The sequence below is a fragment of the Rutidosis leptorrhynchoides genome, chromosome 9 (genome assembly GCF_046630445.1).
Source record: "Rutidosis leptorrhynchoides isolate AG116_Rl617_1_P2 chromosome 9, CSIRO_AGI_Rlap_v1, whole genome shotgun sequence".
Classification (NCBI taxonomy): domain Eukaryota; kingdom Viridiplantae; phylum Streptophyta; class Magnoliopsida; order Asterales; family Asteraceae; genus Rutidosis; species Rutidosis leptorrhynchoides.
The window spans coordinates 266,068,200-266,140,288 of record NC_092341.1 but is presented as its reverse complement, the minus strand read 5'-3'; the positions used below and the strand labels follow the sequence as shown (position 1 = coordinate 266,140,288).

Genomic DNA, 72,089 nt, shown 5'->3' with positions numbered 1-72,089 from the left:
TGCATACAAGGTGAGATCATAGTCCCACTTTTACTCTTTTAAACTTACTTTTGGGATGAGAAAACATAAACGATTCTTTTGAACTAAGTGAACACAAGAACGGGAAAACAAACATTCTACATACGAGTTTAGAACGAAAATCCTCAATCCGATTATCATTAGTTACATCAGATGGTGTAAGCGAGAACTTATGTTATATGGCCATATGGGTTGACAACCCTCATCTTTGACGGTTCGCTACCGTCTACGGATGAAATATATTTTCGGGAAACAGTGTTGTTCTAGCACTAATTTATGGGGTATTCAACGGACGGAATGTTAAGCTTTGATAATTGGGTGCTCGTGAATATTAACTTTTAGAATGTACTATGACTTTATCAATATTGCAACTCTTGTGGTTCAGCTTGCTTTTACTCATTTACTTATTTAAACCTATGATTTCACCAACATTTTCGTTGACAGATTCTCTATGTTTTTCTCAGGTCCTTGAACTTAGGTGATACATGCTTCCGCACATACTTTTTGATACTTGCATTGGATGTCGAGTATACTTGCATACGTGGAGCGTCTTTTTGGCTATTTTAAACTATGTCGCACGTGTTTCATATGAACAATAACTTTTGTTATGTACTTGTCTTGGGAATTACTTTTGTAAACATTGAAACATCCTTTATGAAATGTATGCGACATATTTTCGGTCAAACTTTGTTATAAATACTTATAACCATGTAATGGGACCATACGTAGACGACGCCGTCACTTGACGATTTGTCGGGGTCGCTACAAGTGGTATCAGAGCCTTGGTTGTAGGGATTTAGAGTTCATTAGTGTCAACCCCGAGTCATAGGGTACATTAGTGAGTCTAGACTACAACCGGCATATAGACTTGACATAGGAATTACCTGACTACTTGTGCATTTATACTCGAACTCTCTTACTCATATCTACTCTTATTCTATCTTACTCTTGCGTTGTATGATTTAATTGACACGCCACCTTGACTATATGTAGTAATGTCGAATGCACATATGAATTAGGGTAATATAATTTCCGGGATTATATTACGGTGACTCATATGAACATTCCGACATTATGACATAAAGAATTTAAGGCGAGTCAAGGATAATTTTTCTCTCTATCTTTATTTCATATCACGGTTAGTATTATTTAGAATACTAACCAACAGTATTCTGGTGTTTTGAAGGAACAATGGCTCGTCGACGCGCCCCTCCCGAAACTCCCGAACAAGCTTTGCAACGCATGATAGCCACCGCCGTGGATGCGGCCATGGCCGGTCACTCGTCCAACAACAACAATAATAACAACAACAACAACCAAGGAGCCGGTAACTCTAGCGAAGGGTGCTCCTACAAAGCTTTCATGGGGTGCAAACCTCACTCTTATGATGGAACTGGGGGACCGGTTGTGCTTACTCGTTGGTTTGAACAAACCGAGGCCGTATTTAGCATAAGCGGTTGTCGGGACCAAGACAAGGTCAAATACTCCACCCACACTTTCTCCGGTGTTGCTCTCACTTGGTGGAACACCTACGTTCAATCGGTGGGAACCGATGAAGCTCATGCCCTTTCTTGGGCCGATTTGAAGGAAAAGATGATTGTTGAATATTTTCCGCGCGAAGAAACCCGCAAGCTTGAACAAGAGCTAAGAGCTTTGAAGGCGGTCGGAAACGACCTCAAGGCTTACAATCTATGCTTCGCCGAACTATCTTTGATGTGTCCTAGTCTCGTTAGCCCCGAATCTCAAAGGATTGAGCTCTACATGCACGGTCTCCCAAAAAGCATCAAATAAAGGGGTGATGTCATCCAAACCCACTACTCATCAAGCCGCTATGAACATGGCCCGCCAATTAATTGAGACGGTTGACGAAATTGTAGTGCCGGCTCCTAAGGCCGAAGACAAGTCGGGTGGCAACAAGAGGAAATGGGAAGCCACTCCATCAACCAACTACAACAACAACACCTTCACCAAAAAGCCCTTCAACAACGACGGCAAGAAGGGTTATGTCGGAAACTTACCTTTGTGCAACAAGTGCCACAAACATCATTACAGCGAATGTAACAAGCTAATTTGTCACCGTTGCCAAGGAGTTGGTCATAGGGCCAACAATTGCACAAGCAACGCCCCCGTCGCTCGAAAGGGGCCCAATCCTCCAAGGACGGTCACTTGTTATGAATGTGGCCAAACGGGCCATTATAAGAACGAATGCCCGAAGAAGAAAGCCAACCCCAACAACCGAGGCCGAGCCTTTAACATCAACACCGAGGAAGCCCGAGATGACAACGAACTAGTCACGGGTACGTTTCTTCTCAACAACACTTATGTTACTTGCTTATTCGATTCGGGTGCCGATAAATGTTTTGTGTCTAAGACTTTGACTCCTACTCTTTGCACTCCACCACACCCTTTAGATACTACTTATTCCATCGAAGTGGCCGATGGAAAACTCTTAAGTGCCGACACATATTACCGGGGGTGTACTTTAAACATTTTGGGTAATGAATTTGAAATTGACTTGATACCCATGGAACTAGGAAGTTTTGATGTAATAATCGGTATGAATTGGATGGTCAAAAATAAATCTCACATTCTTTGCGACCTTCACGCAATCCGAATTCCTATCGAGAACGGTGAACCATTGATTGTCTATGGCGACAAAAATTTCACCGGACTCAATCTCGTTTCATGCCTTAAAGTTCGAAAGCTACTTCGCAAGGGTTGTTTCGCAATTCTTGCTCACATTAAGAAAGTCGAGGCCGATGAGAAGCACATCGATGATGTGCCAATTGTTAGTGACTTTTCCGATGTATTTCCCGACGAATTACCGGGTCTTCCACCTCATCGACCGGTTGAATTTCAAATCGATCTTATTCCGGGAGCCGCACCCGTAGCACGTGCGCCATATAGACTCGCTCCATCCGAATTACAAGAATTGCAAAGTCAAATCCAAGAGTTACTCGACCGTGGTTTCATTCAACCTAGCCATTCACCATGGGGCGCTCCGATTTTGTTCGTCAAGAAGAAAGACGGATCCCTACGAATGTGCATTGATTATCGTGAACTAAACAAATTGACGGTTAAGAACCGATATCCTCTTCCTCGCATCGATGATCTTTTTGATCAACTACAAGGTTCTCGTGTATATTCAAAAATCGATCTCCGTTCGGGTTATCATCAACTAAGGGTTAAGGGGGAAGATGTCTCCAAAACCGCTTTCCGGACTCGTTACGGTAGTTACGAGTTTCTTGTCATGCCTTTCGGTCTCACTAACACACCGGCGGTGTTCATGGATCTCATGAACCGCGTGTGCAAACCTTACCTCGACAAATTCGTTATCGTGTTCATTGACGATATTTTGGTCTATTCTAAAAGCGAAGAGGAACACAAAGAACATCTCTGACTCGTGCTTGAACTCTTGAGAAAAGAACAACTCTATGCCAAGTTCTCCAAGTGTGAATTTTGGTTGAAGGAAGTTCAATTCCTCGGTCACGTTGTAAGTGATCAAGGCATTAAAGTCGATCCCGCAAAAATCGAAGCCATTAGTAAATGGGAGACTCCTACTACTCCTACTCAAATTCGTCAATTCTTAGGTCTCGCCGGATACTATCGTAAATTCATCAAGGATTTCTCCTTAATCGCTCGCCCTCTAACCGCGTTAACTCACAAGGAACGAAAATTCGTTTGGACATCCGAACAAGAAACCGCTTTCCAAATCTTGAAAACTAAGCTAACCACCGCTCCTATCTTGTCACTTCCCAAAGGCAATGATGATTTTGTTGTATATTGTGATGCCTCGAAAAACGGTTATGGGTGTGTACTAATGCAACGAAAGAAAGTCATTGCTTATGCCTCTCGACAACTCAAAGTCCACGAACGAAACTACACGACACATGATCTTGAACTCGGTGCCGTCATCTTTGCACTTAAGTTATGGAGACATCATCTTCTTGGTACCAAAAGTACTATCTTTACCGATCACAAAAGTCTCCAACACATCTTCGATCAAAAGCAACTAAACATGAGACAACGAAGGTGGATTGAAACCTTAAACGATTATAATTGCGAGCTTCGTTACCACCCCGGGAAGGCAAATGTAGTGGCCGATGCCTTAAGTCGAAAGGAAAGAACGGTACCTCTTCGCGTCCGAGCATTAAACATCACCATCCACTCCAACCTTAATAGCCAAATTCGGGTAGCTCAAGAGGAGGCTCTTAAAGACAACCACATCGGGCGTGAACTTTTAAACATTCTCGTCTCTCGATTCGAAGTTAAGAAGAACGGACTTCGATGTTACGCCGGAAGAATTTGGGTGCCTAGATACGGCGATTTACGAAACCTCATCCTAGACGAAGCCCACAAATCACGATACTCGATTCATCCCGGCGCCAATAAGATGTACCATGACCTTAAAGAACAATATTGGTGGCCGAACATCAAAAAGGAAGTTGCTAGATACGTTGCCAAATGTTTGACTTGCGCTAAAGTCAAAGCCGAACACCAAAGACCGTCTGGGTTACTTCAACAACCCGAGATCCCGCAATGGAAGTGGGAAAGGATCACGATGGATTTTATCACCAAATTACCGAAAACGTCGGGCGGTTATGATACTATTTGGGTCATTGTCGATCGCCTCACCAAATCCGCGCACTTTCTCGCCATGAAAGAAACCGACAAAATGGAGAAACTTGCACAACTTTACATCAAGGAGATCGTAGCCCGTCACGGTGTACCTTTATCGATTATCTCCGACCGAGATGGTCGTTTCATTTCTAGATTTTGGCGCACTTTACAAGAAGCGTTGGGAACGCGTTTAGACATGAGCACCGCATATCATCCTCAAACCGATGGACAAAGTGAACGTACGATACAAACCTTGGAGGACATGCTACGAGCTTGTGTTGTTGATTTTGGAAAAGCTTGGGACAAGCACTTACCTCTCGCCGAATTCTCTTACAACAATAGTTATCATGCGAGTATCCAGGCCGCACCTTTTGAAGCGTTATATGGTCGAAAATGTCGCTCTCCTCTTTGTTGGGCCGAAGTGGGTGACGTGCAAATTTCCGGGCCCGAACTCATTCACGAAACAACCGAGAAGATTCTTCAAATCCGAGATAAGCTTCGGACGGCCCGGAGTCGTCAAAAATGCTATACCGACAAAAGACGCAAGGACCTCGAATTTCAAGTCGGTGACCGCGTCATGTTAAAAGTCGCACCTTGGAAAGGCGTCATCCGTTTTGGGAAACGTGGGAAACTAAATCCACGGTATGTTGGTCCTTTCGAAATCTTAGAGCGTGTTGGGACCGTTGCGTATCGTTTGGATCTTCCGCCTCAACTAAGCTCCGTCCATCCTACCTTTCATGTATCTAACTTGAAGAAATGTCTTGCCGAGCCCGATATCGTCGTCCCTCTCGAGGAACTCACTATTAATGACAAACTCCACTTTGTGGAGGAACCGGTTGAAATTGTGGACTACGTCGAGAAGGAATTAAAACAAAGCCGGATCCCGATTGTTAAGGTTCGTTGGAATGCCAAAAGGGGACCCGAGTTTACTTGGGAAAGAGAAGATCAAATGCGAAAGAAACACCCTCATCTATTCCCGGTTCCGGAATCGTCGGATTCCGAGGAGGAAACAACGATTACTACGCCTGCTTAAATTTCGGGACGAAATTTCTTTTAAGGTGTAGGTAATGTAACATCCCGCCTTTTTCCGTTTATTTTCCCTTTATGCTATTTCAAACTCCGTTATATGTTTATAACATCTCCCGTTAATACGCGTTTCAAAATATCTTGTGTAGGTAATTTAACGCACCCGATTCAAAGTTGAGGGACTAGTTTTGCCAAGAGGCCAAAGATTTGACTAGGTCAACTAGTCAAACCTTCAACCTCATCCACTCATCATTTTCTCATTTTCTTTTCTCTTTTCTTCTCCTACTTTCACATTTTCTTTCAATTCACCACATCAAGGAATCATCATCCATTTAATTTCTAGCAAGCTTCAATTCAAACAAAATACATATTTGGAATCCTTGCAACATCATCTTCGATTCCATACCGATTTCATCAATTTTGGGTAACTTTCTAAAATCACTAATTTTATGTGTTCTTGAGATTTTTGAGTTAAATGGTTGTTGATTAGTGTCTATGGCTCAAGTCTAGTATGATTATGTGATTTGTATGCTTGTTCTTGTTATTTTGATGTAACTAGTTCATATTGAAAGATAACATGCTTAACCTTGAGATTTGAGTGTTTATATGTTGTTAGATGCTAAGACTTCATGTTTTAATTATGCTCCTAGTGTTACTAGCTTTATTTTGATGTAAAGTTTGATTAAGGAAACCTCCTAAACTTGATTATGAAATTTGGTGAATTTAGTTTAGGGTTTGATGAACTTGAAATGAATCTTAGATGCATTGAATGATTGCCATGTTGTTTTGTTTGCGTTTAGTTGTATTGTATGCTTGATTATCTTCAAAACGGCGTATTACACATGTGCATTAATTTCCCGAATCATAATATGGCATTTATGAACTTGGAGTAATAAATGATGAGCATTAATGGTGATTTTGATATGAGTTTGTTTGGTTTTGATTGAGTAAATGCGTTTAGTTATTCTCCTTGTCAAATTACCTTTCTAATGATATATGATATGCGTTTTAAGTGTTTTCGGTGCATGAGATGTGTTAAATTGTATTTTGGTTCGTGACTTGGACCATTTTTCTGCAAACTGCATGTTTCTCAGGTATTGCGCGCCGCGCATATACCCGCGCGCTGCGCAGAATTAGAAATCCCAGATGTTTGCCTTCGTGGTTAAGTTCTGACCAGGATTTACACTTGGGTGCGCGCCGCGCAACCCATAGCGCGCCGCGCATACTGCCCAGCTCATTTTGTCTTTGTTTTTCATGTCACAAAAATGTTTCCCGCTTTACTATAACCCCGTTTACCATGAAACTTGACTATTATGCTCGTATATGACTTCTCATCATGAGAAAATTGTCGGACACCCGACCCGACCCCGTTGACTTTGACTTTGACCAAGTTTGACTTTTAGTCAAACTTAACCAAACGATTATACAATCGTTCTAACATGCTTAACTACTTGTGTCGTGCATGAAACTTGACAAATTGATCCACGTGCTATATTAATCGAGTCGTAACGAGCCATAGGACTAATTGAACATCTTTGACCCTTCGTGACTATCGTTATTGATACAACCTATTTGTTTAGGTCAAGACTAGCATTGTTTCTTGCACGTTTACTTGTCGAAGTACTTTTTGGTTCGTGCATACAAGGTGAGATCATAGTCCCACTTTTACTCTTTTAAACTTACTTTTGGGATGAGAAAACATAAACGATTCTTTTGAACTAAGTGAACACAAGAACGGGAAAACAAACATTCTACATACGAGTTTAGAACGAAAATCCTCAATCCGATTATCATTAGTTACATCAGATGGTGTAAGCGAGAACTTATGTTATATGGCCATATGGGTTGACAACCCTCATCTTTGACGGTTCGCTACCGTCTACGGATGAAATATATTTTCGGGAAACAGTGTTGTTCTAGCACTAATTTATGGGGTATTCAACGGACGGAATGTTAAGCTTTGATAATTGGGTGCTCGTGAATATTAACTTTTAGAATGTACTATGACTTTATCAATATTGCAACTCTTGTGGTTCAGCTTGCTTTTACTCATTTACTTATTTAAACCTATGATTTCACCAACGTTTTCGTTGACAGATTCTCTATGTTTTTCTCAGGTCCTTGAACTTAGGTGATACATGCTTCCGCACATACTTTTTGATACTTGCATTGGATGTCGAGTATACTTGCATACGTGGAGCGTCTTTTTGGCTATTTTAAACTATGTCGCACGTGTTTCATATGAACAATAACTTTTGTTATGTACTTGTCTTGGGAATTAATTTTGTAAACATTGAAACATCCTTTATGAAATGTATGCGACATATTTTCGGTCAAACTTTGTTATAAATACTTATAACCATGTAATGGGACCATACGTAGACGACGCCGTCACTTGACGATTTGTCAGGGTCGCTACAGGATCGGCACGAGACGTCCATCAGGAAGGCGTCGGCACCAATGGTTATGCTCATTAAGGATCGGACCTTCCCCAAGTTCCACGGGAATCACAGCACCACCGGGATGGTGATGTGGCTCCGAGGGTCCTGGGACAAGTGGAGCTGGAATCTCCTATAGGTCCTCGGCTCCGTCTGAGGTGACCACTGGGTTGGGTGCATGGCTACTGGCTCCAGAGGACGAAGCGCCTGAGTCACTAGAGGGTGTTGACGACGGGATCTGAGAATCGGCAACAATGGCAGGCGAGGTGGCGGATGAGTCCGAGTCACTCTCCAAAATGATAACAGGTGGAATATACGACATCTGAACAAAGAAAAATAACTTTTTCATGTCAGTAAGTCATAAAGCAAGCACATATTAGGCAAAGTAACTAACATAGTCTAGATCATGTAATGCGGTAAATAGCATGGCAATAATAACGAATCGTACAGAAGTAGCATGCAATCGAAGTAGATAGTATCATGCAGTAGTGAAAACAAGTAGCAGTGTATAACATATAGCAGTGAAAGAAAGCAGCAGCATGCATTAAGTTCCGCAGAAACAAGTAAACTAGCAGGTTGTAGATTAGTCCTATTAGTGAATCCTACTCGGTCCAGTCTAGACTCACTAATGCAACCTAATTCCCTACAACAAATGCTATGATACCAAATGTGATGCCCCGTACAAAACCATCGTGTACGAATCATCAACAACAGGATCATTACAAGGTCAAATACTATATGCTGTTTCAAAATAAGTTTGCATTCATGAATAAAGGTGACGTTTTAACCAAACATCAAATGTTTAACAACCAAAATATGCTTCTACGAATAGCAAGAAATAATAGTACTTGACCCATAGGTCTTTACAAATACATCGTTTCAAAAGTAATATAGTTTGAATGCAAAATAAACGTTTCATGCGGTGACATCTCTAATAAGCGCAGCGGGTGTCTACAAAGCATGACTAGTACAGCGGAAGCAAGCAAATCTTAAGCACCTGAGAAAACATGCTTAAAAACATCAACACAAAGTTTGGTGAGCTATAGTTTAAGTATAACAGTAATGTAAGGTAGGCCACGAGATTTCAGTGCTTCAACAGCGTTTCAAAACAGTATGAAAAGTATATGTATAACCGTGGGCACTTGGTAACTAACTTAACGTAAATAACACCCCCTAAAAGTACACTTGGCGAGTGCGTAAGTTTACGAAGTATTAAACACCCTTTAAATGCTAGCGCTACTAGCCCGAGTGGGGATGTCAAACCCTATGAATCCATATCTAAGATTCGCGTTCACCGGTTCAAAGACCAATGACTAAACGTTACCGAGCTAAGGGGAAAGTTTATGCCATTGTATAACCCACACATATATAAAGTTTAAGTACTCGTGCCTAGTATGTAAAACTTAAAATGCGCATGTATTCTCAGTTCCCAAAATAGTTAAAGTAAAAAAGGGATGCTATAACTCACAGTGGAAAGTAGTAAAAGTCGATACGCGGGAATAGTAAGCAAGTGGTTGGTCCGAAAGGTCCTCAACCTAAGTCAAAAGTTACTAAGTCAGTAAATCGTTCCCAAAGGTTTAAAAGTCCGTAAATTAGGTCTTAAGTACCATCATCATTCATCATTAAACAAAAAGTGTAAAGTAAGTTTTAAGTCAAGACTAGGGTTTGAAATAAAGGCTGACTTCGTTCAGTCGCCACAACATATATACAAACTGAAATGAGGTGAGACCAGTGGCCATGGCTCCGTATATGAGTCCCCTAGGTACTGACCAATTTCCAGAACCAAAATCGTCTTCCTTTGACCGTGGTGACGGTTTAAGTGCGAGTAGGTCAGAAATTTCAGCACAACGTTAATAGGGTGTAGTGACTTTCGGGAGGCCATAGATCCTAAACCGTAACTCGGATTAAGACGAGGTCTAAATGGAAAATCATCTAATCGAACCTAAATAACTAAAAATCAACTTTACAGTAGCCCAGGTAGTCTGATCAGTTCCAAAAATAGTAAGTAATGGTGTTCCGGTGGGTTCTTGGTGCTTGATGCTCATCATGGTTCTCATCCTTGATGCGTATAGCTTCAAGTGTACAACTCGTTGATGTGTTTGCATTATCTTAACCAATGTTTGACCATAATAACACTAGTGTAAGTTTAAGATATGTAGCACAAATCACTTAAGAGTTGTATGTAGTTTGATGAACCAAAGTTACATCAAGATCTTAGATCCGACACATACATGAATTCTACTAGTAATATTAAGCTACAAACTTGAAAGTAAACTAAATAATCAAGATCATAAGTTGTAGAACTTAGATCTTAGCTTGATCTTAAAGATCCTAGACTAGAAAGTCTAGATCTAGTGTTCTTAAGTTAGATCCTAAGTTACAAAACTTGGATCTACACTTTAATGAAACCATAAGTTATGAAACTTAGATTTTCAACTTGAAAAATGTATGTAAGCTTACAAGCTTTTGTTTACAACAAAATAAGTAGACCATAAGCTATAGAAACTTAGATCCAACATAAGTGTATGAAGTTATAACTAGAAAGTTATACTTCCATGTTCTTGAACTTACAAAGTTAACTTTTAGTTTCAAGAAATATGAGATCAAGATTAACTAGTAATACTTGACCAATTTAACAACATCACAACTTTAAAGTACATAAAATGAAGAGATAAACTAATTCTACAAGTAATAAGTTCATGGTTGTTCATACTTAGAAAGATTCAAGCCAAGGCTTTGATCTTTAAGAAAGTAAACCTCAAGTTTACTAACATGAACACAAGTATGATTTTAAAACTTATGAACTTTAAATCTTGAAAACATTTAAATGTAGAACCATAAACTAGTAAGTTTAGATTCTTGTTCTTGGTTCTTCATCAAACAAAAGATGGAAGTAACCAAGATTACATGAAGATACAAGTTAGAAAACTTGATCTTTAACAACAATAAACAACAACAAGTAATTAAACAACAAACAAAGACAAGTAATTTAATGATGATGGTGGCGGTTTTGTGAAGGAAAAAGAAAAGAAATATGAAGCTTGTTACTTACAAAGTAGAGAGAAAATATGAGAGAAATGAAAATGCAAGTAAGTGTGTGTAAATGGAATGAAGTATACTAGCTTATAAGTTAACAAAAAAATTTGAAAATGAATCCCTCTCTCCCATGAAAGCTCACGGCCAAAAGGGTGCCAAAAGAAGCAAGGTCAAAGGCCAACTTTCAAGTATTGGAGAATGGTGTAAGCTCAAAATGGTATTAAAGTTAAATGGTGTGGGAATAAGGTGTAAGTATACATGTAACTAGATTCCATTCACTAATTAATCTAAGTTAAGCCTTGATAGTGCTCCAAATGAACATATATTTTGTAGCAATATCCTCCCAATATGTAAATTATTTAGTTGTAATTGTTCTATTTTAAGTTGTAATCGTTTATATTAAATAAGTGCGAAGACAAAAGGCGAAAACGACGATTTGAAGATAAAAACATCCAAAAAGCTCAAATGTACAAGATACAATCCAAGTGGTTCAACTTATTGATAAGAAACGTCTAAAAATGACGAAAGTACAAGTTGCGGAACGCAAAGTACAAGTTGCGGAACGCAAAGTACAAGATATTAAATTATACGAAAAGGCGTTCGAAAATCCGAACCGGTACCCGAGCCAACTATCAACGCCCGACGCAATGGACCAAAAATTACAAGTCTACTATGCACAAGAATATAATATAATATATAAATTATTATATTAATTATTTATATTTTATATTTATATATAAATTATGTCGACAAGCAAGGTTCCAAAATTGTGTGAGCTGGATTTTCAAACTCCGCGACTCGCGGAGTTTGCAGGCTTAAAATGCCGCAACTCGCGGATCTGCAAAAATCAGAAATGCCTATAAAAGGCCATGCATTCTGCCGCGTTTAAAAAATATAAAAATAATAATAATAGTACTCCGTAATATAAAATATATATATATATATATATATATAGTATAGGGTAGTTTTATATTAGATTAGTTCGGGTTATGTAAAGGTTATTTTTACGGGTTTTGAAGTCGAAATTCTGTCCGTGTAACACTACGCGATAAATACTCAATGTAAGTTATGTTCTCCTTTTTAAATTAATGTCTCATAACTAAATTATTATTATGCTTATTTAAAACGAAGTAATCATGATGTTGGGCTAATTACTAAAATTGGGTAATTGGGCTTTGTACCATAATTGGGGTTTGGACAAAAGAACGACACTTGTGGAAATTACACTATGGGCTATTAATGGACTTTATATTTGGTTAACTAAATGATAGTTTGTTAATTTTAATATAAAGATTTACAATTGGACGTCCCTATAAATAACCATATACACTCGATCGGATACGATGGGCGGGATATTTATATGTACGAATAATCGTTCATTTAACCGGACACGGGAATGGATTAATAGTCTATGGAATTATTAAAACCGGGGTGAAATTATGTACAAGGACACTTGGCATAATTGATAACAAAGTATTAAAACCTTGGGTTACACGCAGTCGACATCCTGGTGTAATTATTAAAAAAAGTATTAAAACCTTGTTACAGTTTAAGTCCCCAATTAGTTAGAATATTTGACTTCGGGTATAAGGATAATTTGACGAGGACACTCGCACTTTAAATTTATGACCAATGGACTGTTATGGACAAAAACCAGACGGACATATTAAATAATCCAGGACAAAGGACAATTAACCCATGGGCATAAAACTAAAATCAACACGTCAAACATCATGATTACGGAAGTTTAAATAAGCATAATTCCTTTATTTTCATATTTAATTGCACTTCTAATTATTGCACTTTTATTTATTGTTATTGTATTTAATTGCACTTTTAATTATCGTACTTTTTAATTATCGCACTTTTATTTATCGCAATTTCATTATCGTTATTTACTTTACGTTTTAAATTAAGTTGTATTTATTTTTAATATTTTACATTAGGTTTTAACTGCGACTAAAGTTTTAAAATCGACAAACCGGTCATTAAATGGTAAACCCCCTTTTTATATATTATTATATACAAATATAGTTATTTAAAATATAGTGTTTAATAAGCCAGCTCCCTGTGGAACGAACCGGACTTACTAAAAACTATACTACTCTACGATTAGGTACACTGCCTATAGTGTTGTAGTAAGGTTTAGGTATATCCCATTTGTAAATAAATAATTAAAACTTGTGTAATTTGTAACGTATTTCGTAGTAAAATATAGTACTATCACGTACCCCACACTACCACATCAAGTTTTTGGCGCCGCTGCCGGGGAAATCGGCGAAACGCTATATTTTTAATTTATTTTTGTATAAATATATTTATATATCATTTTAGAAAAACAATATAAAATTTAAAAAAAAACACGTTTTTCAATCTCCGCGACTTGCGGAGGTTTTCTGGTACGGATCACCGCGACTCGCGGAGCCGCCCTGGCAGACCGGACCACGGAACCCTAATCGCATTTAATACGGAGTTTATTAATTATTATTAATAAACCCTAAATTAGTTTAATTATTATTATTATTTAGTTAAGTTTTTTAAATTAATTAGTAATAATTAATTTTAATTAGTTTTATTTATATATAAAAATTAATACTATTATAAAATAAATATAAAAATAATATTTTTATAAAATAAGTAATTTTATCACTTTTTATAATTTGTATCCTTTTATTTAGTGTAATCATAATATTTTGTATATTTTTTGTTCGCAATTAGTTTTAAAATTAGTTTTTCCGTAGTTATTTTATATGTATAGATTCTTAGGCTTTGCCATAAAATCCCTTAAATGTTTTTTCTTTAGATTAAGATTTAGGCGCTTTGGAATTTTGCGACGCCGTTTTTCGCTTTAGTTTTAAATAGATTTTAGTGCCTTTAAGTAATTGCCGTTTTCTGAATAAAATTGCATTTACCTTTAGAATTTTAGGCGCAACTTTTTAGATATAATTTTTAGACTTTTAAGTTTAGACGTTTTTCTTTCTTATTTTTATTTTTCGACGTTTTTCGACGCGTATTCTTTTTCTTTCTTATTTCTCGACACGCTAGTTTTTAGGACTTAGAAATCTTCTCTACTTCTTCTCTAAAATTCCAAACGAAAAATTATTTTAAGCGGTTAAATTGATAGACATCCAAATTTTCTGGTTCGTAGTAATAGTTAGATTTGTTAGTGGCGAGTTGTGGGCTTCCGATTTAAAGGGTCCTGGCTACCTGCTGCATCTATTGGCTATTCGAAACGTGGGCAAAATCAGAAAAGTCTATTAATTTGATAACTTATATAATTTTTTATTTTATAACTAATAGGATAATTAGTAAATGCGCCACATTGTAGCTAAAATTTGGTAATAAGCGCATTATGAAAAGTCTCGAAGATATTTTGGAAACTCTTAATGAAATACGAAATCAATACTCTCAACCGAGTGTTGATGACAATTCGCTCAGTCAATCTTGGATCACGAACGACGAAACAATAACTGGTTGTGAAATCTGTGGAGATTATCACTCAACATGGGAATGTTATTATTACGTTCCTATGGAAAATTACGCACCCACGGAACCTGAATGGAATGATTATGAAGAATACAATTCAAATTGGGATTATTCCCAAGAATATTTCCAAACTCAACAACCAGTAGACGAGGAAAATTACGTATCTGAAAATTTATTAGACAATATGAAAATCAAACTCGAAGAACTCAATGCTCAAAATGAACAAATGAGAGAGTTTGTAAACCGGCAAGCTGAAACTCTATCAGACTACACACCTGTTGATCTGAGGAGTATTGTGCAAGAAAATCTCATATCATCGAATTTTGATGAATTCGAGAGCTCCGAAATCACCAACTATCCCGATGATACTTTTTATTCAGTTTTATCAATTTCACAACATATCGACACATTAGCCTCTATGGATGAAGAAGAAGTAAGGGTGACAAATTGGTACTCTTGGGAAAATGATAACGTTGAAAATTTTACCCCCGAGACCAAAGTGGTGGGACCGATAAGTACCGTTAGTGAACAAGAATCTACTCCAATCCCGAAATTCACCATTCCACAACCTTCCAACCCAATATTCTCAATAGACGAGTCATCTACCGAAGATGAACTACGAGCTGTAATAGATAATGACACCTCGGATTTCACCCAATTGAGTAATAGAGGTGAAAACTTTGATCACGAGAATAAAAGGAAGGAAACGTTAGAAATTGTCCACCCTATAATATGTATGTTGGTGTATATCGATCCATTTGACCAAGAACCAGAAAAGAGACATATCCATTTACTAAAAGCTACACTTAAAAAAGGATTAAGTAGTGATATTCAGGTGAGTCTAAACTTTAAACCCATTGATATATCATACACCACCTGAGATATAAATAACTGGCTCACTATTTTAATTCGTGGAACTTATTCTACCGACTTCACATGCCGTCAGCTAAGTGTGGGGAAGTCTAACCCCACTTAACGTTAAATTAGGGGTTCGGGTTAGTGCATAACTAGTTAATAAAAATGCACTATTAGGGTAAAAGACGCATTTTCAAAAATTATCAAACAGTTCAGAAAAGCAACCGTTTTTGAAGAAAAACATGTGTGATAAAACAAGAAGGAATGAACGATGAGGTGCACCATCTATCATCCTGCAATTTTATGGTATCTTTAACTACTTTCTACACTAATCACTCTCATGAATTTATAATTAGAGTCTGATTTCATGCAAATGAGGGCATTGCATAATCTTAAATGTGGGGAAGGATTATAAATTCTCTCGGGTTTACACTTGGTTTTATTTGCCAAATTTTGTGAAAATTTGAAAAATTTTCAACTAAATGAATTCAAAATCATGTTTATACATATTTATGAACGATGAAAACTAGGTGTTAATACCGAAATTATCGTTACCTCGGAAAGGACATAAATTGAGAAACAACCCAAAACGCTTGAATTCTTTTAAAATGAAATATAAGAGAATAAAAAGGCAAAGAACATAATAAATAAAAGCCAAGTGTGGGGAGAATATACCAAGTTATTCAATAAAAAACTATCTAGCACATGTTTCTGTAAAGTTTATTGCAGGTGCTTTTGTTTTGGACTAAATTAACTATTTTACCCAATGAAAGAAAAGAAAAGATGAATCTACACGATGAATCAATTCCATCATTAAAAGGAAGTAAAGTCTTCCGAAAAAGACACGCGCTTCTTGATTTAGGTCAAGAAGTTGTCGTCCAGACCAGCTGTAGGTTGACGAAAAATCTAGAAAAGTCATCACTAAAATCAGCAGGAAATCCACGGACCTCAGCATCAAACAGGGTCGCCAAGTGGTCAGATTTATCCTAACCATGAGAAGGATTTATCTCATACAATGGGGGCACCGTGCAAATTAGCTTGATAAGACTAATGAATCAGATCCCCAGAAAGAATAATCTCCTTAAAGATTAAAAATCAGCTTTTAAGCCTGATATTACTCAATCCTTGAGATTGACCTTAAAGATTGAGAATTACAAACTCATGGAATTCAATGATATCTAAACTCGAGCTTGAACGAGAAAATATTTTGATCAAAATTACAAACCGATTTGTTTTCTAAAAACTCATTTTCAATGCGTTCATTACCATTGAACGTAAAATCCTGAGAATTCATTGGAATTCATTAGGTCACCTAAACCAAATCAGGTGTCAACCGTAAGAACGGTGGTTGCATAGCATGGTCGAAGACAGGACCTTGTGCCAGACCCAAAAATTATAAGGGTGAGCTTTACTATTGCTCCTACAAAGGATAGTAATTGCGTCCGACACGTTATAGACAATAATTAAAAGCATGTCAGGGGACATTGCCTTAACAGTTGCTTGTTCAACGCTTTCCTTTACAACCGGGCGGTAGTTTACCGAAAGGTAATATACGGAGCAAGTATACTGGACGTGTTGCTTTCCTAATACAAGGTTAGCAAGTGGGTGACACAAAACCATAAGTTTTGAGCCAAAATTTTCAAATCTGAAACCCACAAAACCCACAAAAACATTTTCCAAACACCGGTGAAGGGTTATTCCGGAAAACTTATCTAGGGTAAAAGCTAGAATAAATTTTCAAAAGATCAAATGTTTTCATAAAAATCTAATTTCCTTAAGGATCTAAATTTTCATAGTCATGTGGGACTGTAAACCACATCGTTACTACCATTGTTCATACCGCCATATCAAAATCACTGATGTACAAAGTGTGAAGAATAAAGAAGTGATTCGTGTGATGTATTATATTATTTCAAGTTAGGTATTGCTTGAGGACAAGCAACGTTCAAGTGTGGGGATATTTGATAGCGCTCCAAATGAACATATATTTTGTAGCAATATCCTCCCAATATGTAAATTATTTAGTTGTAATTGTTCTATTTTAAGTTGTAATCATTTATATTAAATAAGTGCGAAGACAAAAGGCGAAAACGATGATTTGAAGACAAAAACGTCCAAAAAGCTCAAATGTACAAGATACAATCCAAGTGGTTCAACTTATTGATAAGAAACGTCTAAAAATGACGAAAGTACAAGTTGCGGAATGCAAAGTACAAGATATTAAATTATACGAAAAGGCGTTCGAAAATCCGGAACCGGTACCCGAGCCAACTATCAACGCCCGACGCAATGGACCAAAAATTACAAGTCTACTATGCACAAGAATATAATATAATATATAAATTATTATATTAATTATTTATATTTTATATTTATATATAAATTATGTCGACAAGCAAGGTTCCAAAATTGTGTGAGCTGGATTTTCAAACTCCGCGACTCGCGGAGTTTGCAGGCTTAAAATGCCGCAACTCGCGGAGCTGCAAAAATCAGAAATGCCTATAAAAGGCCATGCATTCTGCCGAGTTTAAAAAATATAAAAATAATAATAATAATACTCCGTAATATAATATATATATATATATATATATAGTATAGGGTAGTTTTATATTAGATTAGTTCGGGTTATGTAAAGGTTATTTTTACGGGTTTTGAAGTCGAAATTCTGTCCGTGTAACACTACGCGATAAATACTCAATGTAAGTTATCTTCTCCTTTTTAAATTAATGTCTCATAACTAAATTATTATTATGCTTATTTAAAATGAAGTAATCATGATGTTGGGCTAATTACTAAAATTGGGTAATTGGGCTTTGTACCATAATTGGGGTTTGGACAAAAGAACGACACTTGTACCATAATTGGGGTTTGGTCATTAAACGGTAAACCCCCTTTTTATATATTATTATATACAAATATAGTTATTTAAAATATAGTGTTTAATAAGCCAGCTCCCTGTGGAACGAACCGGACTTACTAAAAACTATACTACTCTACGATTAGGTACACTGCCTATAGTGTTGTAGCAAGGTTTAGGAATATCCCATTTGTAAATAAATAATTAAAACTTGTGTAATTTGTAACGTATTTCGTAGTAAAATATAGTACTATCACGTACCCCCACACTACCACATCAAACCTTAATAAGTTACTAGTTACAAATGGGCTTCTAATTAATCCATTAAGAGAAGTAGGGTGGGCTTCCAAGTCCATGTTCATTAATAAAGGCTCAAGTCCAAGTAATTAACAAATTAAAAAAACAAAGCCCAAGTAATTAACTAGTTACATTAGTTAATTAAAAATGATCAATATTAATTAATCATGAATGTAAATAATATTCGAAAATATTATTCGTGAAAAGTACGTGTGTCACAAAGACAAATCGGGCATGTAGAGTTAAATACGGTAACAAGTAACACGTATAAGAACACGTTTATTAAAACGCAAGCATTAATAATAAATTATTAATAATTAAACGTTAGAAAATCTAGAGTCGTTACAAATTAAAATAGGTAAATCAAGGTTAGAACATACCACCACAACCAAAATGTAGCAAAAGACTAGATGAACAACTTTAATACTTGAGCTTTAACCCGGATCAAGCTTCTTCCTCCTTCATTCAAGCTTTCTCTCTCAAGAACACTCTTCTCTCTCTAGAATTTGATTTGGGGTTGAAGATGAGGTTGGTGTAGTGTTGAATATGTTTTCAACCACCACACAACTGGCCTTTACAGCCCCAACTCGTCCTCATGTGAAAAGACCACAATACCCTTCATTTATCTTTTAATTAAAAAGCAAAAAACTGTGCACGGAGCTAGTGCGCGGCGTGCTCCCTTAGGTGTGCGCGGCGCGCACGAAGGTCTGGACAGTTTCCGACCTCAGTTTCAATACACAATAATACCCACACTCTATGTACCATATTTACACTGCTGTACAATAATAATTTGGGTCTTACAACTCTCCCCCACTTGAATCAGAGCGCGTCCACGCGATCCAAGCCGCATGACAAGAGGGAAGATAAACCAACACAAATTCTTCGGGCTCCCACATAAACTCGGAACCTTTACTACGACGCCATTGAACTTTAAAAGTTCTCACTTCCTTATTCCTCAACCGCTTGACCTTCTCATCGAGTATAGCAATCGGCTCCTCAACATATTCTAACTTATTGTTTAGCTCAATCTCGTCTAATGGCACCGATGAAGAATCATCCGCAAGACACTTACGGAGATGGGAAACATGAAATGTATTATGGATCCCCGCAAGCTCTTCGGGTAATTCCAAACGGTATGCAACTTTGCTAACACGAGCTAAAACTTTAAAAGGACCAATAAACCGAGGAGCTAACTTTCCCCGTTTTCGAAACTGAATAACACCTTTCCATGGCGAAACTTTAAGCATCACCATGTCGCCTTCTTGGAACTCAATTTGTCGTCTACGCTTATCGGCATAAGATTTTTGTCTATCTTGGGCCTTTTCCAAATGAGTTCGAATCATATCAATCTTGCTATTCGTCTCTAAAACCAAATCGGTACTCCCGATTTCTCTTTGACCAACTTTACCCCAACAAATCGGAGTTCGGCACCTCCTCCCATAAAGCATCTCGTAAGGTGGCATCCCGATACTAGTATGATAACTATTATTGTACGAGAATTCCACCAAAGGTAAGTGCTCATCCCAACTACCACCGAAATCAATAATACACGCCCGTAACATATCCTCCAAAGTTTGATTTGTACGTTCGGTTTGACCGTCCGTTTGAGGATGATATGCTGTGCTCAATTTCAATTGTATACCCATATCTTCCTGAAACTTCTCCCAAAACCGAGATGTGAAACGGGTATCTCGATCTGAAATAATAGATATAGGAACCCCATGCCTTGATATCACTTCCTTGATAAACAACTTAGCCAAAGTCTTCGACGATATAGCTTCCCGAATGGGAAGAAACAAGGCACTTTTCATCAATCGATCAACTATTACCCAAATCGAGTCAAATTGGGTTCTCGCCGTTTTTGGTAACTATGTGATGAAATCCATGGTAATGTGCTCCCATTTCCATTTCAGAATTTCTAACGGTTGTAACTTACCATACGGCTTTTGGTGTTCGGATTTCACTTGCAAACACATGACGCATTGTTCAACATACTTAACAACATCACGTTTCATGCCCAGCCACCAATACTCTCTCTTCAAATCAAGATACATTTTCGTCGTGCCCAGGTGAATGGAATACCTTGACTTATGTGCTTCATCAAGTAGCACTCGCCGATAATCACCCATTTTAGGCACCCACACTCGTCCTTGAAAGGATAACAAACCATGTGGACCTAAGGTAATGGACTCCGTTTGTCCCACGATTCGTTCCTCATGCTTATTGTTAACAAAAGCTTCAATTTGAGTCTCACCAAGCTTTACAAGAAAATCGTTAGTAATAATCACGCGTAACGATCCTACTCGTATCACTGGATGTTGACTCTTCCGACTTAACGCATCCACGACCACATTCGCCTTTCCCGGATGATAAAGTATTTCACAATCATAGTCTTTCACCACATCCATCCATCTACGTTGATGATAATTCAAATCTCGTTGATCGAAAAGGTGTTTCAAACTCTTGTGATCCGAATAAATCGTACACTTGACACCATACAAGTAATGACACCAAATTTTCAACGCATGAACAACCGCCGCCAACTCAAGATCATGAGTCAAATATCTCGTTTCGTGTTCCTTTAATTGTCGAGAGGCATACGCGATGACTTTACCTCGTTGCATTAGAACATAACCGAGCCCATTTAAAGAAGCATCACAATAAACCATCATGTCTTCTACACCTTCCGGCAATACTAAAACTGGAGCTTGATACAACTTCTCTTTTAACAATTGAAAAGCAATTTCTTGCTCGTTCTCCCAATTAAACCTCGCGTTCTTTCTCGTCAATTTCGTCAATGGAGAAGAAATTTTAGAAAAGTCTTGGATAAACCGACGATAATAACCGGCCAATCCGAGAAAACTTCAGATTTTCGTAGGCGTAGTCAGTCGTCCCTAACTCTTTACCGTCTCGATCTTCCCCGGATCTACTTGAATACCATCTTTGTTCACAATATGGCCAAGGAATTGAACTTCCCTTAGCCAAAATTCACATTTGGAGAATTTTGCATACAATTTCTCCTTTCGCAACGTCTTCAATACTTCACGCAAATGACATTCATGTTCGTTCATACTCTTCGAGTAGACAAGTATGTCGTCAATGAACACAATTACCGACTTGTACAACATAGGTTGGCACACTCGGTTCATAAGGTCCATGAATGCCGCCGGTGCATTCGTAAGACCAAAAGGCATAACTAAAAACTCAAAAATGCTCATAACGCGTTCGAAAGGCCGTTTTCTCAATATCTTCCTCGCGGACCCGCATTTGGTGATAGCCGGACCGTAGGTCGATTTTAGAAAAGTAAGTCGTGCCTTGGAGTTGATCAAACAAATCGTCAATCCGAGGCAATGGATAGCGATTCTTGATCGTCACTTTATTCAACTCCCGATAATCGATGTACATCCGCATACTACCATCTTTCTTCTTTACGAATAAAACCGGAGTGCCCCATGGTGAAGCACTCGGTCGAATAAAAACCTTTTTAAGTAATTCTTGGGTTTAATTTAACAACTCTTGCATTTCTGTTGGTGCCAAATGATAAGGAGTTTTAGCAATGGAATAGCACCCGGAACCAACTCAATGCGAAATTCAACTTGTCTTTCCGCCGGAACACCCGGTAATTAATCCGGAAAAACGTCTTCGAATTCACTAACCACCGGAATTTCACGAATGGATGGTGGCTCTTCATGAGTATCAACCACATGAGCAAGAAAAGCCATGCCACCACTAACAAGAAAATGTCGTGCCCGTGCATAAGTGCATAATGGCACAAGTCTTTTCCGTCTCTCGCCATGAATAATTAACTCTCCCCCACTTGGGGTCTTCACACGAATAGATTTTTCATGGCATGCAATATCGGCTCTATGACGATCGAGCCAATCCATACCAATGACAATATCGAATTCACCCAAGGTCATCGGGATAAGATCGATTTTAAACGTTTCGGAACCAAACACAATTTCACAATCATTACAAACATCAACCCCTAGCACCGTCTTACCATCCGCTATTTCAACTTCTACCGGATGACTTAACTTAGCTAGCAGTTTATCAAGCTTAGCCACAAATCTTGGAGAAACAAACGATAAGTTAGCACCACTATCAAATAGGATCCTTGCCGGATTAGAGTTAACCATGAAAGTACCTGAGATAACTTCATTGGATTTCTTGGCTTCGTCATTAGTCATCAAATAGTTTCTCCCCCGAGCATTACCCACCGCCTTCTCTAGCCTTTTGACATGATCGGTATTCAAATAGGGACACTCTGACTTTCGGTGTCCTTCTTTGTTGCAATTAAAACAAGTGAGCTTGTTTGTCGAAGGAGGCTTTGTACAATCTCGAGACAAATGACCACGTACCCCACAATTGTAGCAAGTAGGGATAAAGTTCCCGAAACCACCCTTCTTCACACTATTCGCACTTTCGGAACCCTTTTTGCTTTTCTTGTTGGAAAAGTTCAAATGACTCGAACCTTCAAATTTTCTCTTAGAGAAAGAGAAATCGCTTTGCTCTGGGACTTCCGGTTCGAAGCCCGGGCTAACTCAAACAATTCCTCAAAAGACTTAGCCATTCCCCGACTAATCTTACGCTTTAACTCATCGCTTAGTGTACGATAAAAATCTAACATCAACTTGTGATCATCACCAACATATTCCGGACAAAAACGAGTCTTTGCCAAGAAGGTCGACTTGAGGGTAACCAAGTCCATTGAACCTTTTCACAAATTATGCAACTCGTCCTGGATTTTATCAAGGTCGGAAGGATTTCTGTATTCTTTGAAAAATTCCTTTTTAAACTCTTCCCACGTTAAGCTCATGCATTGCTCTTCACCATAAAACTTAATTTTATCGTCCCACCACAACTTGGCTTCTTCACGTAACATGCTAGAACCATACCTCGTCTTCTTCTCGGGAGGACACTCCATGGTACGAAAAGCCCCCTCAATGTCGGAAATCCAACATGTGCTCTTCAATGGATCCCTCACCCCATTAAACATAGGAGGTTGAGCATCCTTGAAGTTTTTGTAGTGGAAGTCTCGCTTTCCATAACCACCATTACCATCACCCCCTTCACCACGAGGATGAATGTTTCTTGCTTCTAATGCCTCCTCGATCGTGGCATTCATTCGCTCATTGATCATTTCGGTTACTTGCCCATCAACCGATTCTTGGAAAACCTTTCGGACATCGTCAAGAAATTCCGTTTTTAGCCTTTTAAAGATGGCCTCAACCTTGGCCGTGAGTTCAACGTCCTCGCTTGTGCTTCCTTCATTGGTATCATGTCCATTTCTCATCTTCATTCTATAAAACGAAGTAAATTAAATAACAAACGAAAAGACATGACACAATATACGTGAACACCTCACCGCCCCATCTTGCTCAACAATCGTCGTACATCGCTTGTTCGACACGATTTGAACCCGTAACAATGGTAGCTAATAATTGTTACGCGATCACGTCGCATTAACTCACTAGTACAACGTCTATCTCGCTTGATGATTGCAAAACACAACACAAAATAATTATTGCATAGTTAGTTCACCTAAAACTAGGCACTAACCAATCCCCGGTCCGACCCGTCTCCTACAAATCCCGCATAACGCGCATACACAATAAAGTCTAAGTCTAGGCACCTATCTCAAGTCGCCTAAATCCCTTAGACCATGCTCTGATACCACTTGTAACAATCCAAACCAATAACCAACCGAATACGCGAAATAATTTATTTTTATGTCAGAAGAGTGCGCCACGCGCACCACCCTAGGATGCGTGGCGCGCACAAGTCCAATTCAATTCTGTCCAGTTTTGTAAATTTTCAAATAAAGATCTCCCACTTCCCGACATATTTAGACGAAACGCTTTTCATAACATGATATAATAGTTAAAACTCACACGATTCAATAATAAAATAAGTTTTACGAAACCGGGCCCACATATGCTGTAATACGAGTTTCGTACAAAAGTATAAATTTCAACCGAATTAGTTTAAATTCCAAACGACACTAGAGCATGATGTTTGGGGGTTAAACTACCCAACTCTCGGTCAAACTTCAAAAGCTAACACATCCAAAAGCGTCCCCTATCAAACAAGCGGGATCTCTAATACAATCGTACGCCCTTACCCTTGTCAACGCCAGAGCCTATAAAAGTTAAACAACGAGAGGGTAAGCAAAGCTTAGTGAATGCAATAATTATACATATACATATATAACTTACTTACTTGCAAACACTTACAACAAATCCTCATACATACTAGCAACATAATTAGCATACCTTTATAATGTATAACGCTAAATCCTCGATAACATAAGCTAGTATAACAATATCATATAACGTAAACAATACAAGATGTTACAACACAATACATAAGCATTGATGTTCACAACATCCATTAGTATTCGAATCCCAAGGCTAGCCCAACGAATGGTATCGTCAACATCGAACTTATTTTCCCATCCGTCCTAGTTAATGTGGTATCGTCAACATCGAACTTAAACCCACATATGAGCTATCGTCAACATCGAACTTAAACCCTCATCCAATGTCACTACAATAGTGGTATGGCTTCGTCAACATCGAACTTTAAATCCATACTTGAGGTGTCGTCAATACCGAACTTTAACCCTCATCTACACAACAATATACTCTAGGATATGGTATCGTCAACATCGAACTTTAACCTATACCCCACAAGTAAATAAATCATATACATACATATATAATTATTCCACTCACCTTAACGATTTGGTGATGATTTTATACTTCCAAATACTTAAAAGCCGAGTACCTAATACAATAAGTACTCAATCAACACACACACTAGTTGGACTAATCACCAACAACTTACTCATGTGCATTTAATGACTTAAATGCATTAAATGCCCCATTTACATCAAAACCGACCATTTAAGGCCAACACATCCATTTCGGGTCATCCACTAGCCCACATAATACCCATTCATTTTATTAACTAGGTGTGCTAGTAATTAACTAACCAATTATGACTCATAAACTCATTTAACATTTCAAAACCCTAGGTGATAGGTCAGATCATGTTGAGATTGAGAGAAATGATAAGATAGAATGAGATTCGGTATGTAGGAAGGAGACTCGGTATGAAAGAGAATCGGTAAAATTACATTCTACATCTTCTAGAACTCAGTTACAATACAATGGCTATCTAATTAAGACTACTTAGGTTCCTTATATAGCCCTCTTCTAAGGAACCTTCATTTAAGCTTAATTCACATTAACACTATACAACTTCGGGGACCTAACAATCTCCTCCTTAGTGTTAAATGTGAACTTTACAATATAATCCTATCATGAAATCTTGAGAGGTCCAAACGTTAGTTTCCATCGTGAGCTATCTGGTTTTGAAACTTCTACTTGATTTTCTGAAATTTGCTTAGAAGTTTTCCAGACTCCCCACGCTTTCCTTGGATCTCCCTCATGTAATGGATATTCATCCATTTCCTTGAAATACCTTCTCTTTCTCTGGCCACGAAGAATCTCAAACTGTCTTGTACGGATTCGGAGCTTTAAACGATCTCTGATATGCTTTATAAACTCTCCAAGAACCATTTTTGTATCAAAATCATTAACCTTGCTTTGACGAATTTTAAGATACTTTAGTGCAGCCTTAAGTGTTCCATCTGAATATTTGTTCAGCTCTTCAGTAGGAATGAACACCTTTTCTTTTTGAGAATTTACAAATACAAACCCTTCGGGTTCGAATTGCATTTGAAACATCCTCATATCCTTCAGTCCCTCCATAAATTGATTCGGACACGTTATTCGAATCTTTTTCCTATTTGCTTCGAGACCTATTTGAAAATCTTCACGTCTCATCAGTTCAATTGTCTCCATCATGTATCTTTTCACAGCTTCCAAAGCTTGAGCCTTAGCAAAAGGTCGAATGGTGATGATACTGAGGTAGTTGTAGATGTGAATGATGTCAAGTATATCAAGATTATGAAAATCTGCTTCTGTGAACTTGTACTCTTTCTCATCTTCGCTAATAATGTGGAACTGACTGATGACGTCTTTCTTTTCACTTATCTCTACTCCAACTCGAGCAATATTCAACACTTCTGAAATACGATATTTTCTTTGAAGCCACAAATCATCTTCATCTTTGTTGATATGTTCTCTCCACATAAACTCATACCAATTCCTTGCACTTGCTGGAAGCAATCGTGAACCTATATAAGTAAACCTTTTACTCCTTGGTGTATCATTGATGCGGAAGATCTTGTAAGCATTTTCTTAGATGAATGTGTTTCGTAACATTATAAAATCATGTTCAACTCCCAATAACAATCTTTGTTCCTGATTCTTAAAGAATATTCCATGGTTGTATTTGAATTTGGAATTTACTGTTTCACTTGATGTAGATGTACCAGAAGTTGAGCTTTCATTAGCATTTGTTGGATGTGAACTTGATGAGGGTGTAGAATTCGATGAATGATCAGTAAGATTTGTTGCATCATCATTTGGAACATCATTATCTTCAATATGATCAAAGATATCATCATCATTTGGATTAACATAAAGATTGTCTTCATCGTCATCAGAAGAATCCATTTCATCATCACTTTCTATTACTGGATCAGGATTCCCTTCATCTACAATCTCTACATCTTTCGAAATTGAAGATACTGAAGATAACTTTCTTAAGATGACAAACCCATCATCATCCGTCTCTTCAAGATAAAAATCACTTAAGTTCAAATCCTCATCTACTGGTCCACTATCAGCCTCATTATGAACAATTAGAATTATAACCTGCTCAGGCTCCTTATTATCAATTTCATCATGTGTAGAAACCATTTCTGATTCCGTCTGAACTTGTTGAGCTTGTGAAGCTGATGAAGACCTCACACCACCACCCTTGTTTAAAATATTCACCGATAGATATTCTCCATCTACTCCTATCTCCCCCTCATGGCTATTCTGAGGATCAGAATCGTCATGTTCATCATCACGGTGAGGACTCAAAGGAGAAGAGCAGGTAGTAAGTGGATATCGAACACGAGCACGAAACAATGCTTGAAGCGAAGTGCGTTGAAGAACATCAAGATTGACTCTAGAAAACATACGACTGAAATATTCTTGCTCCAAAGCATCATAGAAATGTGGTAAACGAGAGGGTGATGGTGGAAATGGAACAATGGGAACAGCAGCAGCAGCATCGGTTAGAGGCGATGTCGATGGAAGTGTTTGAGTTGCCGTGAGGGCAGGTAAGGATGATTGTGCGGTATTATTCTTATATGTAGGGCTGTACATACTACTAGTCAGATTTGCGATATCCCCTTCTGATGGAGGTTGGGTAGCAACTGGAGTTGTCATCGATGAAGTTTCTTTCGAAGCATTCGCCTCTATGACTTTAGTCTCATGAGACTCTGACAGAGTAGCAGAACTACCCGTCAATTTAGCTCTCGCAGAGATATTGCTATCTCCGACTCCCGAAATCATTGATATACCATGAGGTGGCACATCTCTTTCAGTTAATGACTCTTCCTCTAGACCCTGAGATTCAGAATCCGGAAGAGAAGTGGTTTGATCCAATGGATCACTTTCATGAACCAAGGGATCAGTCTGCTGGAAGTCTGATAAATTTCCCGAAGGATTGTCATGTTGACTCGTTTCCATGGGACGCGGCAGATCTCCCTCATCAAGATAAGCCGGACCTCCAGACCCTGTTGTACGTTGAGGCACAAGAGGATTTCCAGCCGATACGCAGGGTGCCTTTTCAAGATTTTTCGGCTCCCCTTCGGCCGTTCTGGACTTCAATGATTGAGTTACCTCAATCGATTGAGTCAACGCAGACTTTACTGCAGAGGAAGACTTTACTTCCTTAGATGCCAAAGCATCTTGCTTTGTAGGATTTATTCTTAAGTCCTGTTTAGATTAGATGGGCTTAGTGGTCTTTTTACCATCCGTGCGTTTAGATCTCTTGCCTACCGAAGCTTGCACTTCATTTAGCGTAGGGCTTACTGTTATTATTGGATGTGATACGGAGATGGGTGAGGGTGACCTAATTGGCTCTAGGTCTTGGTCCGTATCACCAACGGTTGTAGTAACTGATTGGCGGACGATAGGTGTTGATGTCCTAGATCTAGTTACTCGTTGGGTTGGCGGAGTCTGAATATTCTCATCAGGCACATATCGAGTTCTCTTAGGAGAATGTTCGGGAGACGATTTAGATGATGTTGCTGAAATGTCGGTGTCACTGCTCACTTCGGGTGTTGTGGAAAGGGTTGGTTCAATCCTAGTTGAACTAGGTTCCCTGATCCTCACGGGTTGAGCTTGGTGTGCTGCCCTAGATCGTTTGAGGTTCACCCTAAGTAGAGGATTAACTGGTCCGGTTGGTTAAACTACAGGTTCCTCTACAACCTCTGGGGCTGGAACCCCGGCGGGTTCAACTTGTTCTTGTTGTACCGGGTTCGGAAGAGGTATTCCTCCAGCCTCAAAATAAGAATGCATACGAGCGTCTTGGGGTTCAGCTAGCCTCACTAGCCAATTTGGAATCGGCGCAGTGAATTGATTATCAGATACTGTCGGGGTATTCATCTTCAGATCACCAAATCGTTTCATCTGTAATCCATGTGTACCTGGTACAAATATATTTGCATTTCTGCAAGCATTTATAGCATCATGGATAAAGATACAGAAAAACCTTTCGCAAGGGATGTATGAACCCCTTGGCTTATCAACTTGAGCTTGAACCAAATCCCATATTAGTTCTGCATAGTCAGGAGCTTCTACTCTTATAAAAGAGTAGAACAACTTTAGCATTGGCACAGTCAGGCTGTCGGATCCACTCCTTATCATCAGCAAGCATCTGTTGATGATTGAGAAGATCACATACCACCTTGAGTGCATATATTTCTTCTGAAACTTAGCCGGAGGAACATTGTAGGCTCTAACATAACCAAGATCAAAGACAGATGACATCATCTGCTGAGTAGCAGGAAAAGCAGGAGCATTCTGCACAATAGAAAGTCTGAATATCCTCCTGAAATCAGCCTTAGTGATACTCCTCCTCCCTTGAACTCCTCTTAGTTGAAATTCAAAATGAGCTTGTGTTCCCTCTGGATTTTCAGCAGTAGGTTGTGTAGCTTCCACAAACCTAATTGTTCTGTTAAGTTGCTCCAGATCTGTTATAGGTACACTGACTGTAGAGTTTAGAGCAGGCCACAGAGTGTGCCTCTCTAGAATTGCAGTCCAGTAGTTGCAGGGAATGTTGGTTTCAGAGTTGATGAAGTGATTGTTCGTCATTTAGATGTATAACTAAGAAATAGAAGACCACAAGATATTTAACATAAAGCATATATCTCTATTCTTATTTGCCTTTGAAATACTTTGTATATGTTTTATCTTTTATATTTTATGATTTTTATGGTTTTTCAAAGATATAAAAATCCTTTATTCTCAAATATGAACAAGTAATTGACAATCATGACATTCATATGATATTCATCACAATAAAAATTCATCATGCAAAGTCAATTATATAACATAAAGAATCAGAACAACACTTAGTCAATTTTTAAACACAATTCAAACAGATTCGGTAGACATGAAAACTTGAAATTCTGTAACTAAATAAGCTTGAGTTTTCAGATCAGAAAGATATAGAATAAACATGTTAAGTGTTTGAAGATAAAAATCAGAAAGTTTCAAGGTACTAAAAGTCAGACTCGGTATCAAGAGAAGAACAGATTCGGTATCTCCAAAATTAACATAAAGTCACTCAAACATGCATATTCTATCATGTAAAATCACAACCATAATCAATTAACCACTCAATTAGAAGCAGAACAACATGCTAATCGTATGAACAGACTCAGTACTGTAGATAGAACATATTCGATATATACAGAATCCATCAAACAATCAATTGAACATGTAATCAAACTTGGTCAAATGATAGATCAATTAATATAACTCTGACTAGACCAGAATTCATGTTAATTAACCAAATCAATTGAGTTTAATCAAAGATTAGTAGAATACGACTCAGACTCGGTATAATCAACAAAATTTCAAATTGAGAGTCATAATCCAGTTATTTTGATCTTTTCTGGTTGAAAAACATTTAATTATCTCAGATCTACACGTATGTATCTAAAGCAATGATTAAAATGAAATTATACCAAAGATTTGAAGAAACAGAAGAACGGACTCGGTAGATTAGGCAGATTCGGTATGTTCAGTAAGACTCAGTAGGTAATTAAGCACAGTAAGAGAGTTAGTTTGACTTTGACCCTCCTTTTATAGATATCGAAGATAAAATACCGAATGGGCTTTACTGAATGGGCCTATTTTACCGAATACAGTCCACTATTCAAAACTTTATCAATTTAACTTCAAAATCTTGACAAATTGACTTTTCCTCTTAAAATTCATTTCAATCTTTTCATGGAAAACAATTCGGAGACATTTTTTTTTTTAAACTTTGAACTTACCGAATCTGTACTGTTGGATGTCAGATTCGGTATAATGCTAAAAATAGCATTTATTCAGTAAAAATCAAATATTTTTGGATTTTATCTTTTCCAATTTTTATGAATTTTTCAAAATAAGATTTGTACTTAAAAGAACTTTGAATTTGTGAACAAAGTACAAATCTTCAGTGATACCAATTGTTAAAACAGGTTGCATACTGAGATGTATACAAGCCTTAGTGAATTATTTCAGATATAAAACAAAGAATTTATGAATTCACTTTTGAAAAACAATATTTTTGAGTAATTTTCTCATTTTCTCCTTTTTTCTCCCCCTTAAAATGTGATATACAAGAAAGTAAATTAGCATTTTGATAAAATTCCCAAGAAAATGAATTAACTCCCCCTTGAAATATGATATCAATGAGTTACCTCCCCCTTACGTAACCATTGAACAATTATATCTAGGAAGTTATCATAAGTCTAAAGGCTCCCCCTTAAAAGATGATATCCAAAACATATGAAAGTAGTTGCTCCCCCTAGAAAGTATCTACTCCCCCTAAACACAAGATCCCAAGAATAAGTCCCAACAGATCTAAGGAATTTCAAGCACTATACTCTACCATGCCAATCTCTTTGATCAAGAACTTTAGCCTAAGTTCATCTAAGGGCTTAGTGAACATGTCAGCTAATTGCACTTTGGTAGGCACAAAGTATAACTCTACATCCCCTTTCTCTACATGGTCCTTAATTAAATGATAGCGAATATCTATGTGTTTGGTCTTAGAATGCTGGACCGGGTTGCTTGTAATTGCAATAGCACTTTGTGAATCACAGTAAATCGGGGTCTTAGAAAAATTAAAGCCATAGTCTGAAAGTTGAATTTGCATCCACAAAACTTGTGAACAACAATGAGCTACAACAATGTACTCAGACTCAGCTGTTGATAAAGACACACAGTTCTGCTTTTTGGATGACCAACCAACTAGCCTATTCCCCAACATCTAAATTGATCCAGATGTGCTTTTTCTATCAACATGGCAACTGCCATGATCCGCATCAGTGTAAGCAGTGAGATTGAAATCGGATCCATGAGGATACCAGATCCCAAGGTTCGGTGTACCTTTAAGGTATTGAAAAATCCTAACAACCGCTTTGGAATGAGATTTCTTAGGGTTTGACTGAAAGCGGGCACAGACAGTTACAGCAAGTGTAATGTCAGGTCGACTTGCAGTCAGATACATTAAAGAACCAACCATGCTTCGATAAAGCGTAATATCAAAGGGTTCCCCATTAGTATCAGCATCCAGTAAAGTCCTCATTGGGGTTGTCATTGGTTTTATAGCAGTCATTTTAAAATGTTTTAGCATATCATTGATATACTTTGTTTGACTGAGAAAAATCCCGTTTGGTAATTGTTTTACTTGTAACCCCAAAAAGAAATTTAACTGGTCAAGCATGCTCATTTCGAATTTGTTGGCCATAAGGTCACCAAATTCTTTGCATAAGGCCGGGGACGTGGAACCAAAAATAATGTCATCAATGTAAATTTAAACCAAGAGAATGTGACCGTGGTTTTTACGGATGAATAGCGTTGTATCAATCGTTCCACGAGAAAAGCCATTGTCCATCAAATACTTTGTTAAGGTCTCGTACCATGCACGCGGTGCTTGCTTCAGACCATACAAAGCCTTTTCCAAGTAGTATACGTGATTTGGATGAATGGGATCGACAAAGCCTTCTGGTTGATCGACATAGACTTCCTCTTAAAGATGACCATTCAGAAAAGTAGTTTTGACATCCATTTGAAACACCGTAAACTTCATAAAAGAAGCAAAGGCAAGGAAAAGACGAATAGCCTCAATCCTAGCAACCGGAGCAAACGTCTCGTCATAATCAATACCCTCTTGTTGTCGATATCCCTTGGCCACAAGACGTGCCTTATTCGAACCACAATTCCATCAGAATCCTTCTTGTTCTTAAAAATCCACTTAACCCCTATTGGTCGTTGACCCGTTGGTCTTGGAACTAATCGCCATACTTTCAACCGTTCAAATTTATTGATCTCTTCTTACATTGCAACCACCCAGTTCTGATCTAGTAAAGCTTGAGCAACCGTTGTTGGTTCAATCTTACTAAGAAAGGCAGTGTATAGACACATATTCTAAGTAGCCCTTCGAGTTGAGACTGGAGCAGATGCATCACCAATAATAAGATCTATTGGATGACTTTTAGTCCATCGGTTGTGTGGAAGAGGTTGTATATCAGTGGTATCCATTGAAACATCAACCGTTGTTGACGTTGAGCCTTGATCCGATTGATCTGATGTAACATTATCTAATGGATTCAATTGAATATCTGGAGAAACAGCTGGAGTTGTATCAACTGATGAATCTTGAATTGGTTCAAGATTATTAGTAACAGGAGGTGGTAGGGAGGATGAAGAAGCAACATGTGAATCAGTTGGTGTTGTATCTTCATCAAAAAGACTTTGTTGAGTCTCCACAGTAGTTGACTGTGACGGTGTAACCGGTACGGCTTGAACATTTGAATTCCGTTGAGGAGCATAAAGACTATCAAACAAGATATCAAGTTCCTCTGATGTAACCGTAGGAACACCCTTCGTTGATAAAATTGAGTTTTGCGCGGAAGAAGTAATAGCCAGGTTAGGATCGGGTTTTGAACTGAGTTGTTCAAAAGCCATTCCCGAAAATTCATCGAACTTGACATTTATGCTCTCTTTAATCGTTTTTGTCCGTTTGTGATAAACCCGATAGGTAACTTTGTTCGAAGAATAACCGAGAAATATAGCTTGATCGCCATTTGGATCAAACTTTCCGAGGCTGTCAAAATCATTAAGCACATAGCATATATAACCAAAGGCACGGAAATATTTAACATTCGGGCGTCTACCATATAATAACTCGTATGGAGTTTTATCAAAACGTTTATTAACAATACAACGATTTTAGGTATAGCATGCAGTTGAAATGGCCTCCCCCACATTTTTGGAGGTAGTTTGGAGTAAGCAAGCATTGTTCGAGCTGCTTCGCACAACGTACGATTACGTCGTTCGACTACTCCATTCTGTTGGGGGGTCCGAGCAGCAGAGAACTGATGTTTAATGCCTTGGTCTTTCAAATAACTATCAAGCGGGTCATTCTTAAATTCCGTCCCATTATCAGTTCTAATGCTCTTAACATGTTTGTTAAAAGAGCGTTGAGTCTTTTTAATGAACTCAATGATAATGGCGGGGGTTTCTGACTTAGTTCGTAAAAGAAAAATCCATGTAAACCGGGTATAGTCATCGACAATAACAAGCACATGTTTCTTGCCACCGAGGCTAGAAATACGCATGGGTCCACATAAGTCCATATGCAATAATTGTAAAGACGATGAAGTACTGGGGTTTTGCTTAAGCGGATGATTAGTCCGTTTCAGCTTACCCATCGCACATGATGGACACACATGATTCTTATCATATTGAAAGGTTAGAATACCATCAACTAAGTCTTTAGAGACTAGTCGATTGATACCCTTGTAATTCAGGTGTGACATCCGATGATGCCATAACCATGAATTTTGTTTGGTAGAACGAGTAGCCAAACACATGGTTGTATGTGAAGGTGCATCATTGAGGTCAATAGTATATAGTGAAGCACAATGTTTACCAACAAGAAGATCATTTCCTTCGGTGGATTGCACCGAGCATTGACGACGTTCAAACAGAACTTTAAGATCTCCATCGCAGAATTGACTCACACTAAATTAACTGCACCCCAAACCTTCAACATATGAAACCCGTTTGATTGTTATGCCATTTTGCACATAATCTCCGTAACCCGCTATCGCTGCAATTTCATCATTTCCAAATGTAACCGTTCCTAGGAATTTGTCAAAGAAGTTGACAAGCAAGGATTTATCTCCCGTCATGTGTCGAGAACAACCGAATTCTATATACCAAACACAGACATCGAAACCCTGTAAATGTGAATTTCCTAGAGTTTAGGTACCCAAAGATTCTTGGGTCCTTTTCGGTTAGTACCAGCAATAAACTTTGGATCAACGATGAAATAATAACGTAAAGCATCGTGAAGTTTAGACAATAAAGCATCATTTAAAATCACATTACATGAAGCATCATACGCAATATCAAGTTTTACATCGTTATCAGAAGTCTTAACACACAATTTATTCCAAGTAGATGTTTTGTTCACAGACGAAAATTGAAAAACATGAGATGATTTCCTAGGCCGACTAGCAGATTGCGTTGGTTTGGTTGTTACTTTCTTAGTCGTGGACTTAGGAACCCATACAGATTTGTAATTCAAGTTTGGATTATGACCTGTGACACGAAAAACACCTTTGTTAGTGAGACGTCCAAACTTTTCAGTTGACACATGAGATGATTGATTTTGCAAAATTTCCAATTTGATTTTACGTTCTTTTGCATCATACTCACTTAAATCCGGTTTAGGACTCGTGTGTTGTGTGGACTTAACTGATGTCGTTAAAAGACTCGCTTTTGAAGTTTTTGTCATTGGAATCATAGGAATCTTTTCAGTTGACACAGAACCATCGGGAGAATGAACCTTTTTGACAACAAATTGAGTTGTAGAAACAACTTTTGAACCACGATTGCCAAATTGAGAACGTAGAGGATTTTTAAGAATAGTAATGGGTTTTACATCCTTAGATATTGTTGTTCCCTTCCCCTTCTTAGTAATCCCACCAATACATTCAAGCACATTGGTTTCAACATTAGACGATTGCTTAAGTGTGTTAGCCTGTTTTAGTTGAATTATCTTTTGTTTTAAGTTTTTAATCTCAAGACATAATTCTTCAGCAGAAACTATCACTTCACCCTCTTTAAAAGCATAGGTACATTCTTTCTTAGGCAGTGAAGGCAATTTATCACACAAAGCAAGCATTTGTTCTAATGATTGGCACTTAAGTTGCAAGTCAATATTCTCCTGTTCTAGTTGAGCTACTATACGATTCAAATTTCGTACAGCAGGTAAATGCAAATAATAATCGTGCAAAGGATCAAGTTAACTTTCAAAATCTATCAAAGGTTCAATGATCGGTTCATTATAAGGTTCTACTTTTTCATCTAAAGAATTTTGACCTAGAGATTCTGTTCAAAGAAAATAGTTAGTTCATGTGCTAGGTCTTCACGAAAAACATCATCTGGACATACAGGTAAAGCAGGTAGAATTGGTTTCACATCAAAAGTTGATTCAACAAACACCTCATCTATGTTAACAATGCTAGAACTAGGTTTGTTAAACACTTCATTCTCAAGCATTAAAATGTATTTCTCTAGCATGAGTGTAGGAATGTAAACCAATCTACGTGTCAGCACATAATTAGTACATTGCACATTCTTTTCAGTTTCAACAAGTTCCTTCAAGAAATCAGGATTTGATTTACCCATTTTTGCATTAATTTTCTCATACATTAAGCTAATTTGATGGTATTTTTTAGATTTGCGATTAACAATAATATCATCAAAATCAGCATCAGAAGCATGCACAAAATGCGGTGGTAAACCAGCTTGAAAGTAATCAGAATGATATAATCCTGGAATCTTTTTGGAAGCTCCATCTAAGATCTTAGGATCTTCATAATCCAACCCCTACTTTTCACCATGAATCGTTTTTGGTCTGTTCATGAAAATTGTTTGTTTTGAAAGTTCTAAATCAATGATAGCTTTAGATTGCTCTGTACGATAGAGTTTTTCCTCATATCGAGCAAGTTGAGCTTTCATTAGAACAGACTCTTTTGACAACGAAGAAATTTCAGTGTCTTTTTCAATAATGGCGTTTTCTAAATGAATAATTTTCTTGTTTAGCTTTGAAAGTGTGGGTTCATGTTGGTTTTTTAAATCAGAAAGATCTTTTTCTAAGAATTGAACTTTTTCTGCAAGTCGTTCAGATTTTAAACGATAATCAGTTCGTTCGACTTTAATCGGATGAATTGTCTTCTTAAGATCTTCCAACTCAGTTTCCGTAGAGCTGAGTTGGAGAGTCAATCGTTGCACATCCGTTTGCAATTTGGATGAGGAAGGTCTGGTCTCATTTAGTTTGATTTTATCTTTTAAAATCTTGTTTTCAGATTTTAAGCCTTTGACTTCTTTTGACATTGAGACCAGATTCTTCATCAAGTCATTTTTCATTTTTATAAAATCAGGTGAGATTTCAGTTGATTGTACCTCATCATCGTCAGATGTTGAGTCAGAATTCTCCAATGCTTCCTTAGCTTTGATGAGCTTAGTCACCTTGCAAACATTTGCATGTTCCACCTCTGAGTCTGAATCATCAGTCCAGTTAAACCAAGTATCATCAACCGGTTGCAGCTCTCCCCCAGTTTCCACAATCATAGCCATCAACATTTTCTTCTTGTAGTAAGCTGCGTCCTTCTTCTTAGGCATCTTGCACTCACGAGAGTAATGATCAGCTTTGTCACAATTGAAACAGATTGAATCTTCCTTCTTGGAATCATCAGCATGTTGTTGTTTGGATTGATCAGCTTTCTTGTAGTACGAGAAAGATGATGAGTTTTTGCGTTGATTCCTTGATTTGCCTTTAAACTTGTGTTTGTTCAAGGTATTTGTGAACATGGCTGCTATCTTGACTAATTCAAGGTGAGAATCATCAACATCAGAAAGATTCAACTCTTCAGAATCAGTTGATTCTTCAACAAGCACTTTCTTGGACAAGCTTTAGGAAAATGATTTGCTCTTCTTTTTAGCAATTAGGGCAAGAGGATCGCCCGGAGAAGACTCTTTCCTTCCTTCTTGAAGTTTAGACACCTCAGGTTGGTAATGCATAAGAACTCCAACAAGCTCATGAATAGTCAACTTGTCAATCTCTTTGGTAGATCGAACAATGGTTCCATAAGGAAGCCAATCATCATTGACCTTTTTGAGGAATTTCATGTTGACTTCAGCATGTACTTTTACAATCTTACACCTTTTCAACTCATTGAGAACACCATTGAAACGACGGTAGGTATCCTTGAGTTGTTCTTCTGGTTCCTGCTTGAAATCTTCATACAATCCCAGAGCCTTATTCAATTTAGTAACGTCTGACATGTCATAACCTTCTTGTTATCGTTTGATCTCATCCCATATATCTTTTGCAGTAGTGTTGCTATCAACATTTTCAAATAGCTCATATGGGATAGCTTGCATGACAATATTCTTAGCCTCTATGTCACCTTGAGCTCTTTCACGTTTATCACCAGAAAGTTCATAGACTGGAATTGGCATACCAGTATCCAGATGAAAATCAACAACTGGACCATCTCTCAGAGAAGCCCATATATGTTTAGCTTTCTCACCCTTATAGTCTATGTACTGAGTGATACGATGAAGCCACTAAGTGTACTTGCCATCAAACAACACTGGAGGTCGAGAATCTGATCCAATGATAAGAGTATCTTAAGTAGACATCTTAAATTGAGGTAGATTCGGTATAGATTCGGTATTAAACACAATCTATGATCAGGGTTCAGTATAAAATCTAACAAGAATGTCAGATTCGGTAAAGATTCGGTACAGTAGCAGACTCGGTAAGTGGTTCGGTACTGTAGCAGATTCGGTAACAATTCGGTAAACCAGATTCTGTATCAGAAACTGATAAGAATCACAAGTAACACACCCAGATTTGGTATGGATTCGGTAACCACACAACTTGAAGCCTCAGAATACTTAAAACCAAAGAATTAAGTGAAACCGAGATTCTGATTCGGTAAATGACTCGGTAATCAAATTCTGTAAAATATTATGTGTAAACACAATCCAATTCCCTTGAATTAGATTCGGTAACCTTGCTGCACAAGAAAACAACTTAGTAACAAACAGAATATCAATGATACCGAAGATTCAGGATACCGAATGTCAACTGTAGCAGTTGACAATACCGAGTCTAAGTCTAAAACTTAGAAATATAACAGAATCCTTTCTCAAACCACACCAATTAGCTGTGTATAATCAAACCGAATGTGATAGAATCACAAACACACCACAATCTGCAACACTTAAGATGAATTTTCAGTAATGAAGCAGACTCGGTATGACGGTTACGATACCGAGTGTTGATCAAATCTTCAAAACTTGAAGAATTGAAGAAATTGAACCGACAGAAATGTGATTTAACACCTCACGAACACAACTGAATCTTTAAATCTTCACAAAAATCCAGAATCAAGCTTGAATTAAGCAATACTGAGAGTTTTAGCCACAAACTCTAAAAATCAACTTGATTCTCCATAATTGAAGTTAAAAAGCTGTAATGATGATCGAAAGTCTTTCTAATAGACCTAATACACCTTCGTTGAACTTATCACAAGAATCTGAACGTCAGATTATCAAATTCGATAATACCGAATCTGATTCATTTTACCGTGAGTATTCAGATTCTGTAATCTACAATCTCTGGATCGATATAGTGATGTAGAATCACTTCCTGGAAGCTCTGATACCAAATGATAGGTCAGGTCATGTTGAGATAGAGAGAAATGATAAGATAGAATGAGATTCGGTATGTAGGAAGGAGACTCGGTATGAAAGAGAATCGGTAAAATTACATTTCACAGCTTCTAGAACTCAGTTACAATACAATGGCTATCTAATTAGGACTACTTAGGTTCCTTATATAGCCCTCTTCTAAGGAACCTTCATTTAAGCTTAATTCACATTAACACTATACAACTTCGGGGTCCTAACACTAGGTTAGCAATTCTTGAGTCCTCATGACTCGATCTTACCCAAGAACACCCAAAATCACCAAATATGAGTTTTATGTTCTTCACTAACCCAAACCCTAACCCTTAACAAATTAAAATAGGGAAATCAAGGTTAGAACATACCACCACAACCAAAACGTAGCAAAAGACTAGATGAACAACTTTTATACTTGAGCTTTAACCCGGATCAAGCTTCTTCCTCCTTGATTCAAGCTTTCTCTCTCAAGAACACTCTTCTCTCTCTAGAATTTGATTTGGGGTTGAAGATAAGGTTGGTGTAGTGTTGAATGTGTTTTCAACCACCACACAACTGGCCTTTACAGCCCCAACTCGTCCTCATGTGAAAAGACCACAATACCCTTCATTTATCTTTTAATTAAAAAGCAGAAAACTGTGCACAGAGCTAGTGCGCGGCGCGCTCCCTTAGGTGTGCGCGGCGCGCACGAAGGTCTGGACAGTTTCCGACCTCAGTTTCAATACACAATAATACCCACACTCAATGTACCATATTTACACTGCTGTACAATAATAATTTGAGTCTTGCAGACAAATTTTAAAAGTGGTTTTGGGTGGTGTTATTAACTTAATGTCTAAATTTTTTTCTCACCATTAATATCTTTTTAATTGTATATAATAATATATTATGTATTATGTAGAGAAAATATGTGTACATTGAAAATTTGTCATGGAACGTAACGTTAGTAAAGTCTAAGTTATATTATTTTAGAATTATTATATAGTTTTTGAATAAAAGTGTAACCCACGAGTTTTATTTTAGAAAAGTTGTTAGTAATTTCAGCAAAATAATGGTATTCGAAGGAGTCGTCATGTATAATTAATATTATAATAGTTATATTTGGGTGTTCATAAATATTTTAAGGACTTAAACTGTAAATTCAAATTACTTCCACATTTATTGCTAAAAATGCTCTGTTGGTAGTGTATCGAAACTCCATGTCGAATACAATTTATGGCGTTTAGTTCGTAAAATTATTTCAAGTTGAAAGGTAATGGCGGTGGAACCTAACTCCTTATCTACAATTTGTATCCATATTAGTACAATTAGTTCGTAAAAGTATTGTTTCTATAAATAAAATTTGTTTTAACTTTTTATAGAAATTTTGTGAATTATATATGTATTTTTAATGTTTTATTTAACATACTCCGTACAAGTTTTGGAATCGGCAAAGAATCATACCTAATATATTATAATTATAATAACATATTAAAATTAAAATAATGCTTAAAATATCAACCAATCTCTTTCAACATACGGAGGAATTTATAATTAGAAATAGATTTACAATTAATATATATATATATATATATATATATATATATATATATATATATATATATATATATATATATATATATATAACATCCATAAATAACTTTCAACCACAATCAACAATAACTTTTTCTTATATATATATATATATATATATATATATATATATATATATATATATATATATATATATTAATTATAATTTTTAATAATAGTAATAATAATGATATACTACGTATTTATTAAACCAGATCGTTGGGTTTTCAAACATTATGTAGTGATTTTTCAAAGTTTATGATTTTAGAGAAAATTGTTAAAATAGCCCTCGCGCTTTTACGTTTTTTTCTTAAATGATCACCACCAATCTAAAACCTGCATGATTAGTCACTAAATATGTTTTATTATCTCCTCAAATATATCTCCTTACCCAACAACAGATAACGATCAGTTATGTTCAATCATATAACTCTCATGTGATTAAATTAAACCATGAATAACTATAAAATGGAACCCAAAGAAGAAGCAATGAGTTCCGAAACTCAAATAAACAGTCAACAAAGAAAGAAAGAAAATGAAACCCAAAGAAGAAAAGCAATTGAGTAAGCTTTCGCAGGTTTTGAGTGATATGAATGTAAAAGTATGAATTCACTGTTCAAGCAGTCACACTAAATCACCTTCTAAATACGTTTTTCTCTCTTTTTTTTTCTAGCTTTTATTAATTATACGTTATATATACACTAAACGCGAAATTGGATCAGTAGCTGTCTACGATTACAAGTGATCAAATGTTTCAAGCTTCGAATCTTGATAGCCCTTCTATTTCGTTTTTCTTTTTTACTTTTTAACGATTAACCCCTTCTTCATTAGCTTCCTGGATCACCCCTTTTAATGTTATTATTTTATAATTCAGTCCTTTCACTTTCTTACCTATTTAATTTTTCATTTTAAGTTTTTTCTAAATAGCTTTTTTACCAACTATTGTTATGATCATTTTTAATAAGTATCGCTACGACAGTACGTTTTGTTTACAATTGTAAGAGGTGTTTGGTATGTTAAAACGGATTATCGTTTCTTGGGTTATGTTAGGCTTTTAACGTTAAAATATTTTTATTAACAATACATATAACTATGAACTAAAAAAAAAATTGTATACATCGGAGGGGTGGTCGGGGTGGTCGCTGCAACGTGCGCTGACCACCCTACTTGTTTAGTTTCATTTCAATAAGAGACTGCATGTATTTTTTGTACTATTATATAAAAATTTAATAATGAGGGCTATATAAATATAAATTACATAAATTTTAAGCGCTAAATACATAAATATTTATCACCTAACTATCTATCACCTTCGCCGAAGGGTAAACTGTATCTACTCCCCCATTGAAAGTTTAAAGTTAAGGATTATATAGGGAAGCTTTACTAGTTTAATACAACTGGGCCTGAGTTAAAATAACTGAAATTTGAAGGTTGTGATTGGGTCTTCGATACTTAAATTGAATGTTTGTACGGGCCGTCTAAGCCATGATGGATTGATGGGGAACCCATCAAGCTTCTTGAGTGCATAATTCATTGTGAACGGGCCCTTTCCAGAGGGTCCAATTGTCCATGTAAGAAGTGATACCAAAGTTGGCTGGTTGTCATTCGCTTGGTTTCCCATTTCGTTGGCATATCCAATTTAATTTTAAACAAGAATAAAATAAAAATTATCTAGACTCTTATTAATTTGTATGCTAATAATTTTTAGACAAAATTGCTGAAATGATCCTTGTAATTTGTATCAAAATACTGATTTAGTCCCTGTGGTTTGTATCAAAATACTGAGTTCATCTCGTGGTTTGCAAAAGATGCTGATTTCGTCCCTCCGCGTGACAAACGTTAAATATCTCCGTTAAATCATCATGTGCAATACACGTGAGGGTAATATAGTCTTTATAGTCTTTCCATTCCCTTATATTTCTCCTTCTTTGTTCCCCATTTCTTTTTCTTTTTTCCTATAAACCCTTACTATAGCATTTTTTTTAACAGCAATAATATATAAAAAACGCCAAACGGGCTACACTAGCAAGAAACTAGAAATAGCCTGGGCCACGAAAATTACAATGGCTTAATACGCCAATCGTTTCAATTTACATTCGATTTGCCTCTACTTCTATACCAATTAAAAGAAAAAAGACAAATAGAATCAAACAAAGTACATTTCTTCATAGGATTTTGCTGAAAAAGCCGACTATTCCGATATCTCCAAATGTGCCAAACTGTAGAAGCAATAATACATACAATCCGGTTTTGACTTCTAAAGATTCACGCCAATCTTCAAACCAAGCAATCCAATCCGTCCACTCAAAAAAAAACCGGCACGTGAATATCAGTCCACCTTCGCACTTTCCTCCATAAATCTGCGGCAATGTCACGATCGAACATAACGTGATGAACGGACTCGATATTATAGTTACACGATACACACCCAATTGCCTCAATTTCGAAGCCACAACGCGATAAATTGAGACGAGTGGGAAGTCTATCTAGAGCCAATCTCCATATAAAAATATTTACCTTTCTCGGAATCTCCTTGAGCCACATCGTGTATTTATCAGCCGTAAGAAGATATACATCGTCAATATGGCACCTAGTATTGCTGACGGAAAATACATCATCACTCGAAATAGATCAACGCCATGAATCTGGTTCGTTAAGAATAACAATCTGCTCCAGTTTTTCGCGTAGTTGTAAAAGAGCTGAATTATGTGTAGCTCCAATATCGTTCCTCGACCAAGACCATTCCAAAGAACCATTAACCAATTTATTAGCAATATTACAATCCTCATTTATTTCCAAACGAAACAGTCTACCAAACTTATCTTTCAACGTATCATCCCCTAGTCAATTATCCTTCCAAAACCGAATACTATCTCCCCTCCCCACCTTACGTTTAAGAACATCAGCGGGAACAAGGTTTGATAATTTATCATTATGAAAAGAAGCTGCAACTTTGACCAGGTTGAGTTAATAAATCGATTACCATTTAAACCTCCATCATTACCATGAATAGCTTTAATCACGCGAACCCATAAATCATTTTGCGAGTTAACAAACCGCCAAATCCACTTAAATAAAAGGCCAATAAACGATCGAAGGCTCCCGATGTCGAGACCACCATTAACATGAGAATTAAGAACCAACTCCCAACGGACCCATGCATCTTTTTGTTATCAAACGAACTTCAAAAAAATAAAAAAATCGACCTACTGCTTTCAAGATCCTTTAAAACTAAGGACATCTAAACATTGACAAATAATAGATGCCTACACTCCCTAAAACCGCCTTAATAAGGGTGAGTCGTCCACCAATGGAAAGCAAGTTACCTTTCCGTCCCGAAAACTTTTTGACAAAGCGGTCTTTGAGTGTACACCAAGAAGCAATATTTTTCATATTAGCACCCATCGGTAACCCCAAATACATGAAATGAAGAGATCCCTTTGAACACCCACGATCAACAATGTAGTTATCAATAATGGAATCATGCACCCCAAGCCCAAATAACTAAGATTAGCCACGTTAATCTTCAATCCTGAGATTATGTGGAAATCATTTAACACTTGTAACTTTCGCTATTCCAATCCAACAAAATTACTGCATCATCCACATAAAAAAGATGTGATATCTTAACATCAGAGTTAGGAATCGCAACACCGGTAATCTCCCCCGCATCCACTTTTCGTTGTAAACATAAGTGTAAACCTTCCATAATCAACAAAAATAAATAAGAACTCAACGAGTCTCCTTGACGAAGACCACGTTGCAAGGGAAACTCACCTGTAGGACTGCCATTTACCAAAACAGACGTGCGGGCAGAATGAAGACACATACCAATCCAAGAGCGCCATACATCCCCGAACCCCAATGATAATAACATGTAATCCAGAAACTCCCAACTAATTAAATGATTTTTAGATAGATTGAACCAAATCATCTTTGATGGCTTTAGTAACAACCTCACATTGGGCCTAGTGGTAATTGTCCTAATTTTCCTTGCGTGTTATTATATGTTATTTTAATAATTCCATGTTTATAATTATTTAATTATATAGTTGAGACCAGCGCGTGACAAGGGTCACAGAACAGGTTTGCTTATTTAAATTGGACCTCATTTGGACCACTTAATGAGGTGTTTTGTATTTCTGAAAACTGATAAATACCAGTGTGATACACGGAGTAGGTTTCCCTCATGTAAAGGAAACCCTTGTTACAAAAACTCAGCTTCCCCTTTATTTCCATTTTTGGAAATATTCAAATACAGAACATACACACACAAATCCTCACAAACTCTAACCCTTGATTCTCGTTTTTGTGTTAAATTGAAGTTGGGAAATCATTCCTTGTGATTTAAGTAGCTTAAACAAGGTATTTACAAACGATTTCATGTCCAAATCGAATTGAATTTGATGATTTTGTCCAACTTTTATAGAAAATTGGTTTTTGAATCAAAATGGTATTTTGAGGTGTTATAAACACCTATAGATGTTAGAAAACGTTTACTTATGATCTCTATATGTTTCTTAAGTGATTATTGGTGTCAAAACAGTGTAAAAATAAGATTTGGGGCTTAAAACACGAAAACAGCGACCTGGTGTTAATGAACAGCATCCGTACGGATACAGGATGCATCTGTACGAATTTGGGGTGTATTCGGTCCATTTTAGGTGCAACCGTATGGTTACAGATGCAACCGTATAGATACATATGCATCCGTACGGTTGCAGGTGCATCTGTGCGGCTGCAGTCTGTCAGCATATTGCAAAACTCGTTTTGGTCGTAACTTTTATACCGTAACTCCGTTTTTGATGAATAAACTACCGTTGGAAACCTAATAAGGTCTATTTCCCAATGGTAAGGTTTTAAAAACACTAAATTAAACTTTAATTTGGGTCAAAATGATGGGATATTGTGTATGTTTCGTTTTACACGCGTGTGATACTTGCAATTGAATGGAGAGCCATGTAAACATGTCATATATGGATATATTAGGCTATATGATGTTGTTTAGAATATGAATTAATGATATGATTGATTGGATATGTGCTAACTTGAGATATGATATTCTCGGGTAATAAAGGAACGGAGAAGACTCAGTAATATAAGACTTTTGAGTTCTTGTTGTTTATCAGCTTAGTGGGACTATCTTAACTGTTATATGTATGTAGTAGTAGGTTATGATACTGTTGTCCTGCCATATTTAGCCTGATATTGATAGTATATGATGTACTATGTTGTTTGTGATGATTATGTGCACATGGGTATTGTCATCTTTGAATAGTGAAGTTGATAACCAGATTTGAATAGTGAAACTGGGCAAAAGATCAACCTTGAATAGTGAGGTTGGGTTCAAGTGTTACTATTCATGTAGTATAGTTTGAATTACGCATCCCCCGCATTCGGATTACTATACGAAGGAGCCAGTAACAGGAACTATCGGTAAACTCTAGCCCGATCATCTAGTAGTTGATGGCCCGCAAGCCGCCGATCCTTTTGTTACTGTATTGGTTGTTTAATTGATGTGTTATGCAATTGTACTTAGCTTGATTCTAGATGCCTATAACTGTCAGGATGTTTCCATTCACTTAGCCTTGTGCTAATCCCCCACATTCCCTCCCTTACAGGTTAAGATGTTATGCCGGGTACTGGGAGAAGTTTGTCTATTTGATATGTTTGATACGAATAACTCTAATGTATGTATTTTGATACCGGTATGTGTGTATAAGCTTTTTAGTTAACGTAACACATGGATGAATGTAATAACTATGGTTCAGTTAATTACTAAGTTATAGTTTGTAAATATTAAAAGAATATGTTTCCGTGTGTTTTTAAAACAAAGTACGGTGTTACAAGTTGGTATCAGATCGTAGATTTGGCAGTATGTACACATGGATGTCGTATTCGCAAACCTTGAGTATGAGGTATCAAACATATCTTTGGAGATGGGTTAAGTGAATATAGTGGGTATGTGTGTTAGACTATAGTACTAACAGTTTATCCACTAAGCTCTGGTGAGATGTTATGCAGTACAGGTTAAAAGATGACTGACAGGCAGAATGTTCAAGCTCCCTCGACCCCCGGAATCTTCAGAGCTCCGACAAAGGGTGAAATTTCAGATGAAGATCAAGAAGAATACAACCGGAGGTTGCAAAGTGACCTACAGGAAGCTCGTGAAAAGATTGCAGAACTAGAAAATATTCTTCCTGCAAGTACCTCAGGTGAAATTGTTGAACCTCCACCTCCTGGTTTTCCATTCCCTCGACGTGGGCCTACACCCACTGGGAGTTCATCTCAGCAACTACAACAATAATTCTAATTTCCATTACCTCCTCAATTTCAAACACCACAAGCTAACCAGATACCCCTCCAATCTGGATACCAATACCCTAATCAGATGATGTATCCCTATACCATACAAAATGTTTTCACAATAACCAACAGAAACCAAGAAAAAGTGTACGTTTAAACAGTTTCTAGAATGCAAACCTCCAGAATACTTAGGAAGTTCAAATCCAAAAGATACCTTAGACTGATTGAAAGAAGTAGACCGGGCATCGGAGGTGTGCTAATGTGAACCTGAATTACGTGTCACTTATGCCAGTAGAATCCCGAAGAAGAAAGCCATGGGCTGGTGGGAGTCATTGACTTCCCAAGTTTCGAAAGAACAGTTAAGTCAAGTAACCTGGGAACAGTTCTCTGCAAAGGTGTGCGAGCAATATTGCACTCCTTATGAAATTTACAAAATGAAGAAGAGAGTTCATGAATTTGAAAATGACTCATCAAATGATGATTGATTAAGTGATTGAACTATATACCGATAAGCTTCATTTTGTTCAGCAATGGCTTTCTGACAAGCAATCTCAGATTGATCAGTTTGTGGAGATGATTATTCCAGAGTATCGATCCATGGTAAGATTAGCAACAACCTTTCCACAAGCGTTTGCAATGGCAAAGATGGTGGAAGATGATGTTAAGGCAACAAAAAGTAGTCAAAGGGAACAGATGTCGCAACCAAAACAAGCAACAAGCCAGACGTGTTACAAGTCACATAAGCCTTTCAACAATTAACAAAGCGGAAAGTTTTCACAGGGTGGTAGTAGTGGGAATCAAAGAAGTTGGTGTAATCCATGCTAATCATCGCATGCCGATCTGTGTTCAAATTTGACAAAGAGATGCACGAGATGTGGAACTTTGGGTCATGATGTCCCGTCTTGTTCGTTCAGGGAGAATGTATGCTGGAATTGTCAGAAAGTAGGAGACAGGTCAGCCGAGTGTCCAACAGCTAAGAGGGTGAGTTCCGGGATTGGGTCGGGAGCCAGAACAATGTCAGTCGGAGGATCCTCTACTTCTTTAACGGGACAGAAGCGAAAGAATCCTCCACCACATGAAGCAAGAGCCTTTCAAATGTCGATTGATACAGCTACTGAAACCGACGATGCGATTATCGGTATGTTTTTGATAAATTCTTCGCCGGCTCATGTGTTGTTTGATTGTGGAGCAAATCGCTCTTTTATGTCTGTAATTATGTGATAAGTTGAAATTTCCTATCAACGTAGTATCTGAACCCTTAAGAATAGAAGTGGGTATGGTAGGACGGTTCCAGTCACAACCTCTGTGTCTGGAGTAACCATCGAAATAGATGGGAATGAATTCCCTGTGACTTGTCTTGTTATGCCTATACCGAGCTTTGATGTCGTATTAGGTATGGATTGGTTAAGCCACCATAAGGCAAGTATAAAATGTCATAAGAAATTAATATCTTTTCCTTTGACCGATGGGACACGTGCTGTGGCCCCAGATGAATGGGGCGGGTTTAATTGTCCGTCAATTTTGATGATGAAAGCTAATAAATCGTTAGCAAAGGGGTGTGATTCGTTCCTCGCATACGTGATCGATGCTAAGAAAGAAAAGAAGACGATATCCGAAATCCCAGTAGCGTCCGACTTCCCAGAAGTCTTCCCAGATGAATTTCCGGGTTTGTTGCCAGCTAGGGAAGTAGAATATAAAATTGAATTGTTGCCGGGATCCATGCTAGTTGCTACAGCTCTGTAACGATTAGCTCCATCCGAGATTCGTGATATGATGTCACAAATTCAGGAATTGCAAGATCATGGGTTCATCTGACCGAGTTCTTCACCGTGGGGTGCTCTAGTGTTATTCGTTAAGAAGAAAGATGGAAAGCTCCGCATGTGTATCGATTATCGTGAATTAAATAAGAAAACAGTGAAGAACAAATACCCGTTACCAAGAATTGATGATTTGTTTGATCAGCTGTAAGGAGCTTCATTCTTTTCAAAGATTGACCTACGCTCAGGGTATCATCAAGTTCGGGTTGCCGAATCAGATATCCCTAAGATTGCTTTTCGTACGAGATACGGTAACTATGAATTTTTGGTTATGCCATTTGGGTTAACAAATGCGCCTGCTATTTTCATGGATCTAATGAATCGGGTGTGTCAAAAATTTCTTGATAAATTCGTGATAGTGTTTATTGATGACATTTTGATTTATTCAAAGACAGAATCTGAGCATGCTACACATTTAAGACATGTTTTAGATCTCTTGAAACGTGAGAAATTATATGCCAAGTTCTCTAAGTGTGAGTTCTGGTTGCGAGAAGTTCAGTTTCTGGGTCATGTTATCTGCCAAGAAGGTATCAAAGTGGATCCATCCAAAATTGAAGCGGTAATGCATTGGAATTCAACTGAGATTGATATCGGCTAAAAAGCTACGTTTTCACCCCGGTATTAAGGCCCAAAAACAAGAAAGATTCAAACTTTATCGGTAAAATACCCACTTCAACAACAACAACATACCCAATCCCACATACGTGGGGTACGGGGGAGGTGAGACGTAGACAATTCTTCCTCTATTCTAGAATAAAGAGAAATCATTTCTCCTCCCCGAGTGAAACACTCACAAGAGTAGGGAAAATCCTCCTTCTCTCTGTTCGATGGATAAAGAGATTGCTTCCAAGAGGACCTCCGGCCAAAAAAAAAAATACCCACTTCGTCGGTTAAAATTGAAGAGCAAGTAATTACGAAAACGGTGCAAAAATAATCAAGAGAATCGGAGTTAAAACGAAGATTCTAGAGTGAAAACGGTGAAAGACAAGAAATCAAGTTACGATCCAGCGAATCAGCAAGCCAAACGGCCTGCCACACGCCCAAGTTAAACGGCCGTTGCAAACGTCTTGGTCTAGCAAACGGCCTGTAGTGACCTGAACTTTTCCATGTTTATATATATATATATATATATATATTGAAATTGTTATTTACATGATTAAGTGTTTCCAACATATTAAGCAATCAAACTTGTTAAGACGTGATTAATTGAAATAGGTTTCATATAGACAATTGACCACCCAAGTTGACCGGTGATTCATGAACGTTAAAACTTGTAAAAACTATATGATGTCATATATATGGTTATATATATAGTTAACATGATATTATGGTGAGTAAACATATCATTAAGTATATTAACAATGAACTACATATGTAAAAACAAGACTACTAACTTAATGATTTCGAAACGAGACATATATGTAACGATTATCGTTGTAACAACATTTAACTATAAATATATCATACTATGAGATATTAATATATCATAATATCATGATAATGTAATGATTTAATATCTCATTTGATATAATAAACAATGGGTTAACAATATTTAACAAGATCATTAACTTAAAGGTTTCAAAACAACATTTACATGTAACGACTAACGATGACTTAATGACTCAGTTAAAATGTATTTACATGTAGTGTTTTAATATGTATTCATACACTTTTGAAAGACTTCAAGACACTTATCAAAGTACTTCTACTTAACAAAAATTCTTACAATTACATCCTCATTCATTTTCATCAACAATTCTACTCGTATGCACTCGTATTTGTACTCGTACAATACACATCTTCTAAATGTATTTAATATTGGTATATACACTCTAATAATCAGCTCTTAGCAGCCCATGTGAGTCACCTAACCATATGGGAACCATCATTTAACATCTAGCATGAAATATCTCACAAAATTACAAACTAATGGAGCCTATATGGACACTACACCTTCACGTGAATTAGAGAGCTCACAAACACATTCACTTTGCAATTTTCTTGAATCAAATTACTCTCTCTCAAGTGTTCTTCCTTTGTTCTAAGTGTTCTTCATCATCTTCAACAAAATCTAGCTCAATCTAGTTCATAAATCCATACATAAACCAAGTTATAAAACACCTACTCAAGAACACACCAACAACACTTCCAAGTTTGCTAGCTTACTTCCAATCTTGCAAATCCACTTTGAGTGATCATCCAACCTCAAGAAATCTTTCTTATTTACAGTAAAATATCTTTCTAATACAAGGTAATACTCATATTCAAACTTTGATTCAATTTCTATAACTTTAACAATCTTATTTCGAGTGGAAATCTTACTTAAACTTATTTTCGTGTCATGATTTTGCTTCAAGAACTTTCAAGCCATCCAAGGATCCTTTGAAGCTAGATCTATTCTTCTCATTTCCAGTAGGTTTATCCACAAAGCCTGAGGTAGTAATGATGTTCATAACATCATTCAATTCGTATATATAAAACTACCTTATTCGAAGGTTTAAACTTGTAATCACTAGAACATAGTTTAGTTAATTCTAAACTTGTTCGCAAACAAAAGTTAGTCCTTCTAACTTGACTTTTAAAATCAACTAGACACATGTTCTATATCTATATGATATACTAACTTAATGATTTAAAACCTGAAAACACGAAAAACACCGTAAAACCGGATATACGCCGTCGTAGTAACACCGCGGGCTATTTTGGGTTAGTTAATTAAAAACTATGATAAAATTTGATTTAATAGTTGTTCTTCTGGAAAAATGATTTTTCTTATGAACATGAAACTATATCCAAAAATCTTGGTTAAACTCAAAGTGGAAGTATGTTTTCCAAAATGGTCATCTAGACGACGTTCTTTCGACTGAAATGACTACCTTTACAAATATGACTTGTAATCTATATTTCTGACTATAAACTTATATTTTTTCTGTTTAGATTCATAAACTTAAGTTCAATATGAAACCATAGCAACTTGAATCACTCAAAACGGATTTAAAATGAAGAAGTTATGGGTAAAAAAGATTGGATAATTTTTCTTGTTGTAGCTACGTGAAAATTGGTAACAAATCTATATTAATCATATCCTAGCTAACTCATATTGTATTATACATGTATTCTAATATATTATGTAATCTTGGGATACCATAGACACGAATACAATGTTTTGACATATCATATCGACCCATGTATATATATATTTCAAAACAACCATAGACACTCTATATGCAGTAATGTTGGAGTTAGCTATACAGGGTTGAGGTTGATTCCAAAATTTTATATATACTTTGAGTTGTGATCTAGCTTGAGGCTTGTATACACGAGGTCGTGGATTGATTCGAGATAATATATATTTCTTTATTTCTGTACATCTAACTGTGGACAACTAGTTATAGGTTACTAACGAGGACAGCTGACTTAATAAACTTTAAACACTAAAACGTATTAAAAATGTTATAAATATATTTTGAACATACTTTGATATATATGTACATATTTGTTATAGGTTCGTGAATCGACCAGTGGCCAAGTCTTACTTCCCGACGAAGTAAAAATCTGTGAAAGTGAGTTATAGTCCCACTTTTAAAAATCTAATATTTTGGGATGAGAATACATGCAAGTTTATAAATGTTTTATGAAATAAACACAAGTAAATGAAACTACATTATATGGGTGAATGATCGAAGCCGAATATGCCCCATTTTAGCTTGGTAGCCTAAGAATTTGGGAACAGACCCCCAAATTGACGCGAATCCTAAAGATAGATCTATCGGGCCCAACAAGTCCTATTCTAGAATTTAGAATGCTTTAGTACTTCGAAATTATCATGTTCGATGTGTGTCCCGGAATGATGGGGATATTCTATATGCATCTTGTTAATGTTGGTTACCAGGTGTTCACCATATGAATGATTTTTATCTCTATGAATGGGATGTATATTGAAATATGAAATATTGTGGTCTATTATTATGATTTGATAATATATAGGTTAAACCTATAACTCACCAATATTTTTGTTGACGTTTTAAGCATGTTTATTCTCAGGTGATTTTTAAGAGCTTTCACTGTTGCATACTAAAATAAGGACAAGATTTGGAGTCCATGCTTGTATGATATTGTGTAAAAACTGCATTCAAGAAACTTATTTTTGATGTAATATATTTTTATTGTAAACCATTATGTAATGGTCGTGTGTAAACGGTATATTTTAGATTATCGTTATTTGATAATCTACGTAATGCTTTTTAAACCTTTATCGATAAAATAAAGGTTATGGTTGTTTTAAAAATGAATGCAGTCTTTGAAAAACGTCTCATATAGAGGTTAAAACCTCGCGACGAAATCAATTAATATGGAACGTTTATAATCAATATGAACGGGATATTTCACGGCCCCTGCAAACGGCCTGCCAAACGGCCTGCCAAACTGCCTTCCAGCCGTTTGCAGGCAAAAATTTCGTGCTTATTTAAAGGGTCTTTGTCATTCATTCCAACACACACTTCAATTCACTTCTTTCTCTTTCTTGTACCATATTAGTCATACTTTCAAGGTCTTCGACTCCGTGCGGGAAATCTAGTACCCGAAGAAGAACGCCGAAGATTGTATAAGGAGCGGTCTGGAGTTTGAAGTTGTCACTTTTGCATTCGGAACTCGTTTAATCTACTGGAACTTTTATCCTTTATCTTTATATAATGTCTTCTATCATTATGTTCTGTGATGTTGTTGCCATGATTAGCGAGTAGTTATCTTTAGTGTATACTATGATGTAACCAGTTATAATGCCGAAATAATGTTATGGTTTGTGTATGTTGTTAAAATGCTTTCCGATTATGCTTTAAACTCAATCGCTTTTCCAACTAATAGAACGTAGTTATTTGCTATGCTATTGGGAAGTCGCGAACCCCGATTCAGAGTACACTATCTGTGTCACCCCTTGGTAAGAGAAGTCTATTGGATACAACGCAAGATAGACTGAGGCACACCGGTTGTAGTAAGTCTATCAAGTTTTGGACTCCGACTGAGGACTCTTTCGTAATGAAACATATGACTAGACCCTTAGTACATTGTCAGTCCCAGACCATGCTAGTGTAGTCACCAAGCATATAAACTTCGTACGTGCATGCTGAAGCACAACAGTTGTTGTAAGCTGTACCTCTGCTAAGTAAGGCCATGGAACCCAGTCAGTGCTGATTAGTACACTGCACCATAACGCGGTCTCAAGCATTGCACCCCGCTTGAGGGATTCTTAGTTAATTAAGGAACTGTTTGTTTAAACACATAAAGGATTGGACCGTTAGGATAACCGAACGTGTTCATGGAAGTCAACCTGACTTCACCATGGTGTTCTTTATGGTTGAACTCTTTTTACGGGCTAATTATCTTTTAAAACCGATCATTAACGAAATCATTGAAACACGTCATGTCTCTCGGATATGGTAAACCCTGTATTCTATTATGCTTAAGAAAGTTTAGACCTTTGTGGATTGTTAATACGTCACCCAACCGAGTTGCTCAATTGGATGAGCCGTCTGAACATGTATGCCTGTAGTCAGACTGCACGGGCGTCGGGAGTAAGGGACGTTGCTGTCTATTCAGAATCTTCAAGCCTATCGCATTACCTAGTGACATGTCTTACGATAGGAGCGTTTAGGACCAGTGTAATGAATACAAGGCCTCTGCCTATTCATGAGCCAGCATTCCATAATCTCGGCAGAATAACTGATGAAATCATAGTATGCACTTGCTTTAACCTTATCTGAATTACGAATTTTATCGCATTTAATTTGTCTGTCTTATAAACTAGAAAAATCCAAAATTAGGTAACCACTACTCATTCATAACTATCTTAAGCTTTAAATATAGGTTCGATTCTACTGATATCTTAAAAATACGACTCTAGGTCATACTTCCCTAACTCATAATAAGGAGTAGTACGATTTAGACCCCGCTAAATATAAATTTAAAATAGTACCCCCTCTTGGTAGCTGATTCTGACGTGTTGCGACCTAATGACACCGCACAAATAAAACCGTCCGTTTCGGCCATATCAAGGGGAGTGTAAGTTTTTGGCGCCGCTGCCGGGGAACTGGTATCAGATAATACTGCTCTCTATCAAACTTATTCACAAGCATTTAGTGGTGTCTAAGAAAGACAATTATACACGGACTTGGTTATTGTATTTTCCGAATAGTCTCCAATTATATTGGAACCAAAAGGATCCTGCCTCTCCGTAGTTGGCCTGGCTACTTGGTTTGTTAAATAGTTCATGCGAAGCTCTGTTATGGAAATACCAGGGAATCAGTAGCCAGAACCAAAAATATATTCAACCTTAGGATAGTTAGTTTATCTTAGACTAAATTAGATTACTTTAAATTAGACTACCTTAGATTAAGATTACCTTAGATTACAATAGAATTACCTTAGATTACCATAGAAATTTAGTTTATCTGCTTAAAATTAAAAACAAAAAGGCATACCCAGTGTATGACCCAAACCCGATCTAGACCAGGGCCGTTGTTATTCGTACCTGATCCAGACGCAATAATCTTTAAAGCACGCAAGGAAGCACGAATCAGAAATCAAATGGCGCTACGCGTTACTTTAGCAGAAAATATCAAACCCTCTATTGAAGGTCGAGGAGGACCAATCAGATTTCCAGAGATTCAAGGACACTCGTTCGAGTTAAAACATCACATCATCCAGCTCATCCAAAACAGCTGTCAATTTCATGGATTACCGAATGACGATCCTAATTCTCACCTTGATAAATTCATATCTCTTTCGAACTCCTACAAATAGCCAGGGATTGGACTAGATATAGTCCGGCTATACTTGTTCCCTATTCTCTTACTCATCATGCTCAAACATGGTTCGAAGGACTGGAAAAAGATTCCATCACGTCATGGACGGAGATGGCAACTAAATTCCTAACCAAATATTTCCCTCCTTCCAAACAAACCAAACTGAAGAATGACATCATTAACTTCAAACAAAGTTATGATGAATCTCTTTACACTGCATGCGAGCGATTCAAAACCCTACTGAAAAAATGCCCTAATCACCAGCTAGAACGGTCAGCTCAAATATGTATCTTCTACAATGGTCTTACGGTAAATCATTGGACGACGATCGATGCAGCAGCTCAAGGAAATCTGGTGAACCAAATAGAAGACGAAGCATGCGAATTGCTCGAGAACATGACAATGCATCATGACTGGAACAGTGGTGAAACAACTTCATCATCTGCACCACTATCCGCACTTAATAATCAAACGGAGGCGATCAAATCCCTCTCGGATAAGATGGAATCTCTCGCTAAACATCTCGGAGAATTGAAGACGCAGTCGCAGCAGGTCAACCAGGCTCAGACATTTGTTAATTGTGCCAACCCGCAACCCACTGAATAATATCAAGTTGAGTACAAAAACCCTGACGGTTCAGTCTGTTACGTTCAGTACCCAGCTCATTAACCAAATACCGGATTCAATCAACAACCTAAGGTTAATCAATTTCAATAAAGCAACTAGCCTTTTCACTATCGTTACCCACCTTATCCACTCCAACAATCTCAATTGACCTATGATCAACCACTTCCACTCACTGGTCCACCAGCAGAGGAAAATTCCCCAACCACCCAGATTACAAAAGTAACCAACCCCACTCTCGGAGCTGATGATCAGTTGACTCAGTTCATCCAAGGACTACAAAAACTAAATCAGAGAACTGCATCCAGACAAGACCAGACGGAGATACTAATGAGAAATCAATTGGCTCTGCTCAAAAGTCTAGAGACGCAGCTCGGACAGTTATCACAACTCCTTGAAACCCGACCACATGGAAGGTTACCCAGTAATACTATCCAAAATCCACACATAGAGGAAGCTAAGCAAATGGATTCCGTAATCCCAGAAGAAGAACCACGGAGAAGGTCAGCTAAGCTAAAGAACAAATTGACATATACTCAGAAGCTGCCCCCTGCAACTCCAGTTCGTGTACCCTATCCTGGAAAGCTACAGGAGGAAGCATCAAAGCTTGATTCCTTCAAACTAGATGGAAGATTCCTGGACACCATGTCCAAAGTTCCCAACCAGAAAAGATACATCCGGAGGCTTCTCTCTACAAATGAGAGGCTACAGATTCTAACAAAATTCCACTGAGTGAAGAATGCTCAGCATTACTCAGAAACTCTCTACCACCAAAGCTAGGAGACACGAGCCGATTCATTTTCGCGTGTTCGATCTACCAATCTGGAACCATTCATGCGCTAGCAGATTTAGGAGCAAGTATCAACCTAATCCCCTACTCCCTTTACAAGAGATTAGAGTTAGGAGACTTGTCACCAACTAAAATGACAATCCAACTTGCCGATCACACAATTCGATATCCTATGGGCATAGTTGAGAACGTCTTGGTGAAAGTTGATAAATTCTTGTATCTTACGGATTTTGTAGTAATGTACATTAAGGAAGACCTACACACACCAGTAGTGTTAGGAAGAACTTTCACGAATACGGCTACGACTGTCATTGATGTGTACAATCAAACCTTAATCTTGCGATCACATGGGGAGAGCTTTACCTTCAAAATTAACCGACCTACCGATCTTTCTGGACAAGCAGAGATGTTTGCTATTTCCACCAGACGGATCACTTCCGATGATGAGTCTTCACACCAGCCAATGATATCAAGATGGGTGTTGAATCACAGTCTATAGATGACCCAGAAATGGAAGAAGAGGATCCCATCAAAGAAATAGAGGAAGAGGAGGAATCTGAAGAGGAAGAGGAAATGGAAGATGTAAAAGAAACTGCGACAATACCCGCTCTAAGCACTAAGCATCCTGAAGAATTAATGAGGCTTGAGACGGAAGATCACAGTTTAATCATTCGCTTCAAGAAGAAGACCGACAAGGTTGAGGTTAAGGATATAGAAATTGATCCTGTAAGTATCAAAGTGGAGAATCAGAATACTAAAGGAACCCATTCATCAGACGCATCATCAGAAGAAAAATATACGAATGATGACGAGGGAGAGCAACATGAAGACATTCTGGATAATTCACACTCTCCAACCGAACCAGATCTAGGGGAGCCAGACTCTTCTTCAGATCGAATTCGGTCATATCCACACACGCTGACATGATAACCTTCATCAATGATACCGATGAATTCGAAGATATCCTCAAAGCCATCCGTAAATAAACAATTAATTACACGCTACACTTAACGAAACGAAATATGGCTATCGAGAAAACAACGATGTTGAAATCCTAGAAGAACGCATTCAAGACTTTATTAACACTCTTCACGATCATATCTACCGAGAAGAAAGACAATGAGAGCACAATTCAGTGGTTCGTACTATTCTTGAGACAAGATTCTATCGAGATCATAAGATCATTTACTCAAAGGTTTACCATGCCTTAGCAGGATCTGCACTTCCGTTCTCAGCAAACCAACGAGCACTACTGACTCTCATCCAGAAGCACGTGGATCTTTCCACCGGACGCCCAACTTATCACTCTGATTTGTAAATGATCGAGGATATTCACAGTTTTTTTGCTCTCTTAGAAAGAGATAATTTCGAAAGCACACCAGACAGGCTAGTGATTTACGTAATAATTGATCACCATGCTGATATGATTATCAAAGAGTTACGAGACGAAGTTATAGAGGAAGTAAGGCGCAACAATCCATTCTCTCATCTTAAACCAGATCGAGTCAACATTACCACCTACATTACGAAGCAGATATCACGTATCTTCCACGAATCCACAGATCCAAGTTTCACATTTAAAGCCGGATGTCAGGAGATATACTCAAAAATGGTGACATTAACGCTCGGGCCAGGATTGCTGTTCACTTCTTTTCAGCTTCGCCTTTTAACTAATATGTGCAAAGCTACAGACTCTTACTGTGGTGATCACCATTCCGAAGATTTCGAGATACTAAAGATACAGTTTATAACATTATTTGAAGACCTCCGAAATGAGCAACCCACCAGAGAAATAATCACCACCAGCACTGCCTCTATGATTGACATTCATGGGTTAACCAGCAGAGCCGTGGATCGTATTCTCATCGGACTTCAAGATTTATCACGAGCCGAAACTGCACACTACCTATCTTTTAGAAGATCTTCAAGAGAAGTACCAGATCTACTACCACTATTGGTCTGACACTTTCTTAGGATATACCGACCAAGACTCACATTCCCACGAGAAGACCAAGATTACAACCGCCAGCGAGGAATGTTTGCTTTTTAAAGCATCACTACGGTCGGGCCAACGACCTTAAACAAAAGTGCTTTTCGGGAGGCAACCCGTGCAATAAAGTAGAGTAGAAGAATAAAAGATGAAAAATGAGCCGATCAATAAAGGACACAAGGATTGATAGCCAGCTAGTATCGTCACAAGCAACATCCGCTAGGGGTACTTCTTTCTTTCCGCTACTTGCTCAAACTTTATATTATGCCACATCCTAGCTTATCACTAAGTGTGGGATCCCAACCCAATTAAACACTAGACAAATACTCCCAAATCTTCAACTAAAACTCCTAAGTGTGGGATACACTAGGAACATTGAGGACAATGTTTGTCTAAGTGTGGAATTTTGGTATAATCTTTTTATGCTGTATTAAAATAACCCATTACAAAGATTCCAAGTTCTTAAGCCAAATCTCAAAAATTTTAACAAGAGAAAGCCTTTCTGAAAAAGTATTTTTGAAAACCTAAAACGTTTGTAAATAAAAGTAAGACTTAAGTAGGGTGGAAATTTTGTTAGAATGAACCAAATCTCTAATAGAACATTGCATGACTAAGGCATTATCGACCTAAATTGATTATGGTGAGGCAGCCAAATAAGACCATCATTCATCTTTAATGCTTCACTATTTTCCGTTGAGAGTGCCGATATCTGTGCTCAGAATCAGAACTTGCTTTAGATCTACATTTCCAAAGCAGCGAAACGTGATTCAGTTATAATCAGAAGAGCTAGTCATTTGTCAAAAATAAGCCTTTCGCACCTCCACTACTTCTACTTCACCACCACATTCACATCATCTTTACTATCACTCGAAAAATCCAGAAAATGAGATTCCTTCCGAAACCCGATGTCATAAACCTCTCAAGTATCATGGCAAAGGTCTTGAAAAAGTTTACTGGCAAAAAGTTTCTCGAGATGAAATCTTTAAAAAAAAATTTATATATTTCAAAGTTCTGAAAATCAGAACTTATAAAGAGAAACGCCAAAGAAGAACTTGACCGAAAATGATTATGAAATGAAGAAAAGTTCAAAAGTGCTTCTCAAAAATTTCAGCACTCCTATCTATCCGAATAAAAGTCTGCATAAAGGACTATATCACCCTTTTTCTCACCTTTCAAATACAACTTCACTACCACTCCAAAATTCCTTTTCATCATTGAAAAATGACCTAGAAGCTATGGTTACTACCATTCTCAGATTAGTAGCAAGGATTTGAGTCTTTATCAAGTCTATGACGATGGGTGCAGCATGACTGGCTATGAGTGAATTCATTTCTTAGATCTATAGGGAACCTTAAACACTTGTGTGATTTGAGTGACCCGTGAAAGCTAGCCTAAGTCATGTAACCTCCTCGCATGCTTGCAGAGATAGTTTCAATCCTAACATAAATGACTCACTTATCTTTCGCTCTTATAATAAAAAGCAAACCGCTTAGGCTATCAGAAAAGAAACTTCGAAAAGATTTCTTAAAATAAAATGAGAGTTTGTTTGAGGACAAGCAAAGTCTAAGTGTGAGATATTTGATATCGGCTAAAAAGTCACGCTTTCACCCCGGTATTAAGACCCAAAAACAAGAAAGATTCAAACTTTATCGACAAAATACCCAATTCGTCATTTAGATTTGAAGAGCAAGTAATTACGAATACGGTGCAAAAAGAATCAAGAGAATCGAAGCTAAAACGAAGATTCTAGAGCGAAAACGGTGAAAGACAAGAAATCAAGTTACGATCCAGCGAATCAGCAAGCCAGACCGCCTGCCAAACAGCCTGCCAAACGGCCTACAAAACGGCTTTCCTGGCTTGCAAATGGCCTGCCACACGCCCAAGTTACAAGGCCCTTGCAAACAGCTTAGTCTGGCAAACGGCCCCTGCAAACGACCTGCCAAACGGCCTGCCAGCCGTTTGCAGGAAAAAATTTCATACTTATTTGAAGGGTCTTTGTCATTCATTCCAACACACACTTCAATTCACTTCTTTCTCTCTCTTGTACAATATTAGTCATACTTTCAAGGTCTTCGACTCCGTGCGGGAAACCTAGTACCCGGAGAAGAACGCCGAAGATTGTATTAGGAGCAGTCTGGAATTTGAAGTTGTCACTTTTATATTCGGAAATCGTTTAATCTACTGGTACTTCTATCCTTTATCTTTATATAATGTCTTTTATCATTATGCTCTGTGATGTTGTTGCCATGATTAGCGAGTAGTTATCTTTAGTGTGTACTATGATGTAACCAGTTATAATGCCAAAATAATGTTATGGTTTGTGTATGTTGTTAAAATGCTTTCCGATTATGCTTTAAACTCAATCACTTTTCCAACTAATAGAGCGTAGTTTCTGACTGAGGCACACCGGTTGTAGTAAGTCTATCAAGCTTTGGACTCCGACTGAGGACTCTTTCGTAGTAAAACATCTGACTAGACCCTTAGTACATTGTCGGTCCCAGACCATGCTAGTATAGTCACCAAGCATATAAACTTCGTACGTGCATGCTGAAGCACAACGGTTGTTGTAAGTTGTACATATGCTAAGTAAGGCTATGGAACCCGGTCAGTGCTGATTAGTACTGTAACAACCCTGCCTTTTTCGTCACTTCTGTTAACTGTCCGTTAGTTGATTTAACGGTGATTATTTAACTTTTTATGTGTTTAAGTGTATTAAATGCATACGTGATCCTTGGTGGGTTATTTAAATTAATATGGGTTAATATTAATCGATAAATATATTTCGGATAAAGAAACACGATAATAACGTTACGGTTTGAAAAACTTCAAAAATTGCTTTTCAATTAACGAAACGCTCGGGTTTATTTCAATAATTATTTTAATAATTATTATCTTTTAAATGTTTGGCTGCGTTTTAACGATCGGTTTAGCGTTCCGGGCCTTTGGTACGTTTAAACGGCACTTGAAACGAGCCACGAACACACGCTTTTGCAAAACACGAGCCCGGGAACTCATCCCATGGGCCATTCGACCAACTATGGCTACCTTACCCCACCAATTTTAATTTTGAGCTTCCTTGAGGGACTTGGTTGTTAATTATTGATCTTTAGGCCTAATATAAATATTTAGTGTTAACCTAAACTAGTGCATAACCCTTACAATTACAATTAGCAGTCGAATTTCTTCTTCCTCTCTCCCTCCCACGACCGTCGACCACCATCCAACCCTAGCACCATCAATTTTTGACTTTTTGATTAAACCTCAAACACAAAAGTTGTAATTTCCGTTGTCCTCTACGCATTGATATAAGAATTTTGACGATCAAAGGTATAATTTTTCAAACCCTAGCTCTAAAAATTCTGATTTTATAAAGTTTTATAGTTTATGTTGGTCAATTGCTCGATTCATCGCGTTTGTATGTATTGTTAGTCGTTAATTTGATCGTACTGATTGTTTTGTGTGAAAACCGAATTATTTATTGATGATACTGTTATGATGGACTTGTTTTCTGTAAATTATTATTATCTAGATAGAAATAGGTCGAAAAATTAATAACGTTAGGCTCAAGAATCAATTGATTTCGTTATCGTATGCTCTAGATATGTTAAATCAAAGTTTTGTTGTGGTCTTGCCATGAATCCGAATTTTCTGAGTTGTATACTTTGTGAATTGTGTTATAACATGTTAACCATTGTATATATGACTTAAAAACACTCAAGTTAGACTAGGATTTCATGCGATTTGGATTTGTATAGCTTCCGTTATGCTTAATTGAATGAACATGGAAAATTGATTTGCTCATTGTCTTGAAATTGACTTTTTAATTCATTTGGAATGAGTTGATGATTTAGGTATTTGCATTTCTGGAAAATTTATATGTTATAGTTAACTTTTCATCTAGGCCTTGCATCATTCGGATTTGTGAAACTTGAGTAATATGCGAATCAAAACGATAACCTGAATTCAGTCCAAATCTGTAACGTATGCACCTATAGCTTTATAACATGAGTTTTGTACCTTTTGAGACCTTGGCCTTCTGCATTATTGATCTCTGTATGTTATATGATATATTTATAGTTTATTGCAACCTCTGAAACTCGATGCATTGTGCACACTAAGGCCATAGTTTTGGTGACTTCTGATTTGAGCTGAAACAGAATGTCCAACTTGATTGAATTAACTGTACATATTGGCTAAACAAAAATGGCTGAATTTTGGATATGTGGTAATTTTATTTGTCCTTGAACCATAGCCACTGACCTAGCTTGATTTTCATGTTGCTAACTCCGGTTATAATCAATACGAGATTGGTGCGCAGTCAGAAACTGATTTAGTGAACCATAACTGTGTCCATTCTGAAACAAGACTTGTAAATATCGTATGAGACCCTGTTATTGCTTTTTGGAAATGTTTATATGTGTAGTTGAGATTTGGAGCTTATCATACTACCATGTACTATGTGCTATGAGATATTGTGCATTGTTTGCAACTTGTACATGAACGTTATGCTAGACGATAAACTGTGGTCGTGTATTTGACTAATTATGATCTGTAACGTGTTAGTTGACTTAGGTTTAACATGTTGACCAACATTTGACATGAAACTACTGATGTTGAATTTAGTTGGCCACCTTGACTATGTTTGACTTTTGGTTTGACTTGGGTTACCTTTGTTTGACTTGCATGAATTAGTTGACTATGTGTTGACTTTTACTTTGAAACGCATCGAGTCGAGCAATAAGACAACTTACTATATGAAATCATTACATTTTAAGACATAAATAATGACCAACCTATATACGTATACTTAGGTTGCATTACTCAGAATTAAACTATACAAGTTACTTGCTTACTTTTATTCAAGAGCTATTCAAAGGTGAGTCTACAGTCCCATTCTTACTTTCTATTTTCGGGATGAGAATACGCGCTGATTACTTACATTTTTATAAATTCTTTTATGTTGGACACAAGTACTTATTATACATATTGAGTTTTGTTCACAAAGCCCCTAGCTTGAATACTTTTATTACCTTCGGGTAAGCAAAATTTAGATGGACGGATCCGTTAGGTTAGACAAACCTCACCCACACAATATTAACTGTGGTGCATTTACTTTGAATATTAAATACACTCAAACAAGTGTATAACATTTTTATGGGGTAAAGGGTGTATAGTGGTTTCTATACTCAGGCCATTGTTAGTATTCAGGTGCTCATGGATTATGTAAACATTTTGCAACTTCGGGTTGTGCGTATTGAAATCTTGTGGTCAAATTCTATTAAAATATTTTTCTGAATAGTGTTTTTCAGATACTATATTACGTTATTTAAAACTGTGGTTTACAAATAAATGAGATAAAATTTGACATGGTATTATCTACAAATATTTGAAATTTGACATGATATTGTCAATAAACTTTTAAAACAGGAAAAACGTTGTCTACAGCCTTTTAACATTAAACCTTGGTGGTCTTTCACTAATAAACGTTTTCTGAATATCATTTTTTAAACATACTGCATTGTTTACCTAAAACATGTAGATTCACTCAGCATTATTGTTGATCCATTTTGCTTGTTTTATTCTCAGGTATTAATTGCTTCCGCTGTAAAACATTGCTATCACGTAGAAGTCAAGCCAAGCACTGAGACCAGAGTTAATATTCTGTTAATGGATTTTGACGGGGTGTTACAAGTACACTGCACCATAACGCGGTCTCAAGCATTGCACCCCGCTTGAGGGATTCTTAGTTAATTAAGGAACTGTTTGTTTAAACACATAAAGGATTGGACCGTTAGGATAACCGAACGTGTTCATGGAAGTCAACGGGACTTGGCCATGGTGTTCTTTATGGTTGAACTCTTTTTAAGGGCCTAACTATCTTTTAAAACCAATCATTAACGAAAGCATTGAAACACGTCACGTCTCTCGGATATGGTAAAACCTGTATTCTATTATGCTTAAGAAAGTTTAGACCTTTGTGGAATGTTAATACGTCACCCAATCGAGTCGCTCAATTGGATGAGCCGTCTGAACGTGTATGCCTGTAGTCAGACTGCATGGGTGTCGGGGGTAAGGGACATTGCTATCTATTCAGAATCTTCAAGCCTATCGCATTACCCAGTGACATGTCTTACGACAGGGGCGTTTAGAACCAGTGTAATGAATACAAGGCCTCTGCCTATTCATGAGCCAGCATTCCATAATATCAGCAGAATAACTGATGAAATCATAGTATGCACTTTCTTTAACCTTATCTGAATTACGAATTTTATCGCATTTACTTTATCCGTCTTATAAACTAGAAAAACCCAAAATTAGGTAACCACTACTCCTTCATAACTATTTTAAGCTTTAAATATAGGTTCGGTTCTACTGATATCTTAAAAATACGAATCTAAGTCATACTTTCCTTACTCATAATAAGGAGTAGTACGATTTAGGCCCCGCTAAATATAAATTTAAAACAGCACCCCCCCCCCCCCCCTTGGTAGCTGATTCTGACTTGTTGCGACCTAACGACACCGCACAAATAAAACTGTCCATTTCGGCCATATCAGAGATTAAGAGTTTTCTGTGTTTAGCCGGTTATTATCGAAGATTTATTAAAGACTTTTCAAAGATTGTGGGTCCGTTGACCAAGTTGACTAGAAAAGATGTAACCTTCCATTGGAATGATGAACAAGAGAAATCTTTTCAAACATTGAAACAGTTATTGTGTCAAGCTTTGGTTTTAGCATTACCTGAAGGTTCAGACAATTTTGTTGTGTATTGTGATGCGTCGTTATCCGGTTTATGATGTGTATTAATGCAGAGAGATCGAGTAATTGCTTATGCTTCTCGACAGTTAATACCAAATGAAAAGAATTATCCAGTGCATGACTTAGAAATGGCTGCAGTGGTTTTGCTTTAAAACTACGGAGACATTATTTATACGGTACACACTGCATTATTTGCACAGATCACAAGAGTCTACTAATGTGTAAAATCGCGTGTATTATTTATAAAAGGAATTACCGATTATTAAAGTTTACATACTAACGGGCAGTGTACCCGATCGTGCAGTAGTGAAGATGTTGGCAAATCCAAGATCGTTCTAAGGACAGTTTACGCGTGTGAATTAAGATTGTAACTAATGAAAATAAACTAAGTTAATCTAAGAAAATGAAAAGTACAAAATAGTTTTGTTGGTGGCTATTTAACGATTAGCCAAATCAAGATTTGATTTGAAAATAGAAACAATATTTTTGAATTTTTAGATTTATGATAATGCTAAAAACGAACACATATTTCATAGCATTATCCTTCAAGAAAGACAAGCTTTTAGCTGCAATTGTTCTATATACAAGTGATATTCGTTTAAATAATAAAAGGTGAAGACAAAAGACAGATTCGACAATTTGAAGACGCAAATGACCAAAACAATAAAAAGTACAAAGTACAATCCAAGTGGTTTAAATTATTGCTGAGAAACGTCTAAAAGTTACGAGAGTACGAGCCGCGAAACGCAAAGTACAAAATATTAAATCGTATGAAAGGACGTTCGAAAATCCAGAACCGGGACATGAACCAACTATCAATGCGCGACGCAACGGACCCAAAATTACGAGTCAACTATGCACAAGAATATAATATAATATATATATATATATATATATAATTACTTTGATTGTACATTCTACTTTTGAGCTTTTTGGTCGTTTACGTCTTCAATTCGTCGAATCTGTCTTTTGTCTTCACCTTTTATTATTTAAATGAATATCACTTGTAAATAGAACAATTGCAACCAAAAGCTTGTCTTTCTTGAGGGATAATGCTATGAAATATATGTTCATTTTTAGCATTATCAAATATTCTCACACTTGAGCGTTGCTTGTCCTCAAGCAATATAATCTTGAAATACAAATACTAGAATCACTTCTTTATTCTTCACACTTTGTACATTAGTGATTTCTATACGGCGGTATGAACAATGGTAGTAACGTTGTGGTTTACAGTCCCACATGACTATGAAAATTTAGATCCTTAAGGAAATTGGATCTTTATGAAAACATTTGATCTTTTGAAAATTAAATCTAGCTTTTACCCTAGATAAGTTTTCCGGAATGACCCTTCACCGGTATTTGCAAATTGTTTTTGTGGGTTTGGTGGGTTTCAGATTTGAAAATTTTAGCTCAAAACTTGCGGTTTTGTGTCACCCACTTGCGATCCTTGTATTGGGAAAGCAACACGTCCAGTTTACTTTCTCCGTATATTACCTTTCGGTAAACTACCGTCCGGTTGTAAAGGAAAGCGTTGAACAAGCAACTGTTAAGGCAATGTCCCGTGACATGCTTTTAATTATGGTCTATAACGTGTCGGATGCAATTACTATCCTTGGTAGGAGCAATAGTAAAGATCACCCTATAGTTTTTCGGTCTGGCACAAGGTCCTGTCTTCAACCATGCTATGCAACCACCGTTCTTACGGTTGACACCCGATTTGGTTCAGGTGACCTAATGAATTCCAGGTGAATTCCTAGGATTTTACGTTCAATGGTAATGAACGCATTGAAAATGGGTTTTCATAAAACAAGTCGGTTTTAATTTGATCAAAATATTTTCTCGTTCAAGCTCGAGTTTAGATATCATTGAATTCCATGAGTTTGTAATTCTCAATCTTTAAAGTCAATCTCAATGATTGAGTAATATGTAAGACCCTGGATTCTAATTCTGCCGAGTCGCGCGCCGCGCGGGGTTATGGCGCGCCGCGCCATATGTCGCTGGCAGACTCTTTTGTTATTTTAGAGTTTTTAAAAGGGCATTTCGGTCTTTTCGCATTTGAGCCAGATTTGAGGACTTAACCTCATCCACCCATTTCATTTATTCATTCTTTTTCCTTTTCTTTTCATATTTCTCTCAAAAACTCAAACACCCATTTGATTTAAAGGGATTTTTGGAAAGGAAGAAGCGGGTTTTGATCTTTGGCGTAGTAGACAAGTTTGTTCTCCTCGTTCTTAGCTACACGGTGATACTAGTGGTAAGCTCTAACTCCGAATTTCATTCTTGTGTTCATCATTCAATTTGGGGCTTTTGATTGTATGATTCATAGATGTAACTCATTTAGTTGTTAATTGAAGATTAACACCAAGATTCGGGTTTATAAGTGTTAAAGGAGGGTTTTGGGTTGGTTAATGATTTAACCATGTTTAAGACTTGAGAATGGTGTATAATCACTAGTGTTAGTGATTATTGATGTATTGGAGACCTTTAGGGTTCTTGGGGTTGACTAATTTTGACTAGAGTCAAAATTAGGGTTTGTTGATGATTATGACCCGAATGTCGATTCAATGAGGTTTATAAACTTAAAATGGATTGAGTTGAAGTGTAAAACCGAGTTAACTATGTTTTGGTGTCAAAACTTGTAAATCGTGAGATTTTGACTTTATGGGTCAAAATTAGGGTTTATGGGCGATTTTGAGAACGATAAGTGTTGAACACTTGTGTTCGGGTTTAATTGGCATATTAGGACCATTCTTACTTGTGTTAGTGATTATTGGTTAGTTTGGGCACGGATTGTGCTTGGAAGTACAATTGGGTCGAAATGGCACTAAGTGTCGAATGGGGTTGGTTTGTAAATCCACTCTAAGTGTGTCGTTGTAATTGTGATAATGGAATAGGTACTTTCCATTGACGAGTCGCGGATTACTTGGAAGCATTCATCAAGACTTTAAGGTGAGTGTTAATATCCTATATGCTTATGTATGTGTAGGATGGGTGCGGGTCGGGTGAAGTGGTTCTCGGTTATAGAGCTCACTTCACATATAGGTGGATTTGATGGACTTGGGTACATGTCCAATTGACACGGTTGTGTGTTTTGGTTGACCACCTTTGGCGAGATGCACACTTCGTGTGTACATTATCACATAGGCTTGTGAGTGGAATAATTATATACGTATGTATACGAGTTATTTATTTGTGGGTTATGGGTTAAAGTTCGATGTTGACGATACCATACCCTAGAGTATATTGTGGTGTTGATGAGGGCTTAAAGTTCGATGTTGACGATACCTCATGTATGGAATTTAAGTTCGATGTTGACTATGCCATACGACTATTGTAGTGACGTTGATGAGGGTTTAAAGTTCGTTGTTGACGATACCTCATATGTGGGTTTTAAGTTTGATGTTGGCGATACCACTATTGTAGTGTCGTATTGTTGTGATGTAGCTAACCCTCTGGTGTAGCTTAATGGCGTTGTTCACATCGTCGTTGGTGAACTTACCTTATTGTTGACATTGTTAGCTTGTTGCTTAGTGATCGTACGGTATGCTTAGACTAGCTTGCCTTTATGCTTGGATGCTCCAGTATGCGGTATTTGATTATTTGTGTGGCGTGTCCATTTTATGCATATATATGTATGTAGTATATTTTCACTCACTAAGCTGTAGCTTACCCTCTCGTTGTTGATTTTTTTTATAGATTTGCATGGATGCGGTGGCTCGGGTAAGCGCGGGGACTAGTGGACTTGCGTAGTTGCTTTAAAGGCATGCTTTTGGATTTGATTAGGATTGGGTAGTGTATCCCCAATTGCCATGCTTGGCCTTTATTTTGTGTTACAAATCATGTGGTTGAAAACTTGTATTTTCGTACGAAAGTCGTAAAACGGCCGATATGGGCCTGGTCTCGTAAAACTTATTTTATGAATGGAACGTGTTAGTTTTTCATATATGAATATGTTGTGAAAAGCGTTATGTCTAAATACGTCTGGAAGTGGTCAATCTTTTTCGCGTTTAAAGACTTTTTGGACAGACCAGTTTGGCGCGCCGCGCGAGGTTCTGGAGCGCCGCGCCAGTAGCTGAACAATCAAATTTTTATTTTGGTGATACTTTAAGCGGGTTCGAACGTGGTTTGGTTTGGGTTGTTACAAGTGGTATCAGAGCATGGTCTAAGGGATTTAGGTGACTTGAGATAGGTGCCTAGACTTAGACTTTTGTGTGTGCTTAATTGTTGCGGGACTTGTAGGATTACGGGTCAGAATGGGTTCTAGCTAGTGCCTTGCTTATAGGTTGACTAACGTTTATATTAGTAATGCGGATATTATTAATATGCTATTGTGATGTGATAACAATTCTCGCGTGTGTTTATATCGCGTAGAATTTTGTTTGTGTTTGTTTATATCATCGAGCGAGGCGGTCGTTGTACTAACGAGTTGATACGGTGTGTGTGCGTAATAAGGACTTGCAAACCTTATTACGGGTGCAAATCGTGTCTAACAAGTGATGTACGATGAGTGTTTAGCAAGATGGGGCGGTGTTGTGCGTGTGATTTATACGTTCGTGATCTAATCGTTTGCATTCCTTAGATTGAAAATGGAAGATGGATGCGGAATGAGTGAGCCTATTCACAAAGAGAAGGATGAGTTAACGTTAAAGTTTAAGGTCGTGTTTGAACAATATGTCTCGATTTTCACCGGCAAAGTTAGAGAAGTAACCAAGGAGTTGGTCGAAGGACAAATGACGGAAATGGTCCGAGACCAAGTGACTAAAGTTGTAAAGGAAGATTTTGAAAAGAGGTTTCCCAAACCTCGAGGTAGCGATGATGAAGATGTATTTGCAAGGTTAGGATTACATGGTGTTCATGGTAAGAGGGCACGAAGTACGCCTGAAGGCGTCGGGAATGTGAAGAAGAAGAGTAAGAAGGGTTACAAGCTCACGTGCTTTAAGTGTGGGGAACGGGGTCATTTGGCACAAGATTGTACGGTGGTACCTTTAGGCTCAATCAGGTGTTTCATTTTCCGAATAGAGGGACACCAGAAATCAGAGTGTTCCAAATCGCATGACGATCGGGTTAGGAGGTTAGAGCGCGAATACATGATGGGTAGTGGAGCATGGAAGCCCAACAGCACTACATCAGGTACCTTTAATACGAAATTATATGTTGTTCGTCTGTAATAACATGCGGTATGTGCGTAAGTCTTAGCTAAACTTTATTCTTCGTTGGAGATAATTCGTAGCAAGCGGGCGGTTTACGTTTATGGTTCCAGTTTGCTCTCAGCAGAGTGTATAAGTGGTGTGTTGTGCCTTGATCCTATGGTGCGAATCCTTGGGTGCTTAAGCATTTTGGTTGGTATCGGGTCGTTAAGCTCGTTTGAGTGAGACCCTTAAAGTCTCAATGGTGTTGTGCATGTTATTGATATGGGTGACGTTCCTAATGGAAGTACCCTATGGTGACGTTCGATTGTCGGGCGAAGGGCGTAAGACTTGGTGCAACCAAGCATTCCTTAGTATTTGGGAAATGTTTCTACCAAACCATGGAAATGGGTTTTGGTGTTCGGTTGTTAAGTGCGTATTCGCTCTTGTGTTGAAGTTGATGAACCATGAGGTTCTACGGGTGGGATGAAACCCGAGAAATCGAGTGTTTCGGATCTCGATGTTTGTTGGTAAAGGAGTCTACGTGATGCGACATTAGGTGCCTCTTTTATACCTACTAGCGTGGTGTTCGACTCCGATTATGTTGCGGTTACATTGTACTTAGGGTACCGAAATGAAACCCTTAGTTACATGAGTGACTGGGTGAAGTTTGACAAGCTATAGCAATTGGATGATTGCGAGAGTGGAGT

General features: G+C 37.4%; 1 protein-coding gene across 1 annotated transcript; it reads right to left on the bottom strand.

Annotated features, from left to right (window-relative positions):
* Window positions 1-43,796: 43,796 nt before the first annotated feature.
* On the bottom strand, window positions 43,797-44,994 carry LOC139868742 (uncharacterized). The gene is made up of 4 exons (XM_071857081.1): window positions 44,761-44,994; window positions 44,492-44,669; window positions 44,149-44,328; window positions 43,797-44,005 (listed from the first exon to the last, which is right to left on the bottom strand). The coding sequence occupies exons 1-4, from the start codon at window positions 44,992-44,994 to the stop codon at window positions 43,797-43,799; spliced, it is 801 nt and encodes a 266-aa protein (XP_071713182.1).
* Window positions 44,995-72,089: the final 27,095 nt, after the last annotated feature.

Excerpts from the sequence above, each read along its gene's own strand:
- LOC139868742 (XM_071857081.1), bottom strand. The coding sequence starts at position 44,994 with ATGTGTCTTCATTCTGCCCGCACGTCTGTTTTGGTAAATGGCAGTCCT. Across the intron at positions 44,670-44,760 it reads TTTTTTATGTGGATGATGCA|TTATTTGGGCTTGGGGTGCA; the intron begins GTAATTTTGTTG and ends GGCTAATCTTAG. Across the intron at positions 44,006-44,148 it reads TAATGATGGAGGTTTAAATG|GGGATGATACGTTGAAAGAT; the intron begins GTAATCGATTTA and ends ATAATTGACTAG.